At 33.5% G+C, this 65,714-nt stretch overlaps 3 protein-coding genes across 3 annotated transcripts; 1 reads left to right on the top strand and 2 right to left on the bottom strand.

Moving 5' to 3' along the window:
• Window positions 1-15,092: 15,092 nt before the first annotated feature.
• On the top strand, window positions 15,093-33,094 carry LOC145586074 (E3 ubiquitin-protein ligase KEG-like). The gene is made up of 16 exons (XM_081642801.1): window positions 15,093-16,135; window positions 20,605-20,967; window positions 21,090-21,320; window positions 21,530-21,652; window positions 21,728-22,064; window positions 22,204-22,361; window positions 24,733-24,890; window positions 27,050-27,168; window positions 27,569-27,703; window positions 28,121-28,245; window positions 28,486-28,590; window positions 28,680-28,913; window positions 29,058-29,391; window positions 29,482-29,670; window positions 29,748-30,053; window positions 31,083-33,094. Exons 1-16 carry the CDS (start codon window positions 15,414-15,416, stop codon window positions 32,295-32,297), a joined length of 4,854 nt encoding a protein of 1,617 aa, XP_081498927.1. The 5' UTR covers window positions 15,093-15,413; the 3' UTR covers window positions 32,298-33,094.
• A 1,417-nt stretch (window positions 33,095-34,511) lies between these two features.
• On the bottom strand, window positions 34,512-44,174 carry LOC145584665 (nudix hydrolase 16, mitochondrial-like). Its single transcript, XM_081641480.1, has 4 exons — window positions 43,860-44,174; window positions 41,089-41,203; window positions 37,924-38,007; window positions 34,512-35,010 (listed from the first exon to the last, which is right to left on the bottom strand). Exons 1-4 carry the CDS (start codon window positions 43,928-43,930, stop codon window positions 34,732-34,734), a joined length of 549 nt encoding a protein of 182 aa, XP_081497606.1. The 5' UTR covers window positions 43,931-44,174; the 3' UTR covers window positions 34,512-34,731.
• Window positions 44,175-45,439: 1,265 nt separating this feature from the next.
• Window positions 45,440-48,398, bottom strand: LOC145586097 (uncharacterized). The gene is made up of 4 exons (XM_081642835.1): window positions 47,874-48,398; window positions 47,257-47,791; window positions 46,970-47,205; window positions 45,440-45,508 (listed from the first exon to the last, which is right to left on the bottom strand). Exons 1-4 carry the CDS (start codon window positions 48,396-48,398, stop codon window positions 45,440-45,442), a joined length of 1,365 nt encoding a protein of 454 aa, XP_081498961.1.
• Window positions 48,399-65,714: the final 17,316 nt, after the last annotated feature.

The following is a 65,714-nucleotide window of genomic DNA, read 5'->3' as shown; positions in this document are numbered from 1 at the left end:
CTATCACATTTACTGTTCTATCAAATAATACGAGTAAAATCTCAATAGCTTGTCGCCTAAAACTTTGTGCCCGCATTAGAAGTGTTCGAACTATGATTTAGGATGACAAACTTTTAAATAAATCATATGTACAATAAATGTTATAAAGTTATCCTAAATTGAGCAAAAGTTATCCGAATATGAATAAAAGTTACCCTGACATAAATAAAAATTACGAAGTATTTATACTTTATTGATATAATCCAAAAAATTGTAAAAGTAACCTTAAATTTGATAATAATGACATCCAATATACAATAAATTACTATACATCGAACGTATACAAAGATTACTCAATTTAGGATGGACGACAGGCCGACGGGAGTGTAGTAATATTCCATTTGTAATCATTAATGAGTTCCCTCTACTCGATCAAGACTTTGGGGCCGTGGTCACAATTTCGTTTATGAGTTCATTGTTCATCTTATGCGACTTGGGCCCTTGACTTAGTTAAAGGTGGATAACTACCCATCCTTAATGGCCAACTAGCTCGCCCACTTCGCATTCACATTATCATTGCCTCCACAATTTTCAACCTAAAAAAAGTGAACGAAACTTATATAGAATTATAAGAGATGCACAAGTATATGTGTTCAAACTACAAATTGCATTAATTTTCTTTTTGACAAGCCACATTGCATAAATTTATGGCTTCACAAACCACAAAATTTAATTTGGTATCCTCATTTTATGGTTTTTATCATTTGCATGGTTGCTCAAGAGTTTAGATAGATCATAAATTCATTTCACCTTTTGTTTGAAGATAGAACTAATACAAGTATATAACTAGACATTAAAATATAGGTCTTGTTCACATTCATTTTTAGGCCATACAAATTCATTTATTAAAATTCGTTTCAACTTTTGTTTGGAGGTAGAAAGAATACAACTATGTAACTACAAATAGATTAAAAGGAAAAAAAAAAAAAGCTTTTTCAATTTGATTTTGAATTTAGATTTATGAGGAGTGAGTTAAATAACACAATACTGGATATAAATTTGAATCCGAATTGTATGGAAATGAACATGATTGAAATATTTAGCTAAAATTGGATTTAGACTTTATATTTTTCAATTTTATTTATTTGGATTGAGTTTGAACTCAATCTTCAAAAGACCAAAGTCCAAAATTTTGATAGTGTATAAAGTATTAGTTCCTTTTTAGTTTCACCATCTGAGTTTTACAATGTTCACACATTTTGTTAATCATCATTTGTGAGAGTTATATGTAAGAAATAATGTCATGTTAAAATTTGTTATAAACTACTCCTTCCGTCCCCTAATACAATGCCTCATTTCCATTTTGGGTAAACAATACAATGCCACTTTCTATTTTAAACTATAATTTTTGACCAAAATAACCTCATTTCTTATTTTTAATCCCATATTTGTCCCTTAAATTTGGTGAGGTGTTTGTATTAATTTTTTGGAAAATTGAGCTAAGTCTTTAGGCATTAAATGCCTCAACCGACAGTATTTACTCTCTCTCCTCACATTTCTGCAAATTTTAGCATTGTTCATCTCACTTTCTCTCTCTATACTCATCTTCATTTTCCATTCATCTCTTAGATTCTTGCTTTGTGATTGAATTATATTCCCAAAAAATTTGTTTACAATCCTAACAACAAACCCCTAAATTAAAGCCCTCAATCAATTTGCTTTTTTTTTTTAATTTTTTTTTCTGTTTCATTTGAATAGATCTGCAATTTTTGTTATACAAGCTTCATTTTCTCTCTCCTCTGAGAAATTGCGATCTGGGTTTTTTTTTCTTTCGTACTCCTTCCTATGTCACTTTGATTTTGCACCGTCCCTCAAAAAATTCCTTTTTTTGGTGTTCAAATCTCCATTTTCCCCTATAATATCGAAAAAAAATTGAGTTCCCCTGTTGCAAAAAAAGAGTCCCCTGTTTATAACTTAAATCCAAACGAAGTGTTTGCCTTTACTGCTTCCGAAGCCAAGGCTGAGTCTGCGCCTTATGAATGCACAGACCGAGAGTGTAACCTTCGAAGTGAATGTCAAGGTGTGCACACCTATAGTGGTAACGTCTGGCTAGACCGGTTTGGGATCGATCGTTATGGACGTTATGTGGATTCTGGGGAAACCACCGTATGCGGTGGTGGTGGCCGTGAAACTGTAAGTTTCGGAGAGGTTACCTCAAAGAAGAATTCTTCTCCTGTTCATTCTCTGAATGATGAACAACATAAGTCCCCTAGTAATGTTAAAGTTGTCGAATATGTGAGTGATTTCGTTGACTCGGATAATCAACTTCATAATGTTAAAGTTACTGGGTATGCGAGTGATTCTGTTCACTCAGATAATCAACCTCTTAATGATGAAGCAACCGGTTATGCAAGTGATTCTTGTAAAATCCCATAGCTAATTATTCTTCCTATCTTTGTCTATTTATGTTTTTAATCAATTATAATTGCCTAGGTTAGTTGGATTAATTGATATTGGATGCCAGCAACTGTGCAGGGGATTTGTGTGTGATGGAGATGATTATGCTATGACTATGTTGATTATTTGCTACTCATGTTGTTTATGTGCTTGCCATGGGATTTGTGTGTGAATTATGTGTGAATTGTGTGTGATGGAGATGATTATCCCTTGTGTAAAAACAAGAATGCTTTAAAACTGAATACGCCACTATAAAATGTTACTCCGTAGTTAAATCAAGTTGTCATATGACTATTTTTCATTCATTACATAATCAACTTGGATGTTTAAAACATCATACAAAAAGATCATAGTCCATGCTTTGTTTACAAAAAATGTCCCCCATATAACTAAGCCCTTTACAAAAGATGTCCCCATAATTCTAGTCTTCTAAAAAGTTGTTTTCACTACTAAAAGCGGTCCCTTTGTGCAAAATAAACATTGATTTACTCCTTGTGTGGCCTTGAGCTTGATGCCTCATGATCATTTGCTCTTACTTGTGTCCCATATTGTGAAATGAACTCAGAATTCTTGAAATTATTTCCTTCACTGACTTGTGCTGCTAGAAAAGCCAAGTTTTCTTCTTGTAACTCTGTGAGATCCATGAATTGTTGTTGTTGTTGTTCTTCTAGATCTTCCAAAAAAGCCAAATCTTCTTCCCTTAGCTCTGTGAAATCCATGTTATGTGAATGATCTGATGGTTCTTCTTGTGTTGCTTCTGCTTGCATTTGTGCAACCCTTTGTGGAGTTAGATGCTCCTTTGTGTTGACCGTTGTTTCTTCTTGTGTTCCTTCATGCACATTCATTTCTGGTTCACCAACCTCTCTATACACTGCTGCCCATGCACTAAGTATAGCCCATATTGGTGCATCTAATCTCTCTTGTAGATTACCCTCTCTTAGAAGTCTTTCTTTATTCATGTGAGGCGGAGTGAATTTATTTCCACCATCAACTTTGAGTATTTCATTCACGGTTGCTTGTAATGTGATCCACACAAAGCATAATGCTTGTGGATCCATCTCATAGTAGGATTCATTAACAGCAACCAGTAATTCATCAATAGTTTTTGCCATTTTTTTGTGTTGAAGTGACTGAATGGAATTGAAAAATCCAAGATCTAAAATGTTTAGATCAGGACTGTTTGCTGGCTGCTGTACTAATATGAATGTAAACCCGTCTTGTTTATATACTTGTTGCCATTCCGGATCATCTTGTTTGATGTATGTCCTACAATTGTCTTGTTGGATGTAGATGGTTCTAGAAGTACCATCATTTGGCCATTTTGCCTTAATAGCTGGAACTATTTGATCAATAAGGACCCTTCTCATGGTATCTTTTGTGATTGAATCTATGATTTTAGTCACCATGGTTCCTTTTTCTCTATATTTAGACTTCCTCGTTGTTGGTTCTTGTTTTGTGAATGGGAAGATGCCAATTCTTCCATCAAAATAACATTCTCCTTGTTCATTGTACCTTGGTCTAGCACAAGCTACCGTGAACATAACCTTTGGTTTGTTGGTGCTTGACTAACCTGTTCTATGTATGCCCTTTTCATTCCTTGCTATGTAATATCTAAGACTTTTTTTGGTTAAATTGAACCATTTTTCATCTATGTGCACAAAATCGTACATTAGATAATATTTCTTCTTTTCCCATGTTGTTGATCCCATCAATAAACCTAGAATCCACTTCAACCTCACAACTTTGTTTTCTTCTGTCATTTTTGGCCATAACGCATTAGTGTGTGCCTTTAAGTCCCCTCTTTGAATCATCCTTAAAACAGTGCCTCTGGAGATGTTGAGCATTTCAGCCACATCCCTTATACAAGTCCTAGCACCAATACCTAAGCTTGTGATTTGTTCTTCTGAAATTTGGATCCTTTTTCTACCATCGTGATGGTAATTTGTACATGGATTGTATTTGTTGGTGGTCTGCTTTTGTATTTTTGAATCGTGCCATAGCTGGCCTACACATCTCTTTGATAGATTAAACTTAGCAGCTACTTCTTTGATTGCTCCATAATTAATTTTGTCCCCTTTTGAATTTCATAACAGAAAAATGAGGAGATTATACCTCCCTTTTGTGTTGAGCCTGTTCTTCGTCCTCCTAGGCTGGTGATGATTTTGTACATTTGGCTGACATGCTTCTAGATGTTGATGATGATGTTGATGATGATTATGTTGATGATGCTGATGTTGATGATGGTCTTCACCTAGTTGCTCTGATTCGCTGTCCGCATCTACCATCATATTCAAATCAATGACAAGTCCCCCTCCATTGTTGTCCATTTCGTCTCCATCATCTTCATTTTCACTAGGTAGCAAGTTTAAGTCTAGTTCTGAAGCTAATGAACAGCAACGCAATGATGCTTTGTTTTTATTTTTTTGCATTTTTTTTTTGAAAAAACAGATTTCTATTGTTAGAAGTGTTTTTAACTTTACTTAAATATGGAAATCCCCTTTTGGTTGCTTTGGCGAGACTTTAGAAATTCTCAGATTTCTTTTGGTTGTTTTTAGATGAATCTGTGTATTGTCAAATAATTAATTTGATTGGTCCTTTTATTTACATTAAGTGAATGTTATTGGTGCACTTACAATAGTATGGATTGCTAACATGGCACTTAATTAGTGCATGCGCAACTTTTTTCCTCGGTCTCTTTTTTCCATCAACATTTAATACACACTTGTACTTCCAATTATTGAGTTAAAGTAGTTAGATTTTTCCTTAATTCCCGCGCTGAAACCAAAAGAAGCATTGTATTAGGGGACGGAGGGAGTACTTGATATAACGATATGTATGTAATTTAAGAATATCTAATAAAATATAATTGAAGATGTTTATAATATAAGTTGTCTATTGACAATAATGGTTAATGTGAAATTTAAATGGTACATTTATAAAGAAGGTGGAAAATACATAGGTGTGGCAAATACAATAGAATCATTTCATTACAATTATTCAAAAAAACAATTAATCAAAATAAGATCTGGAATTTTATTTAAAAGAGATTGGTGGCTTTTAATGATTCTTTTTCCTTCACTTGTAGCATATTTAAGATTTATACCTCTCCATGAGTAACCTCCTATAACCTTGACCTATGGCCTTGGGCAATCATCTTATACTTCTTGTTAAGGTTGTGAGGTTGTGGTGGAAGCACAGATGTAGAGATTGACAAAAATTACTTTGAAAGAAGGAAATTTTGTACCAATTAATGCACATGTTTAGAAAGCTACTACCTATTAAATTTTTTTTTTTTTTAAAGAACTACCACAAAGTTGTAAAATGTTTAAATAGCACTACCACTCTAGCAATTTTGGCTAGAATCTTCAACATTTGAGTTCTTACCACTTTTTACCTTTAATTATGAAGGATAATTTAGTCAATTTAGATGGTTATTTTATGAGGTAAAGGTAAAAAGTGAAACCTACATACCAAATATACTAGTTAAAATTATTAGAGTGGTAGTGCTACTTAAACTTTTTACAACTTTGTAGTAGTTCTTTTTTTTAAAAAATAATAGGTAGTTGCTTCCAAAACACGCGCTTTTATTGGTAGTTTTTGACAAAATTTCCTTGAAAGAAATTAATGTAAGATGAGTATTAAAGATGCATATTTGATTATGATTTTTTAGATATTCAATGTTCTCATGATAATCTCCGAAGTGGAGCCAACATATCTCTCTAAGACAAAATGCTATGGGTAGGAGGAACACTCAATGAATGTGTAGGAGGATCATATTGATGATGCGGGTGGGTCTTTTGTGGATCACATTCCGACATTCTAAATGACGTCCAACACCATGTAACTGATAGAATATTCTACACAATTGTGATGAAACAGATGAAATTGTGTAGAAAATTTTGTCATTAACATCATTTAATTTTTTCAAAAGAGTCATAACCTTTCAATAAGCACATGACAACTATAATTTTCAAGAGAACGTTATGGGTTTGTAAATTAACATTACAGTTTCCCCACCTTACAATTTTACATTCTACAAAATAGCTTCTAAACACCCTAATTTCATTTAACATTACTACCATTCATTTTCTTTTAAAACTAGATATGGATTATACAAGTGTTACACTTCACAAATTCATTATAGAGTTAAAGACAAGAGCACATACAATTGCCCCAATTGGATAAAGTTGAATATGTACTTAGTTCAGGTTGGATTTTGATTTAATATATTCCTATATTTTCTTTGTCCTAAAATATTGTCACACTTTTCTTTTACGCTCATTCCATTTTAACTGTTACATATCTTTTTATGAGATAAAATTACTTATATTTTAATACATTTATCTTCCCATTATCACACCCTCTATCATAATTAAAAATTTCCTTCACCATTGCCTTTGTATATATATATTTTTTTTTTTATAAACAATCAACAATAACGTATTGTATACATTTCTATGCAAATGTCTATATTATGATTAATTTAGGACAAAAAAATTGTACATTACATGATTAGTAGATTAAACATGGAGTAGTAGATTGTACTCAAATGACCCCACTTAAATTTGTATAACAAATATTAAATTGTTTAATATGAGAAAATTTTATATAAATTTATATCAATATCAATAATTTTATGTGTCAATAATGTTCAATCTTTAATATATACTGCCTCTGTTACATATTAGTTGCAACTTTGAGTATTATTTGTGAGAGATAAAATATTCCAAAGTTGCAACTAATATGTAACGGAAGTAATACGTAGTTTTGTTTCATATAATTTGTTAATTTATAAATAACTATAATATTATTTATTTATTTTTTATTTAATTTGTACCCACTTGTATAAAATGCTAGATTCGCCACATGAAGAGCTTACCCTTTTTTGTCCATACATACAGACAATACACAGTAGCACTATTATTAGAACACAGGGTCTGATGAGCAATTAGATTTCTTTGAAGTAATTCCACGAACACATGCAACTCCAATTCAGTTTGGTCTAAAACACCACAAACATACTTATACACGGCAACCTGAACTACTTCCTCTGTATCTTGAGTTACCCATCCTCTGTAATACTCCGTATTTTTATTATATTTTTATATATAAAAATTAATTGTTTTATTTATTTTATTTATTAAAATGATTTATTTCATTTTAAAAAGAAATTATTTATTTAAATAAATTGTAAGTGTGTATAAATTAAATAGATCATGAATTGAGGTAACAAAAGTATTTTTAATTGGGTCAATCCTATTTAAATGAGTGGACCAACTTATTGGGAATTTAGGGGCCCAATAAATTGGCCCAAGTTGAAATTTGAGGGGGAGTAGGAATTAGTAATGAGTAATGACAAAGTTGTAAATATGAGTTTCATTTTTAAAAAGGGAGTATAAATACCTTAAAACCTCAAGATTTTTCCACACAAGTTTCATAATTGTCAGATTTTCTTCAAAAATTTTCTGTCTATTTTCTCTCTCCTTTTTTTCCTTATTTTTCTTTTTTATTTTTCTTCTTCTTTTCCCCTAAATTCTCACGCACTCTCCTCTCTCCTTCTCCCTTCTCACGCCACCAACACCACCGGCACCACCACCACCATCGATGGCTCACCGGCAGTAGCAGCAGCGCCGGTAGCCCAGCTGTTTGGCGTCGTCCCTTTCTCTCCTCCTTCTCTCTCCTCCTTTTCGATTTGTGTAAAAAAAAAAACTTTTATTTAATTCCTAAAATTAATTCTATTGATTTATTGTTTTAAAGGCATGATTTTTATTATATTTAGTATTAATTTTGGAATTTTGATGTTGCTAATTTATTGATATAAATTTCAGATTTTTATTTAATTAAAAACCCCAAATTATAAACCCTAGAAATTAAGAATTTTGTATAATTGGTTAGGGATTGAGGCTGGGTTGTTGTTATTGATTAATTCATGGTCTAATCATGTTTTTGATGAGTTTAAAGCCTTCAATTTAATGTTGGAATTTAATTATACACACTACTTTTTAATTATTGAGTTAGAGTTTTATTACCCACAAATGGGAAAAAGGTTTTAATGATTTATTTATGATTTCCTAGTCTAAAAGTGATGTTTTATACTAAATAAGTATGCTGGAATTTTATTTAAGTCATGAAAACTAAGTCTTTTTTAAAGGATTTAAAGTACCCACTTAAAGAAAAGGTTTTATGGTTTTATTGTCATTAAAAGGGGTTGATTAGTATGGTTTAAATAGTATTATAGTTGTTGGAAATTTGTTAGAGTAGTGGATTAATTGTAGTTAAGTATTTTTAATTGTAGGAAGTTTCGAGCTAGGTGATTTCTAGCGAGTGTGGCCGAGTTAAGGCGTTATTCAAGGTACGTATGTGCACAAGAATATTTGTGTATGCGTAGTATTATGCTAGGATTGTGAATTATGATTGAAATGATGAATTAGTAGCATGTTTGGTTGATTATATGCTTGGAATTGATGTTGGTTGAACATGAATTATTATGCAAGCATGTGAATATGATATTTGAAGCATGATACAAGTTGAATATATGTTAATCATGGAAGTATGTTTTATTTTTGAGTATCAAGGAAGCGTGAAATTAATAAGCAAGGCTTATGTATGTTTAAAAGAGCTATAATTAGAATTATTGAACATGATTCATGAATTTTATTCTCACCTATTTATTATTGGTGTTGAGTCAAGGAAGTTAGTTTATTTATTTACTCATTCAAGTAAGTTGAGATCGAGTCAAGGAAGTTTATTAGTGCATTCTATGCACCAAGGTAGTAATCGTGCAATTTTGTGCACAAAACTAGGCAAGGAACCTTTACTAAAATAAATAGTATGTGCTCACTAATTAATTGAAGAATGAATTGGAAGTATATATTGAATGTTGTTATGTTTATTCTTGATTGATTGGTTGGAGTCTTCACATGTTAAATTGATAAATCACATAAAGTGTAAGAGGATACGCACCAAAACTCTTGGAACGTATATACTTTGAGTATGAACATATGGGGGGAGCTATGGGGTTTTATATTTAACCATAGCTTCTATAGGGGTACAGGACGCTGTACTTTATTTTATTATTATTTATGCGCTGGAATTCCATCACCAAGGTGTGATATAGTAGGTGCCAATTGGGGTACCTCCCTGATTGAAAGCTTCATTTTTAATGGGTTGTTTTTAAGGAAGGAAACATGTTGGATGCGTAATCCAAAGTTATTATTTAATAACTAATATTGCTAGTTATGAGTCAAAGGTAAGTTGATTGTGATTATATGACGAGCACGTTTTATTATTATTCTTATTGATAGGATATTCATGTTAGTGTGGTGCATATGTACTCAGTTTTTGCTGATTTGTACTGTTGTGTTTTGTGTTTGGCTTTTCTTTGGTTGGCCCTACTATGACCCATTTATATGGTGAGTAGAGGGTTGAAATAAAGGGGAAGTGACAGGTACTTGAAGCATGAAGAACATGATGGGAATGAGTGCCGAGAGTTATTTGTTATGCTTTCCTAGTTTTATGATTTAAGTTATTAATTATGGACTAACCTTGATGTGTTTATTTTAAGTTTGATTTTTAAAAAGGGTCATGTTTGGATTGGTTCCAACTTGTGATTTAATTATTTCTTTTTTGTTTTAAGGTTGTGAACTCAAGTTTTATTTTGAAAGTTGGATTTTTTTTATTTTTTATTTTAGACTTCCGTTGTGTGACTTTGAAAAATAGCCTTAGCCGTTATCACAGTGGCAGTAATATTTTGGATATTTCCTTAACAGAGTTTTATTTAGAGTAAAAAGAGTATTTTAAAATAAGGGAATTTCCAGGGTATTACACTATCCTGCCACCCGATTTTCCCTTCATGTCCAGACTGACATCTAAATGTGTCACAAATTTGCCATCACTTTTAGGACGATCCCAAGAAAGAATAAGTTTAGCGATATTCCTGGGAAAAATCTTCAAGTACCGGACATGACGACGCTTAGTAGCAGCTAGTAGATAGCGAAGTGAAGGACGCTTGCAAATGGAAACGAGCGGATGTCCAGGGATGAGAGTTTCACAAACTTCAAAACACTATTTAGGTGTAGTCCACTTAGTTAGGGGTTAAAGTTCGGTGTTCAGTTTGGACTATGGCCCAAACCGAATCCAAACTGAAAAATTTCAGTTTTGGATTTTTCAATCCAAATAAATTCGGTCCAATCCAAACCGAACTGAATTATAAACCTCCAAACCGATTCAATCCGAAAACCGAATATTAAACAGAATTATTAAATCATACTGAGTATTTGTGTCTAATTTATTTTTTTTATAAATCGAGCAATTTTATACATGTACAATTTTAATTACAAATTATATGTAATACCTCGTATTTTTAATGTATTTTATAAATTATTTATTTATTTGTAAAATATATTTTTGCGTCAAATTATTTTTATTATGGGATTTAAATAACACAAGGTTTAATTTTTGGGTTAATAAGTATTCAATCCGAATATAGTCCATTTTCATAATAAACCCAATCATTTTATTTTTACATTTGGGCTACCTATTCTATTATTCAAGTCCACAATTTTTATAAATCCCAAACCTACCCTAAACAACCCTACACTATAAATACTCATTCAATCTCCAAAATTTTCCCACACAAAAAGGTTAGTAAATTCTCCTCTCTTTATTTTATTTATTTTATTTTCCCATTATTTTTCTTTTCTTTTCTTTTTCCTTTTTTTTTTTTGTTTCTTTCTTTTTTTTTTCTTTTTTCCTCCTTCCTACGTGAGCAAAGTTCACTACAGCCCAGCCACCTCCGGCACACCCACCTGCCGGCGCTGCCAGACCGCTGGCGACCCTGCCGGCCCACCACCAGCCCACGTGGCCTACTTCTTCTTCTTTCCCCTTGTTTTATTTACCTTGTATAAATTTTAATGTATTAGTTTTGGGTTTTGATTTTATAGTATAAAGTTTATGTTTTTTAGTATCAAATTCATGATTTTGATGGATTAAATTTATAATTTCAGATTACAATTGTGTTTTAAATTTTCAGATTTTGTAATTTATAAACCTGGGGTTTTAATTTATGAAAGATGGGATTTTTAAGGGTTCTTATATAATTGATTTGGGGCTTTTATATATCTAGTGATTCTATGGATTAATTAAGCATAAAAGTGATGTTTTGATGAAGTTTTAATGGGTTTTTAATTAAATTATAATGCTGGAATTTTGCCTAAAGTACTACTTTTGATGGTTTTATGAAAAGGGTTTAATTACCCATTAAAGAAGAGATTAATTAAGGATTTTACTATAATTTTCAGATTATTATAAGTTGTTTAAAGTGAGTTTAAGTTACTGGAAATTGTGTATATAAGGGTAATTAATATATTATTATTGTCCCTTTATGTAGGAGACTTGATTCGAGAATTGTTGTAGTGTAATCGGCTACTTTAAGGGCTTAATTGAGGTAAGTACGCGTACACTGAAATTTATTAAGCGTGTAGAAACATGCTAGGATTTATTTAATTGATTCCAAGTTAGTGTCATGACTAGGAATTGGTTGGAATGGTTGATTTGAAATGAGATTGGTGTTTTGAATTGGATTGATTGAATTGAGAATGGTTCTGCTGAAATATTTGTGAATCATGATTGGTTGAAATAAATTATTGGAATTGATGATATTGGAATATTGTCATTGAACCATATTTTTATTATTGACATGTTTGAAGGTTTGTTTAATTAAATTAAATGTTTAATTTGGCTTGGATTATTGAAAAGGAATTTTTATTATGGTTCATATAATTTTTATTGATGCTATAAGCATGAGGAAGGAGCTATTTAAGTGTCTTTGTATACGAGGAATAAATTATATTTTGGTGCCTTAGTGCACTTAAGGTGTTTTCAACACCGAAGAATAGGATTTGTGGCGCATTATGCATTTAATGTATCTTTGACACCGAGGTAGATTTAAAAAGGGTTCAACATTAAATATTATGTGGTCACTAATTATTTAAGAATTAAATTGATATGTTTGATTGTTTGAATAATTATTGTGATTGTATGATTATGGTTTGAGAGTCATCACCAAGTTTAATAATATGTAAATAACGTAAAGTGAAAGAGATCACGCACCAAAACTCTTGGAACGTATACACCTTGAGTATGAACATATGGGGGGAGTTATGGGGTTTTATATTTAACCATAACTTCTACTGGGAGTACAGGACGCTGTATTTTCCTTTTATTACTATGCGCAGGAATTCCGCCACTTACGAGTGGTTCTTTTATATTGGCACGGTTAGCTCCCGTGTTAGTACCCCTTTATTGGGGTAGGTTAGGGGAAAACCCGTTCGATGCCTAATCAAGCTAAATAAATTATTTAGTGATTTATTCATAGAGTCATGCTGAATGTTGTATGCTTGTAAACAGGTGCAACAAGGTAAGTTGTGTAATGATAGGATGAAAGCATGTTAGTGTGTTTTATTTACGCGTATGTACTCAGCATTGCTGATTGTGTGTTTGTATGTTTGTTTGGCTTTGTCTTTACTTTGGCCCTACAACGACCCATTTCTAATGGCGAGTAGTAGGGACAAGTAGAGAGAAACTTTTCAGGTGATGAAGCATTTTCATGATGGGGCATGAGTGAAGAGCGAATCATGCTTAGTTTCCATAAGTTTACGATGTGGATTATTGCTTTGAATATTTTATTATTTTATTTGTGAGACTAACGCAAGGTTTTTAAGTATTGTTTGGTTTTAATAAGGGCCTATAATGGTTCCAAGTTGTAGGTTGACTTCGTTTTATTTTGGTTTGACTTTAATTCCGTTTGGTTGACTCTTAAGTTGAATTGTTTTGAATGTTTTTAAAGATAGTTTTCCGCTGTGTGTCTTTGATAATTGCCTTAGCCGTTTTCACGGTGGCGGTTATGTCTTAGATTTTCCTATTTTGAATTTTAAAAAGAGCAAAACAAGTATTTTAAAGAAAAGGAATTTCTAGGGTGTTACATTATAAATCGAAAAGATTTAAGGTTTAATTTTCAAACAGATAATCACAAAATTAATCTAGACATACAAATTACAAATTACAGCAGAAGGCCATAAATATTCAAATTATGTTGCTCTCTAATGCTTTTTGCTTATCAAGAACTTTAGATCTATCAATCCTTCATCTTACCCAGAAAAAAAAATGAAAATATTGAAATCGTTGGGCTTGTCGTCATCAATCTATCCGTTAGGACAACATTACTTGTAATTCGTGTGTAGAAACATAGAAGAAATAAGGGAAGGTGAGAATTGATGAATTAAACATGCAAGTAAAGATGGAGAAAGACAATTAGAGGGAAGGACGAGAGGAGAAACTGAGAAAGTCCTTGAGATTTTTTGTGAGGAGAGAGAAATTCTTAGAGGAAAGAGATAGAGAGAGGCGGATAGTTTAGGGTTTAGAGATTTTTGGTTTTGTCTTATTTTTATATACCGAGGCTGATTAAAGGAGACCGATGGGCTTAACATTTGGGCCTAAATTATAAACGAGACATATAAATCAGTAATATAATTCAGTTTAATTCGGTTTTTCGATTTTGAGAAGCCTAAAACCAAATCCAAACCGAAAAACCAAATTTCATTTTTTTTTTCAATCCAATCCAATCCGAATCAAAAAAATAATCCAATCCGAATTACTAATTCGGTTTGGATCGGTTTGGTTTTCGATTTTAATCCGTATTACTTTCACCCCTACACTTAATTGCTAAGAACTTCTCAAACTAAGCACTCCATATAAGCCTGTCCAACATCATGTGTCGCATTTCCTTGTTATATTCCATGGGAGATGGGGAGCTCCAAATCCAATGGATCTACAATTAATTCAATTACAACTATGCTCTAATGGCGGTTATCAACTCACAATTTTCCGTTACGTCTAACTCACTAACTTCATTATTCACCATTATGACAAGACAATACACAGGTGTCAAAATGTCCATGTCATGTACCTGGAAGTTATCACATTACCATGAATATGTATTTAGTGTTTTTTTTAAGGGACTTATACAAAAAAAAAATGATTAAAACTGTAGAATCCCATTATTTTGAAATACCATTTTAGAAATACAAGTGCATCATTTAGTGACAAAAATAAATAAATAAATAAACCAAAATTGCAAAATAAAATATCATTCAAAAGATCGAAAAGCACGTAAAATGAGAATAGAGAGAAAATTTATATCAGAGAATGTATCCATTGTGAAACAACATGATCCTATTCAATAATAATTAATTACGGAGTAAAACGCTAGGAGAATAATAACACAATCTTTGCCCCACATTAAGTAATAGAAACATACAAGTAAACATCATATAGTAAATATATTCCTACCTAATCTAAGAAGGTGAAGTAACCATAATTATAAACTATACTTTATCTTCCCCCACAAATTATAATCTCTACCAACCAAGATAATTACTATCCCTTCAAACAAAAAAAATTCTCCCCTAATCTAGTTTCCTTGATCACCAACCATCACAATAACAAAAATACTTCTTACACCGTAATAAACAGTTAATTACATGAAAAATCATTTGGGCCGTAAGTAACGGCCCGTAATGACCAAAACATAGAAAGAAATAAAAACACCCTCAAAAATCTCCTGTTCAATTTCTCACTCTTGTTTCTGGATTGTTTGTTTGTTTTTCCAAAGTTTGCAAAAAAATTTTATAATCTTTCTCCACTACTTCTACTACCTGATCACACAACAACAACAACAACAACAACAAAGTATAGAGTATCACCAAATCCCTATTTTCTCTCTCCTAAACTTTTTATTTCCAGTTATTGTTATTTATTATCCTCCATTTTTCTGCCATGGATCTACTTCTTCAAACCTCGATTTCCTGTTTCTAGATCTCCGATTTCCTGTCACAATTTCAAATTCGAATTTGTTGGTTTTTGATTTTTGAAATTTGTGATTGTTCATTTTTGATTTTTGTTGTTGTTGTTGATTGAGGATGAAGGTTCCGTGTTGTTCGGTGTGTCATACGAGGTACAACGACGAGGAACGAGCTCCATTGTTACTCCATTGCGGCCATGGATTCTGCAAAGAGTGTCTTTCTCGAATGTTCGCTTCATCGCTCGACAACTCTCTGTCATGCCCTCGTTGTCGCCATGTAACCCTAGTCGGGAACTCGGTCTCGGCTTTGCGGAAGAACTTCGCTCTTCTTGCGGTCACCGCTACGGGGAACTCGTCCTCGGATGATGACGTCAGCGATGGGGATGGTGACGTGGAGAATGATGAGTTTGAGGAGTACGAGGAGGATCGGAGGCGGAGCTCGAGCGCTTCGAGTTCCGGGGGGTGTTCGGTGGGGGGTGCGATTGAGCTGGCGAATCATGGGGAGTTGAAGTTTCTGCAGAGGATTGGGGAGGGGAAGAGGGCTGGGGTGGAAATGTGGAGTGCTACGTTGGCGGGCGGGGTTCGGGCTGGGGGCCGGTGTCGGCATAAGGTTGCGGTTAGGAAGGTTTCGATTACGGAGGAGATGGATGTGATGTGGGTGCAGAGTCAGTTGGAGAGTTTGAGGCAGGCGGCGATTTGGTGTAGGAATGTTTGTACCTTTCATGGGGTTATTAGAGGGGTTGATAGTTGTCTTAGTCTTGTAATGGATAAGTGTTATGGTTCTCTTCAATCGGCTATGCAGCGTAATGAGGGGAGGTTGACACTTGAGCAAATTCTCAGGTTCGGGTTTTTTCTTTTGTTGCAAACATTTTCTGATTGTAGATTGTTGATGGTTTTTTGATAATTGGGTTGGTGATTTTATTGTCAATGATTATGATTTGCTTAATTTCCTGAATTGTATGTTAATTACCTAGAAATGAAGATCTTCACTTATTTGTGATTTAGTCTTGAAGCTCAGGTTGGGACTTTTGAGAACATTGTGAATGTGAAACTGGGTGGTTGTTATAGGGGAAGAACTTGGTTATTAATGAGTGATGTTAGCCATGTTATCGATTCCTGTATCATAAGCATCTCTGAGTGTTGATATTCGTGGAGATTTTTTGATACTGCAATTAGCAGAAGCACTGAATGCAGCACAATGCAGTTCGTCTCTAATAAGAATGAAGCTGGCCTTTTTATAGGTTTCATGCAATCATGCCCCTCTTCTCATCTTCTGGCACTCTCTCACCGCTATTGCTGCTTTTAGCCAAAAACCTCTTCGTTTATATTCTGCCCCGATAAAATTAATTAATTTCCTTTTAAAAAGTTAGTACAAGTTGTGGGAAATGCACCTCCTCTCATCTCTGGCACTCTCTGCTTCTAGCCAAAACCCTCTTCGTTTATATTCTGCCACGACAACAATAATTTCCTTAACAAAAAACTTAGTACAAGTTGTGAGAAACGTAATGAATAGATATACTCCCTGTAGCCAGATTATTCATGAACTGCGCAATCTAATGGGTGATGGGTTTGATTGCACTACATTAGGATCAATCGTCTAGACTAGTTTATTCTTTATTGTCAATTAAATCTTATTGGGATGGCTATGCAGAAGCACTTCAAAGTAAAAAGATGGAAGTCATTTAATGGTTGTTTTTTTTTTGGGTTTCCTTTTGGTAGTTTTAGTCATTTTTTTTTTTTTTTTGGGGGGGGGGGGGGGTTATAGGTGGGGAGTTGGGTTAGGATTTAGTGGGCATGGAGGGGGAGGAATGTAATAGACTAGGTTTTGGACTTCATATTTCAAAATTAGTGAGGCATATGAACCAAGATGAAAGCTTGAATCTTTGATTGAAATGGCAAAAGGGTTACAAAATGATGGGTTGATTGCTTTAGGCTATTACTCTCTTTGATATCTTTAGGTTATCACTCTCTTTGTAACTTTAGGTTGTCACTCTCGTAGTAACTTTAGGTTACTACTCTATAACATAGTTCCTCACAATTCACACAAAAATCTACTGCCATGCTCAATGCTATCTGTACTCAAGCTTACTACTAAGGTTATCCTAGCAATTAAAATAGTTTGTCTCTATTACAAGTTTACAACAGAAGATCAGCCTATTCAATTCTTGTTGCTCTCCTCCTTAGTGGAACATAAATGAGTTTTGTCCATCAGTGCCTTGCTGTCATTTGCTTCCCGTTACACTTAGGTAGCAGCCCCATTGAGTCCATCACATGGAAGAGGAAAGGTAACCCTAATGGTTAATTATATTACATGGACATGGCTGAAACCTAGAAATACTTGTGTCATAACTGCATGAAACAATTTGGATTTGAAATCTGTTGTTGGAAACCTTGTCTTGTGACTGGACATGGAAACCAATTCAAGAGAGCAAATGGGGAAGAAAGAGGAAGAAGTTATATATACTCAGTGCTGCCTCAAGCGTCATCTCCAAGGCATCCCCAAAACTATAATTTGCTCACTTTTTCTTAAGAAATCATTACTTATTCTTGCTAAAAAAGATCAAACCACGTTAGAATATGTTTGGAAAGGTTTGCCTATGTAGTGGGCATGTGCTAGTCATTTGTGACGATGCACAATGTTGCAACAATAAGTGGTGGTTTGCATTAATTTAACCCTGAACATTGTTTCAACCTTGAAATTAAATTGTTCGTTGCTTCGATTAAGCATGCTTGGTGCTCGTCAAACCTTGTCTTCAGGCCCCTATTGTCTTTGTGCACTTTGAGCTATTTCCTCTTTTTTTACGTCGTTAAGTTCTAGGTATGTTTATTGTTTTGTCTTTCTCTTTTCCATGTTAGATACAATGCTTGTGTTAGATGTTAAATGATTTCGATTCTACAATCCAATTTGAAAACTACCTCTCAATTAATATTATGCTGTGTGTGTTTTTTTTTTTTTTTGGGGGGGGGGGGGGGGGGTTGGGAACAAATGGAAGTTTTTGGATATTTTATTTCACTTATGCCTTGTCGCTTTGCATGTCCAAATTAAGGTGATTTCTGACATTTATAATTTTGAACTTTGACAAGTTAGGCACTTGGAAATGTACCTAGTCAAGAACCAAGGTAACTAAAGCAATGGGATAGTGTGTAGGAGGGAGGAGGGGGGTTGGATAGTCTCAAATGGCAAGGATAAAAAGTCTTGATCTTTGAATATGTTGAGTGTAGTAAATAACATTGAATTTAGTGCCCCTGAATCATTTGGAAATGAGTTAAGGGGAAAGAATACAGATTTTCACTATTGTTGGATAGAAGTTAAAATAAGCATGGTTAATGTTTTATTTTCTTATAATTGTAATTGCTTTGACCAAAAATAAAATTCACTTTCCTTTAAAATTTAATTTTGTTCTCGGACTTTGTCATCTGTGTTTTGTATCAATGCGAGGATGTTTTTGGAACTCGCCCTCTTTAGATGAAATTTCATCATCTTTAGAGAGAGAGAACTTCTCCGAAGTTTCCTCTTCATTTTTATACCAAGGGTTACATCTTGATATACATGAACTTACCAACAAAGATTGATTTTTGAAATTAGGGAAGTAGTTGTTTTTGTTGGTGGTGGTGTGTGTTTGTTTCATTTTTTTTTAAAAAAATATACGAAGTATGTATTATGACTGTATTCAGTGTAAAGAGAAGACTGTCGAAATCTTTCTCTAATATATTTTGGTGCTTGAGTTGCATTCTTTCTTTTAAGAATAATGAATTCGCCCTTTGGATTTGATGTATTGATTGATGATTAACATGCTAATTTTTTTTGTGGGTACAAGGCTTGTGATAAAGTTAACAGAAATATTCTTTTTGAAGGGCACCAACTGCAGTTCACTATGATGCATGAAATCATTCTTTTCTATTGCATAGCTACTATGTTAGTTCACTTTGATGTGCTAAAACCCTTTTTTATTATTGCCCTCCTCCAAGCTCGCAACTTTAAGATAAACCATGCCTCTGTTTTGAAAAGTTTTCTGACATACAGCATGCCTCTGTTTTGGGTGTACTTTAGGCCTTGTTTTCTTTATCCAATTTTATGAATTTGAACTAATTTTACTTGCTAATACTAAATTTACTGATTAATTTTTACTATTGCGCTTGTTTATTTCTTAAGGGTGATACTTTTTTTCTTACTTCTTAATTAGACTATAGTAGTTTTATTGATTAAAACTGATTTTACCCACTTTTATGAATTTGAACTATAATATTAATTTTACTGATTTTTACTGTTGCACTAGTATTTTTTCTATTAAAGAGTTACTTTTTCCTTTACTATTAATTTGACTATTGTAGTTTTTATTGATTAAAATTGATTGATACAGTTTTTGACGGAAGAGAACAAAGTCTTAAGAGTTAGTGGTGGACCTTATCTTGTAAATAAAATAACTTAGGAAACAAAGAGAAAGACAAATAGGTTGAGGGTTATAGTCATTCTAACATTCTTTTTCTGCTGGATATTAATATATAGCTCCTTCATTCTTTTTTAGTTGACCTGCTTTATAGTTATGACTTTATGATAAAATGTAGTCATGTTGGATTTTGTTAGAATCATCTTAATTTATATTTACATGATATCGTCTTTTTAAAATATTACTTGTTAGTAATTAGAGATATTAATTGTTAACTTGTGCGTTGGCAAACTCAATCAATCAATCAAAGCCTTAATACCATAAGCGGGGTCGGCTACATGAACCAAATTTGATTATTCCGTGTAATCTTCAACAAAGATCCTTCTCCATCCCTTACGATCCAATGCCTCTTCATGCAAATCCATAAACTTCATATTCTTCCTAACTCCTTCCAACCAAGTCATTTTTGGTCTCCCTCTCCCTCGTTTATAAAGTTGTTGAACTTGTTGAACTTGGCAAAAGTGATAAAAAAATATGTTAACAAAAAAATAAAAGAGGAATTATGAAGTTGTACTCCTTTTTATCTTGTGTTTTTTGTTTCATAATTTTTTTTTTTAAATTTCTGTAAATATTTAATCACCCATTTGCCTTTCTCTCTTTCCACTATGTAATATGAAGTATATTGTTGGTTACATCCCTTTCATCATATATACCCTTTCCCTATGAACCAAGCACTACATTTCATTTATTCTAGCTAGACGGAAGGTATGGCATTATTGGCTATATTTGTAATCAGAAACTTATGGCTTGCACAGTTCAGTCCTTGTAGGCATAGTCATGCTTCTGGTGTTGTTTGTGTGGACTTAGAGTTGAAATTATTTTTTCTGAAATCTAAAAAAATTGCGTGTTTGAATATTTTAGATATGGAGCAGATATTGCCCGAGGAGTTGCTGAACTTCATGCTGCTGGCGTTGTTTGTATGAATTTAAAACCATCTAATATTCTTTTGGACGTGACTGGTCATGCGGTGGTCTCTGATTATGGACTTCCAGCAATCCTGAAAAAGCCAATATGCAGAAAAGCTCGAGCTGAAGGGGATTCGTCAATAATTCATTCTTGTATGGATTGCACGATGCTTAGTCCACATTATACGGCACCAGAGGCATGGGAGCCGGTTAGGAAATCATTGAACTTGTTTTGGGAAGAAGCTATAGGGATATCTGCAGAGTCTGATGCATGGAGTTTTGGATGCACCTTGGTGGAAATGTGCACTGGGACTGTTCCGTATGTACCATGTATCCATTTTTGATTGACTTTATATTCATGGTTTATCTATTAGCATGCTGGTCTTGTTTAGTTGAACACAGAATAACTTTTGATGTGTATCACCTATTATTGGCATCCAGTTGGGCAGGTCTGAGTGCTGAGGAAATTTATCGCACTGTTGTCAAGGCTCGAAGATTGCCTCCACAATATGCTAGTGTTGTTGGTGTCGGAATACCGAGGGAGCTGTGGAAGATGATTGGGGAATGCCTCCAGTTCAAACCATCTAAGCGCCCTACTTTCAGTGCAATGCTAGCCATATTTCTTCGTCATTTGCAGTCACTGCCTCGAAGCCCTCCTGCAAGTCCAGAAAAGTAAATATTTCTTATTTTTATTGTCTCATTCACCCCTCTTTTAAAAGTTTGTTAACCTTGTTTATCTCTTTCCCTCTTTTCATATGTGTGTGTACCTGCGACTGCATTGATCACTTCTGCTGTAATTTCTTCTTTTGGTGCTTTTCTTGTTTCTTCCTTAATTGGGTATTTTATCTTGTTCATGTACACTTGTAATGGCAAATTTCCAGCGATGTTGAAGCTTGTTCGACAAATTTAATTGAGCCGTCCCCAACATCTGTCTTGGAGGTGTACCCATATAACCCCAATCAACTGCATCAACTAGTTTCTGAGGGGGATTTGAATGGTGTAAGGTTGGTGCCCTGCTGATTATGAGGGCCGAATGGGCATTTTTGTCTATGTTCTGATTTTTGTTGCTGCATTTGCAGAAATTTTCTTGCGAAGGCTGCATCTGGGGCAGGAAGCAGTGCAGTGTCTTCGTTACTAGAAGCACAAAATAATGATGGGCAGACTGCACTCCACCTTGCCTGTAGAAGAGGGAGTTCTGAACTTGTTGAGGCTATTTTGGAGTACAAAGAGGCTGATGTAGATATTCTTGATAAAGATGGGGATCCTCCACTAGTCTTTGCTTTGGCAGCTGGATCTCCTGAGTGTGTTCGTGCCCTTATTAAAAGAAATTCTAATGTGAGATCTAGGTTAAGGGAAGGTTTTGGGCCTTCTGTAGTTCATGTTTGTGCATACCATGGTCAACCTGATTGCATGCGTGTACGTCTTCTATGATCTCTGTGATATTTTGTGGTTATGCCTCTTGCAGTTACTTTTGTTTGTTCTTCCATTCCTATGCATGGTTACTAACTTGATTGGGACTTCCTAATTCCTATATAATATTTGTTTACTATGGCAGGAATTATTATTAGCTGGGGCTGATCCTAATGCTGTCGATGATGAAGGTGAATCTGTGCTGCACAGAGCTGTTGCGAAGAAATATACAGACTGTGCTTTGATCCTATTGGAACATGGAGGCTCTAGATCAATGAGTGTTCCGAATTTAAAGGAGTTGACGTATGTATATCTCCACTGTGCTGCTCCAATTTTCATTCATGATTGTCTTTAGTTAAATTGAAGGTTTAACCCTAGCTAGCTTGGAAACGTACGTGGAAAAGTTGTTGTTCGAAAATATAGGATAGGGATATACTTTATTGGCATTATATATATGTGAAATATATCAAGCACAGAAAAATGCATGGGGGGAGGGTAATGTTCTGGCCCTTCTGGATACAGGAAACTGGAGGAAGCGCAATCAGAACATTTGGGTTATGCATAAACTTGCATTTACATCTGGTATAACATTTGCATGTTTTTGCTAAATACTCGAGATTCAAAATAGATCATGTGTTGTCTTGGGCCTTAGTTTAAAACTAGGGTTTGTAACATTAAATTGTAATGTGCTATAATGACCCCGAGGAACCTGATATAGGTCTAGGCAGTTTGTTCAAGTTTGCATGGTACATCATCGTTAAGTAGAGCAAGCTTTTAGGATTTAAATATGTTCTTAGAAGATATAGATTATTGTAGAATGTACCTGTAAATCTGTAATACTTAGTCTTGGTACTTGTGTAATTTTTTTGATAGTGTGCTATGTGTCCTTTTTGTACCCATATATCCCACTCACCCACATATTGTGGAGGTTTGAAAACTCTAGCTTTAGGGAGCTCGTTTATTAAGTGATTGTAAAATAGAGACTTTCATTTGTACGTAAGCTCACACAAAGAAATCATTCTCAAGGCATTATAGCACTTGTTTACCTCCACTCTCAAGCTTTACTTGTTGCATTATCCTCCCAAATAGCAATGGCTATAACTTGATTTGTTTTCCAATTAGAATGTGAAACAAGTGGCCCATATGCGTGTCTAAGTCTCTAAGGTGTTCAAACTTCAAAAATAGTCCTCGTTTGACTTGCAACTCTCTTGGTTATTGGGCATGGATGAAGTATAGGTTTTAATGTAAACTTTAATGGTCGCTAAAGGGCTCCAAAAGAATGTTGGGAGGTACTTAAAATGCAATGATAAGCCCCCTTTTTATTTTTATTTTTTTATTTTTTTTGGGGGGTGATGTTGTATGAGATAGGAGCAGCATTCGGAAACTCCCATTCTTTTTGCAGGAAAAATTTGGGCTATTAAATGAAGACAATGGCTTAGTATCATTTCGATGTTGCTTTTATATAGTCACTGTCTGTATATCCAAGTAGCTTACTCATGGTTATACTCGAGGGGGATTAGGTTGCACCATTTTTAATTAGTGACAACAAACTTACCTCTTTTAACTACAAAATCAAGAGAGTGAAGGATAGCTCAATTGGTTAAGTTAAAGCTTCCCTCCTGATTCTTGGTGATCATGGGATTGATTCTCATCACTCGCCCTTGTGGCTCTCTAAACACCCAAAAAAAAAAAAACTACAAAATCAAATATTTTCTATCTCTCCAGCCCAAAAAAGTCTCGGTCTAAAAGTATGAACTTGATTAGACAGTAAACTATAGTTTCAGACTTATGATTCTTTAGCGGTAGTTTTTATATATACTTTATGATAGTTGCTTTTTTATGAATTAGCTATTATAGTTTATAAAAGAGTGATAAGTTTTTTCCTCAATTATTTTGAAGGTGATGTTGCTTCCATTTTTGCCAGTTCATGAATTCGTTACATTCCCTCTTTTATCCATAATTCTGTGAAGAACCTTTTACACTTCTACCCTTCCTGTACTCTCTTCCCTACTTTATCTTACACAACGCCCACTTAAAAAACTCCATAATTTTTTACATAGACCTCATTTACTAGACTACCTCAAATACTTCTATTTTCACATGGCCTACTTGCGTTGTCTTTCTCCCACCCGCCTTTACCTTTGTGCAAATTGTAACTGAAACTAACTCAAAGAATCAAAGGTTATTAATTAGAGAGATCAGCCAAGGCAATATAAGAAGCACGATGTGGTGGTATTAATTATTATTCTTTCAGCTAATTAACTTGTAAAGGTTGCTTAAAACCGTTGTTGTTGCAGCGAGTTGTGCCTTTCAATTTTGAAGATATTGTCAAATTAAATTGGATTAACTTGGTTAGATGATTTCTGATATATTATTAAGTCATTTATGCTTATTATCTATAGAGAGAGGGAAGTGGGACAAAGTTCTAAAGATAATTGCACTATCTGTTGATTCTGTAAGAACTTTAAATTACAACAGTGGGATTAGAAACATGATACATAGATCACCCCCTTCTAATTGAATTACAATAGTGGGATTAGAAACATGATGCAGTATTTTTTGCAGCATCATGCATGTGAATATGTGATAAAGACATTTTGCTCAATCCTGTGCTGTTATGATTTCATTCTTCCACAAGTATTGTTTCTCTGTAACTAACACAGTAATGTCACAGACCCTTGCACCTTTGTGTAGCAACATGGAATGTAGCTGTTGTGAGAAGATGGGTTGAAGTTGCTACTACCGAGGAGATAGCTGATGCAATCAATATATCAAGCTCATCTGGTACAGCCTTGTGTATGGCTGCAGCTGCTAAGAAATACCATGAAAAAGGTGCACTTAGAAAGAGTTTTTTTTTTTTAATTACTATGGAGTGTTGCTCATTATTAATAGCCAGCCATGCTGGCTACATATCTGAATAGTTTTTTTTTTTTTTTTTTTTTTTTTTTTTTTTTTTTTTTGGAGTACTCCCTCTGTTCCCAAAAGGAGGTCACATTTGGTGGTTTTACATTGTTACTTCCTCCGTTCCTAAAAGAGGGTTACATTTGCCTGTTTTGGCGTTCCCCTTTAATGGTTACGTTTCAATTATTCTTTAATTAAAATAATAAATTTTTTTTTTTACACATTTTCCTCATACTTACATATATTCCATACAACTATCCCCATTTATCAAAATATTTACATATTTCTAATGCAACTTTTCCTGTTTACAAAAATATTTACCTACTCTCAATACAAATATTCCTATTTTCAAAGTTAATTTAGCTTTGAAAATAGGAATATTTGCATTGAAATTAGGTAAATATTTTTGTATACAGGAGTAGTTGCATTGGGAGTATGTAAATATTTTGATGCATGGATAATATGTATGTACGTATGAGGGAAATATATAAAAAAATGATTATTATAATCTAGCAAATAATTGAAATGTAACTATTAAGAGGAACGCTTAAATGGCAAGCGTAACCCTCTCTCAAGAACAGAGGGAGTAGCGTTCTTTCTTGTTTCATAAAATATCCATTAATAAAGATATTCTTTGAAGAACTAAGTAGCTTTATGCTGTTGTTGCGGAACAATTTACATAATGCAAATTAATAATTTTATTTCCCCTTGTGGAGCTTTTGTGAACAGTGAGCTTGATAAGACTTTAAAGGAATTCTGTGGCTCGTGGGTTGCTCCACATTTCCTCTGTTCTATATATATGCAATGGACTTACGTAAGGGGGAGAGAATTTTAGGCACTCTCCTTTAGTTAGTTATGGGTAGCTTATTCGTTTGGGAGTTTGTCTGGAAATATTTCTTCTAATAGAGAAGATTAAGAGGGGGGGGGGGGGGGTGATGAGGATTGAGGCAAGGTATTTTGAATTTTGTTGAATGTTTTGCTAGCATGTAGGTTGCTAATTGGGAGTGAACCAGGCCACTCAAAAGCTTGGTAACTATTCTTAATTATTTCTAGTAATTCTAGTTTATTAATCAATTAATATCTTCTGCATCAATTACTTAGCTATGTTAAGTTGTAGCAAAAATATTGCACATTTACTTTTTAAGGAAGTTATCAAAAATATTACATCATACCTCTTTTAGGAAATCCGAAATCCTATATCTCCTTAAACACTGCAAGTATCTGCAAGTATCCAATATATTCATACGAACATTTTCTAACTTCCTTACTTGGGTTTTGTTGGTAATTCACATGGTTTTGGGGTCCCTTCTCAACCTTTTCCTACTTTCTTTGCCTCCCCCTATGGTGCATTCTAATAGAACATAGGAAATAAATTATTTTTTACCTGAGTTTTCCTGTCTGCTGTCTGTCTTCTTTTGTTGTTTTCATGTCTCTTGTTCACTTTTGGTATTCTCTACCTGTAATTTATTTAGAAAATCCTTGTGTTTCTCTTTCTTATTAATTTTTTAAAAGGTTATGGCGGCGACCTTTTGAACCGAGTTGTTTCTGATCACAATCACATGCTTTTCTACATCAGTTATCTACATGATATTAGATTGTGCTGCATTCCAGCTTTTTTCTGTTTAATTGTTGTTGCATGTTACTATTACCTACTACTGGTATCCATATCACAACATGTCTGCCAACGTATGCACTTATCTTTCATCCTTTTCCCATTAGCTGCACATTGAAAATTTGGTTTTCTGGTGTTGCTTATCTATTGAATGAAAATGCACCAGGAATCCCAGCCTTGTCTTTCCATTTCTTGCATTTGTTGGCATCGCCAGTTCAATCTATGTTTTTAATATCTCCTTTCTTAGCTTAATTTGTGATTGCTTCAAAGCGAACGTGGTTAGTCAGATTTCACTTTTCTGTTATAAACCACCCCAGAGACCCCTTCCCCGTCCAAAAACAAAAAAGGCATAAAGTAGGGAAAAAATGTAACTAAATTTTTTTTTTTTCCCCTGTATGATCTTGACTCTGCTATTCTTTTGGAGTCCTCTTAGGATTTTAAGGTGTTCTGAGCTTGGTGAAAATTATTTGTTGTTTAGAGGGAAGAGAATTGGTGCGACTATTACTTGCTGCTGGAGCTGACCCAACTGCCCAAGATGATCAACAGAGAACTGCTTTGCATACAGCTGCTATGGCTAATGATGTGGAGATGGTGCAGGTGACAAGTTTATTTTTTATTTTTTTATTTTTTTATGTGCTTCAAACTCAGGGAAAGGCATTAGTGTTTGTCATAGTGGTACTAGACTTCTATTACTTGTTCGCTGACTAGGCAACTGTTAATGAGAAATTGGAGTGGAAAACCATCACGAGGAAAACAAATTTGGAGCCCTGTCAAACTCTGTACTGTGTAGATGTTGCTTGCTGGAAATGGTTGCGAAGATTACATTTATGCAGTTTTAGACTACTAAATATGGAAAATAATTGTATCAGAAGTTAGCATGATCAACTGAATGTACTTTCAGTGCCTCACATACTTTCACAATGGCAGGATATATCATAAAGGTTTAGCATTCCTGAACTATATTGCTTGCTCATATATATTTTCAATCTTTTTGCAGATCATTCTGGATGCTGGAGTTGATGTCAACATCCGTAATGTGCACAACACAGTACCTCTTCATGTGGCTTTGGCTCGAGGTGCAAAATCTTGCATTGGGCTCCTGCTGTCGGCTGGAGCGGACTATAATTTCCAGGTTCTGCTCACGTCTTGCTACAGTATTAGTGGAAATAGTGAACTATGTGATGATTCTATCTTTCCTAAAGTGTAGCACATTGGTCGCATGCATGAAAAATATTTACTTATCCAGTTATCTCCTCTCATATCACCTTGCTCCCCTACCTTCCCACGAAAATAATTTTTTGCTTTAGGTTTGACTTTTGGTCTTGTGGATGTCTCTTGACAAAAACATTATTTTTTAATGTAACATTAGGGTCGATCCATCACCTGATGAGAAACCTTTCTAAGATCTATTGTAGGAATCTGATTTCGGCAACCTCAATAATTTACCAAGGGATATATTTAAATCTCTGTTAGTCTATGACTTATTTTTTTCTCTTGTATCTTGTGTCCGTTGGGATGTTTATCAGATTAGTATTTTCCTTATCTTCAGGATGATGAAGGTGATAATGCTTTCCACATAGCAGCTGATGCAGCTAAGATGATTCGTGAAAACCTCGAATGGATTATTCATATGCTAAAGTGTCCAGATGCTGCCGTTGATCTGAGGAACCACAGGCAAGTGCTAAATGCTTTGAATCTCATCACTATGATTTTGTTCCCTTCCTATTTTATGTTTCTTTTCTTATCTAGTGCTGTATGATGCTTATTGCCAATAGTAAAAGATTGATATAACCAGATGTTCTTTACCTTGTCAATTCATAGACTAGTATATAGTCTGGTTAAAGTTGAACTAGTCAAGAATATGTGTTATGAGTATTACTTATGCGGTATTGCATGTTTTGTGATGGATAACAGTGGTAAGACTTTAAAAGACTTTTTAGAGGCCCTTCCTCGAGAATGGATTTCTGAAGATCTGATGGAGGCACTTTTGGATAAGGGGGTTCAACTGTCTCCTACAATGTAAGCATTGTAAATTCCAAGAGCACAATTCTGACCATCTTTTTCTATCCTTCTAATTGTTAAATCTATCTGTTAATTGTTTTATGTAGTTATTTAGCTGGTGATTGGGTGAAATTTAGAAGAAGTGTCACTGCTCCAAAGTATGGTTGGCAAGGTGCAACACAGATGAGTGTTGGTTTTGTACAGAGTATTCCTGACAAGGATCACTTGATAATATCATTTTGTACCGGAGAGGCTTGTGTTTTGGTGAATGAAGTTATAAAAGTAATTCCATTAGACAGGGGACAGCATGTGAAACTTAAACAAGATATCAAGGAACCAAGGTTAGTGACAGTGGTATTATTTCTGTTAGATTTTTCTTACATTATACATGGGTGCAAATATTTTCAAGAATTTTGCTCATTGATTACCTTAAAATGCTCATTCTTTGACTGTAATTTTCAATACAAGTGTAATTTATGTTTTAGGTTTGGTTGGCGGGGCCACTCACGCGACAGCATAGGAACTGTACTTTGTGTTGATGATGATGGGATATTGCGGGTTGGATTTCCGGGGGCCTCCAGAGGATGGAAGGCTGATCCTGCTGAGATGGAAAGAGTAGAAGAATACAAGGTTGGGGACTGGGTTCGTATACGCCCATCTCTTACCACAGCCAAACATGGCTTGGGTGCTGTAACACCAGGCAGTATTGGTATAGTATATTGTATAAGGCCTGATAGTAGTTTGTTGCTGGAATTAAGTTACCTTCCAAATCCGTGGCATTGTGAGCCAGAAGAGGTTGAGCATGTTGAACCTTTCAGGGTAAGTAGAATCTTTCTTAGCAATTGGTTTTTGTTATCTTTTGCTTTTTCTTGTTTCAATTGTTAATTAATCTGTTTGGTATTTCCTTAGATTGGTGACCGGGTATGTGTAAAACGTTCAGTTGCCGAACCAAGATATGCTTGGGGGGGTGAAACTCATCATAGTGTGGGAAGAATAAGTGAGATAGAGAGTGATGGCCTCATAATTATTGAAATTCCCAACCGGCCAATACCTTGGCAAGCTGATCCTGCTGACATGGAAAAAGTGGAGGATTATAAGGTAACTTCTTTTCAATTTGTGATGATATGTACTTGTCAGCTATCTACTAGTGTTTCAGTCCTTCTGCATAATTGCAGGTACGAGATTGGGTTAGAGTTAAAGCTTCAGTCTCATCTCCCAAATACGGATGGGAAGATGTCAACAGAAATAGCATTGGAGTTATCCATAGCCTAGAGGAAGATGGTGACATGGGTGTTGCCTTTTGCTTTAGAAGCAAGCTCTTTACTTGTTCTGTGACCGATATGGAGAAGGTGGCTCCTTTTGAAGTTGGGCAAGAGATTCATGTGATGCAATCTATTTCTGTTCCTCGGCTTGGATGGTCTAATGAATCTCCAGCTACTGTTGGGAAAATTGTGCGAATTGACATGGATGGAACATTAAATGTAAGAATATTTCTCCATCCCTTTTAATTTATTTTTGTCGACTACAATAGTTTGTATATAAATTAGAAGGAGTTTTATACACCCTTGAAGGAAACAGATTTTCACGTGGACTTGATTCACTTTTATTTAAAATTTGTGATTTTTTTGTGTTTAGCTTTTAAAGTAGACTATGATCTGAAAGCATGCATGCCCCACTCATATAAAAACGGATGGTGCTGTAGAGGAGGTTGTACTTTCAGGATTTACTTGAATTGGATATATATCATTTTGTTGGCAGTGTGCCAATGGCAATACTTGCTGATGGTAAAGTAGCTCATTGACCGTTTAGAGTTTTGATCAGTAAAACAATTCATGCTTACTATCTTTTCGGTAAATAGAACAGGGCCTATGCTGCTCCTTTCTTGGCAATTTACCTTCAACCATGTCCAGTTTCTTAGCCCTTCCACTGCCTTGCTTAATTATTTGATGACATATCTTGCTGGCAATGAGTTGAATTGCAGCAAACAGTTAAATAAAAGCTTGTGATATTGTTACTCAAGAAAATCCAATCACTTCACGAACTTGTAAAAATGAATTCCCCTTTGGCCTAAAAAAAGAAGAAAGAATATTAGAAGCTTTTATTGGAATTTGGCGGAATCTACAGCAATATGTCATTCAGCGCACCCAATACTGTTGTTGCTGTGATGCTACTCTCTGTACCAAAGCTATTGTTAATGTTATATAGGGCCAAAATTTCTAAATTTCTTCCAACTTGATAAACATTCAATTAAAAATTATATTAGTTATCGGAAAGATGCATTCTGTTTTACATAAAATTATTTTTCAGTTTCTTTGACAGTCGTAATACGTTTTGCTTTTATGCTTTCTTAACATGTATATATTCAGCATATTATTATTGAGTGAGCATGATACAGTGCTAATTGATTATTTATAAGTACGGTTCGGTTCAAATGGTTTAACTGCCTGCATTTTTTCCTGGCCTTGTTAATCCTGTACATCGTAGGAGCTCAAGTATTTGTATCAATGCAGGTGAAGGTAGCTGGCAGATCCAGCCTCTGGAGAGTTTCTCCTGGAGATGCTGCCTGTCTGTCAGGTTTTGAAGTTGGTGATTGGGTGAGATCAAAACCCATCTTGGGAGCTAGGCCAAGTTATGACTGGAGCAGTATAGGAAAGGAAGGTGTAGCAGTTGTTCATAGTGTACAAGATAATGGTTATTTAGAGCTGGCTTGTTGCTTCCGTAAAGGAAAGTGGCATGCTCATGACACAGACATGGAGAAGATCCCAAGTCTCAAGGTTGGGCAGTATGTGAAATTCCGTGCTGAACTAACAGAGCCAAGATGGGGCTGGAGAGGAGCCAATTCGAAATCCCGAGGCATTATTACCAGTGTTCATGCTGATGGAGAAGTAAGGGTAGCATTTTTTGGCTTGCCAGGGCTCTGGAGAGCAGATCCTGCTGACTTGGAGATTGAGGCAGTGTTTGATGTTGGTGAGTGGGTGAGATTGAAGGATGGTGCTGGAAATTGGAAATCTATTGGCCCGGGCAGTATAGGGGTTGTACAGGGACTAGGATATGAGGGTGATGAATGGGATGGAACTGTTTCTGTTGGTTTCTGTGGAGAGCAAGAAAAATGGGTGGGACTCATTTCTCATCTTGAGAAGGTTAATAAGCTAATGCTTGGACAAAAAGTACGAGTAAAATTCTCAATCAAGCAGCCAAGGTTTGGCTGGTCAGGTCACAGCCATGCTAGTGTCGGGAAAATAACATCAATTGATGCAGACGGCAAGCTAAGAATTTATACACCTGCTGGTTCAAAGGCTTGGATGCTGGATCCATCTGAAGTTGAGGTGGTCGAGGAGGAGGAGATCCATATCGGAGACTGGGTTAAGGTTAAGGAATCGGTGACAAATCCAACACACCAATGGGGAGAGGTGACTCCTTCCAGCATTGGTGTCGTACACCGCATGGATGAAGGACAGCTTTGGGTTGCATTCTGCTTCTTGGAAAGGCTTTGGATTTGCAAGGCTTCAGAAATGGAAAAAATTAGGCAGTTCAGGGTTAGGGACAAAGTGAAAATTAGAGAAGGGCTGGTGGCCCCGCGCTGGGGATGGGGGATGGAAACTCATGCGAGCAAGGGAGAAGTTGTGGGGGTTGATGCTAATGGGAAGTTGAGGATAAAGTTTAGATGGAGAGAAGGAAAACCATGGATTGGAGATCCTGCTGATATAGTTCTTGATGAAACCTAGAAAAGTGTGGAGAAGGTAGCAATAGAATTTATGTCACCGGCAGCTAATGGGAAGTTTGGCCTCTCAATTTTTACGGAGAGTTTCAAATGCATCCTGCTATTGCCGTGCATCATCCAGTATATGCTCATTAGCATGTCATCTTTATATGGATGATGCATCATTGGCGGAAGTTATTGTTAAATAAAGAGGGAATGGTTGATGAGCAAGCAAAGGCATGGGCAGTTGGCTTATTTCACTGTTGTTTACTGGTAAATACACGAGGCAAAGGGAAGTAGCAGTATACCATTTGTATTGCATTATTTTATGTCAATAGTCCCTTTGAGCTTCAGGGTAAATATATATATATATATATATATATATATATATATATATATATATATATATATATATATATAATTGGTACGGAAATTTTGTACAAATTAGTTGCCATGATCGAGTTATTGGCCTTCTCTTGTGTTGGTGTTTTATTTTGATAGGTTTTTATCAGTTGTGGTTCTTGTACAACACTGTATGTTCTCCAGCCTTAACAGATCCGGTTTTCGGTAAGATAATGTGGGGATGACAGCAATAAGTTTATTCCCCTCCGTTTTTTTTTTCTGTTTGCAACAATTATATTACTTATAATTCGAGAGAGGTGGGGGAAAATTGGGTGGACGGGATGCTTGTATATGCATACCTTAGAGCTAGGGTTTACAGTATCGGAAACTGTTGTGAATGAAATGGGATTAAGGATTGGTAAAATGTAAGATCAGGTAACATGGAAGAGAATCAGTAATTTAGCTTCTTAAGAGACTTGATAAATTAATACGAAGTGTAAGCCGAGGCAAATAAAACAAAAGTCAAGGAGGTGATTTAGTAATTAATCAATACCACGTATTTTGGTATTTTACAGACTTACTATTGATGTGAATGTATTTCAAATATCTTTAATCTCATAGTAGCAAAAATTAGAAAAATTACATAGTAATAAAGAACTCATTTCCCGTCAAAAAAAAAGTGCTCATTGAGCTCCCTAAAAAAAAACTCATTGAGACGAATCAAATTAGATTTTATGTGACTATGTTTTTATACATATAGAGAAATTTAGAAAATTTCCTCTAATTTTAATAGTCAGAAGAATCTAAATGGAATTAACATTAACTGCTTGTTTGGATACTATATCAGGATGGAAAAGAAGGGAAGGGGTAGGGAAGGGAAGGAAGAGAAGGGAAGCTGGGGAGGGGAGGGAAGAAGAAATTAAACCTTCCTTGTTTGGATAAAGGAGAAAAGGGAGGAAGGAGAGGAGCATTCACCATTTTTTATAGGTTCTTAATCTGTGAGTTGCTTGCAATCATCATCATACTACATTTTACAAAAATTATATTGTAGTTATTTTTATTATAATTTAAACCTGATAAAAAAAATATTGATATTTTTTTTTTTTGAAAAAAGTAAAATAAAGTTGATAAACGTCATTAAAATCAAGCAAAAACAGATAATTTAATATCTCATGCTATTCCCAAAAAAAAAAAATAAATAAATAAATAAATAAAAATTTATGTACATTAATCTAAAATATCAAATTGATTTTTAAACAGATTTTCCAGAACTGATTTTCAAACAAAGATCGAAGAAAAAAAATAATAAAATAAAAAATAAAATAAAATTGAAAATTGAATAAATATTAGCAATGAAGAAGAGCAGCAAATCCCTAGAAATTGGAGGATAAAATTCGTGAGAAGCAGAGTAGAATAACATGTTGCATTATTTGGCCTTTACCTTGAAAATTCAAGAAATTGAATTAGATGAATTAGGAATGTCAAAAACCCTAGAAATTTGGGGAAAAAAATCGTGAGAACAGTATGGAGGAGGAGAGAGAAAATAATGGAGGAAGAGATTCAATAAAGTATTCCAGTTAAATGTTAATCTATTGTTTTCCTTCCAAATCTTTTCAAATTTGGAAGGATTTTATACTTTAACAATTAAACAAAACTTTTCCCTTCATTTCCCTCCCCTCCATTTCCCTCACCCCCTTAATTTGCTATCCAAACATGGATTTAATCCCCCACCCTTTCTCTTCTCTTCCTTTCCCTCCATTCCTTCTTATCCAAACAAGCTATAAGAAACGGAAGGAGTATTATACTACAAAGTAGTAAGTATGGTCAAAATGTTATACGTAGTATTTCATTTTAACTACTAGTACATTACATTTGCTTATCAATATCTGAGCATAGATATTCAAACTTTCGAAGTGTTACTTCTAGCATTAATTCTGAAATATTGGTGATTCACGTATATAATGAAAATGAGCTCAAACTAAAATCATTAATGTGCAAGATTCAGTATTGGTAATGGCCATCAAATTAACGGCGACAAATAACCAACAGTACTAAGCAAATATTGCCTTGGAATCATCCTCTACTATTATTTCCCACAATGTTTTTTGAAGACTAATTTATGAATCCGAGCCATCTCTTTCTCTATCTCTATCCGCAAACTTGTCTCCATGCCATTTGAGGAAGCCATCAACAAGAGCAACTCTCATCCATGCATGACGGCAGCTCTGAGCTGCTTCGGGAACAGTAAGCCAGAATCTATTTCGCATGCTTTGCTCAGGCCACGATCCGAGTTCTTCCTTGACTAGCATAGCAAACATAGCTGCTTTACACAATCCTTCTGGGCAGAATTCATCTTGATGAGTTTTGCTTTTGAATTTGTAGTACCCAAGAAGATCCTGAAAAGAAGGAAATACAGCATGATTTAACTAAAGTTCCAACCAGTTGAAGATCCTGGGGGTTATTAGAAAATTAACAATATCCCCATTGATGCGAAAACTAGAATGGTAATAACTTAAATCTCCATACAAAAAGATCCACCACATACATCATAGACCAGGTTTGTCAAGTTAGATATGCAGGTGGGAATCTACAAGAAAAAATTATTAAGCAATTACTAATATGACATTAAAGCATACAAGAGGAAACAAAATGACGAGGAAAAGTTGGTATACAAAATATGACTTCAATCTGTGGATAAAGGCAGCCATGATAAGCATCAAAGTCATTACTTTTGTCACTTTCAAAGCCCTTCCCCTGGCCTATTAGTCTAATACACCAAGCATCATTCTACTTAAACGATAATAAATGAAAACTTTCTTTATACTAATGTTACAGAAATAAAAATATAATTACTTATGAGAGTTCGAGACCAAATAACTTATCAATCCTAAAACATCTCTTCTTTCCATGACACAACCTTCCCTAGCCCTTGAACCTTGGAAATGTTAAGCAATGACCTCTATTCTAAAAAATAAGTACTATATCCTGGATCAGCAAATCATTGGCATCCTTCTCACTTACAGCAGTCCAATCTAGTGTCTCAATCTGCACTTATGAGCAACTTATAAATAATCATTTCAACACTCATGTGCATCTATAATTCTTGCTTCTTCACACTAATTGGTGAATCATCAAAAGGCCAATATCATCCATCTCATACATGAAGGTGAGAAAGAGCGGTATCGCATTAAAGACAAGATGACTCAGAAACAAGGAGAAAATGAAGGCAGCAAATGTCATAATACTCATAAAAGCACACACACTCCTGTCAGCAAGTTCATAAGTCATCCATAGATATAAAGATGGGGGAGAACAACTTGGTGAAGGTGGGAAAAGAATAGTATCACTGGGGGCGCTTTTTTTTTTTTTTTTTTTTCCCTCCCCCTTAAACAGGGAGTAGCTTCATCCATTTAATATTTTTACTCGTGTCAAGAAGCATAAACAATCACTTAAAAGAAGCATAAAACGGGGAGTAGCTTCGTCCATTTAATATCTTTACTCGTGTCAAGTCATGCAAGCAATCATAAGGTAAATCATCTTGTTGAATAAATAGAAGGCACAACAAAACAAAATTGATTTCACACAATAATGCAATATCAGTAGATGTGTGAAAAAAAGCTGTAAACAAACACAAAGAAGGTTTAAATACAAGAAGAGAGACATTTTCTTATATATTGGGAATGAAATAGAAGATTTCCTCAAATTGAGAATAGTTGCAAATTTCCTGCCAAAAACATAAAAAAAGAAACAGGAGTAAAAAAAATTCACTTTAAAGAGTAAAAAGACAGATGAAGGCCAGCAATAGCTTTTCATATTGGCGTAATAAATCTCTCTTTAGGGTTTGGATGAAAGACGAGGGAAAAGGGAGAGTGTGGTGTAGGTGAGGGAATGTGGAATGGGACAAGGGAGGGAATAGAAAAGATTCATCTTATAAGAAAAAAATTAATAATGTGATATTTGGTTATAACGTAGAATTAACAGTGTATGGAGATAGGTGTTGGTTGGTAAAGTAAACTGATGGCTGACAGCTAAAAAAGTAAATAAACATTTGAAGAAAATCACTTGACTTTCCAAGCAACTTCAACTTTTAATCTTTCTACCTTTCCAGTACAACTATAAATTTATCCTCCTCCCCCCCCCCCCCCCCCTTTAATTTTTGTTCTTAACTAGAAACTTTGTGGAAAATTATACTTTATTATCCCCCCCCTCCCATTCGTAAATAATCGACACATTTGACTTTTTTCACTATTTATATACCAAGTTTGACTATCGTTTAATAATAATGTAAAAACAGATTTTATCATGAAATATATTGTTAAATTGAGATTTATATATAGTTTCATAATATCAAAGTTTCAATATGTTTACTAACATTTAATTATATAAATCTCATGTCAAACTAGTACATAGGCATGTGTGTCAAGTTGGACCGTGTCAATGGAGGAAGTACTAAACTATTTCTGATTATAATCAAAATATTTAAAAACTGTCATAATATAAAAATTATACAAATTTAGAAATATTTTGTAAAAATGATGTCACAAGTGGATGTTTCAGTTTTCCAAGTTCTTCAAAAAAAAAAAAAACAAAAAAAAAAAAAAAAAACAAACAGAGTTCCCTTAGAGGCAATGTGTTCGCTTATTGGTTCCTGTACCGCATTCCCAATCGAAGTCCATACCTGGTAACATTGTCCAAATTCCCCGAAATTCCTCATAATAAACTCGACCATCTTTAGCATCACAAACACGCAAAAGATCCCAAGCATATTTGTAATCCAATGGTATGTGAAGTGCGCACAGCCCTCAGATCAAGTTCCCATAGAATTATGTTTTACCACTCAGATCAATCCTCAATAAAGCTTTAACGCATAATTAACACCCATCAAACAACATGTCCAGCCAAAAAAGGATTTTGATTTTTAATTGCCACCTAGTTTTGTGGTTTTGCTTGTGTAGCATCGTTTACTTACACAGAGATGGAGATTCGGAAAACTACAAATTGAAAAAAGTACCGTAAAATTAAAGGTGGAACTAGGGAATTTTGACCATTATTGTTTGGACTCAAACATTAAATTCTGTAATATTTCATAAAAGCTACTTCAATTCTACCTCTAATCATTACTAACTCAATACCTTGCTACACTTAAACATTTTCAATATACATGACCTGTCCAGCGATTATGAACCAAATACATTGTTAGCAGTTGGGGGGGGGGGGGGGAATACCTCCAATTCAAGGTGCCCATTTCACTGAATACTATAGAACATTAAGACAATTTAAAGCAAAATTTGAAAACAAAAAGATCATACCATAAGATCTCCTTTTACTCCAGCTTCTTCAACTGCTTCTCTTGCAGCTGCCTCCTCAACAGTTTCATCATTTTCCCATCCCCCCTATGAAAAAAGCAACATAAGGTGAGGGAGAGTTTTAAAATAATGATAAAATATGCGATTCAAGGCATGACATGCACACATACGTACCCAAAATCTGCAAGCCAAACTTAAGAGCAGATGTAAGAAAGGAAGCTGTAAAAGTAATTTAAATACCCCTAAAAAGGATTAAAAAAAATTTGAAAACTTTTATACAGGTAAGTATCATTATTCTAGTGTTTGTGTGATTCATGTCCTAGTAAGATTACAAAGATAGTTTAACACGATGAAATTAAAGGGATTTCTTCTCTTACATGAATAAATGCGGAGAATCAACATGAGAGAAGACAAAAGAAATTAAAAGGGTTTTCCATCTCTTCCTCGAATAAAGTAGGGTTCACATGAAAACTTTACACTAGATAATTTCACTGACAAAAAAAATGAAGTACAATCTTTCAACATACTTTCAAAAGGTCGAGATTATAAACTTTTTTTTTAATCAAAACTATTCTGCATATAGTGATGATTACTTGTTTTAGTTTCAACATTTCTCCCATGCAAAAAGAAAGTTCATGGTTCACTCAATTTCATGAACATAACATATTATAAACTCCTTGTAGAAACTAAAGTTCTCATTATCAAACACACATGAAGAGAAGATGATATTCCACCCTCATAGCCTTATTCTCTACAGAAATAATTGTCTTGGGACCAAAAGGGCAACTACACCAATAAACTTCTCGAGATGCCCAGAAAATTTGCTCTCTTTCTCTTTACATGTCTACAAGTCTATACCTCTGTTGATATTTCTTCTTTAAAGGACATAATCAATCAATATTTTCCCAAATAATTTATATATTAATATTTCAAATATTATACTCCCTTTGTTATTAGTAGTTTATGTAGCTCGAACTTTACACTTCCCAACACAAAACTTTGACCATTAATATATCTGATATTGTGTAATAATTGCTCCCTCCTCAAAATACTTGCCCCAATTTTTATTTAGAAATGTCTCAGATTAGTCACTTTACCTCATTTAGGACAACTTTTTCTCCACATTTTTTCTAATGTTGGACTTACACTCATTTATTCAGTTTTCCTTACCGCATTTTTCACAATTCTTAACATTTATCCCATTCTATCATGTAGTAAATATATTGAAATATTGGCAGCATAAAAAGTTGATACTTCATACTCTTCTATTTGCAACTGATATAAAAGAAAGGACCCATAACCAATAGCCAAATAAAGCAATGTTGTATCAAGTATTATGCAACTTGCTAAAAAGAAATATGTGCAATTAAAAGAGAACAAAAGATGTACTTTGAAAGTATATATCAAGACAAAATATTATAAGATCCTTTATGATTTTCTTTTTTTGTTTTTTTGTTATACAAGGTAATCAAAGGGGATTATGTAAACATTGAGATCCTAGTCACCTATAAAAACCAATTAACTCTAACAAAAAAAAAAAAAAAAAAAAAAGTTGATTTTGGTCAACAAAAAAAAATAGTAGTTTCATTTTAGTCTATGAAATAAGCATCCAACCCAATCGCTTCAAAATTTCTTCCAACTTGTGGTGTCTCTATCAAATCATTAACGAGATAAACATGTTTCTCCCCTGCTTAATAATGAATAATGAATAACTTGCTTGTACATGGAATAAGTCATAAGACTTAAGAAAAAATTTGAGGGGGGAGGAAGTGCTAATTTTCATGGAACAGATAATAAAGAAAGAAAAATTGTAATCAAGTACAAATCGCAAAACCAACACTAAATCTCAATATAAGACCTTCAATGGAGAAGGGAATAGAAAGAAGTCAGATTGTTATTTCCAGACTCACAAGGGACATAAAAAGGAGGCAATAATATCTCTAATTTGGATATTAAAAGGAAAAAATGGCATCTATTAAAGGAATAAAATAGAAAGATAATAGCATTTTCAAATCTAATAGAATACCACTCAAATGAATATTTAATGTCTTTAATTGATTGATGCCTTTTCATCCAACCGGATAAAAAAAAAAAAAAAATCATCATAATCAATCAATAACTATATACTAAAAGACACACCCACGTGTCATCTCCAAGTATGTCCTTAGTTTTTTTTTTTTTTTTTTTTTTTTTTTTTTTTAAGACAAATCTTTACATATATATAATAATTATTATTTATGGAGTATAATAGAAGATTTGATGCATCCTTCCAAAAATAAACATATTAACAACTACCGTATAAACTTAAGCAAAAAAAAAAAAAAAAAAAAAAAAAAAAAAAAAACTTAACATAATTTGTGACATATGGATTTTTTTTTTTTTTTTGGAAAGCCATATTATGTACTACGTTTATTACAACAAGATCATATATATATATATATTTCTTGAATGTACTTATTTTTTTAAATATGTAATAGAAGCTACAAATTTTAACAATGAAATGTGAATATCAAATTAACAAATGATACTTTTGTTATATCCATAAATAATTTAAGATTAAAACTTTAATCAATTAATAATCTACAATTAAATATGGACACTTCAATTATACTTGCCAAGAACGATACATGTTGATTATTCTTAGTGTGATTTTTCTTACCATTTTTTTTTTTTTTTATTTTTTTTATTGTTGTTCTTCAGTATTCAATTGATATGAATATAACATACGAAAGTTGAATATTATTTTTTGAGAAAATATGAAAGTTGAATATTATTTTTTGAGAAAATATGAAAGTTGAATATTTAATATAATCTTAATTTAAAAATTAGTTATTGAAAATTACCGTGCATGGCACGGGACCTAACCTAGTATTCTCCTTAGTTTGAAGTTTCCAAAACAAGGCACCTAAACCAGAAACACAATCTTTAGGCGAGAGCTTCATCAAAGATTACACAACATTTTAGTGGGTAGCATCAATTGATGGTCAACATAGAGGCTGCTTTTATGAAAACATAAGAAGATTCAAATTAATAGGATTATTTGCATGTAAGTGACTACTGACCTCCCAAGCAAACTATATGGTCATGATTCATGGTTAAATAAAAAAATGCCAAGTGCCAATGTATAAAAAATTATTTCATGAAGAATTTATAAAATATTCTCCATACCTTAGGGAAGAGAAGACCTGGACCACTCTGCGAGTTGATCATAAGTACCTCAATATTGCTCTCTGAATTGTCATTACTATTGTCCTCGCCATTTCTACATCTGAATGGTATACAACTGCCATGACATATTTTGCTAAATCAGATCCAATGGGTTAACAATACCTTTTGATTTCAACGAGACACCACATATACATCAATATATCATTAAGAAAAGCCAAAAAGGAAACAAGTAACATGCAACTAGAAGCAAACATAACAGATTGTAAAAGTGAATAGCTATCACAACTTGTTTATCAAACATTCACTAGTTTGCTCAGCACTTATTATAAATTAATAAACCCAATATTCAAAAAATAAATACCCTGAGACCATTGAATCTATATGTTAGACTAAATAGTCCTAGCCAAGAGTTTACATCCTTGTTGGGGCATTGTTAATGATTGCTTAGAAAGCTCAACCTGCTTCCTGCCCGCTAAACGTAATCTGACTTAAATTTAGGCAGCGGCATAGTAAAGCTAACAAGTGATTTGTAAACTAGACACCTTAGGAATCTCATGATATTGCTTTCACTTGGATCTTAAAAGCTTAAATAAACTAACCCTAGAGGACTTAGCAAGCCCGGCATTACTGGTTATAAATGCACAATTTAGCTAAGGAAAGCTAAACAGACTAGAATATAATGTACACTTATACATATTGTAGAATTTTAGTATGACCAATAACAGATAGTGGTGTAACAATTGTGTTTAACTCTCCACTTTAGTCATTTAGTTTAACTGCGTGGTTCAAAAGGTGGTAATTAGCAGTTACCAGCTTACCACTCTAGAGCTAGATCACCAAAAGGGAAATAATAAAAGACTAAGCGCCCCCACATGTCGAGAACTTGTTATATTAAACACTTCAAAAGATCTTACAATTACATTTCTGTATATGTTGGAGTAAAAGCCCTATCTAAATGACCCCTCAGCATTACAATATAATACTCTATAAAAGTTATACGTGATCAACCTTTGGTAACCACTGGTGCTTCATCAAGAGTTAGCCAAAATGAATTTAATTGCTCTCTTGAATAATAAGCTCATAAGAAAAGAGCTAAAACGATTCATATCACCAACCCAAAGCTAGAATTTAATTAGATTTAGTTCCAGGATCAACATATATCAAAGTAGTCATACATGAACTAAATCTTAAACATCTATCACAGTGCTTACTATGTTCCACTTTAGTATATCCTAGGTGACTATTCAAGTTAGCTCATAATTGAATACTAGGCCAGTTATCCTGACAAGATTATGGATTCTTGATACATTCATTTGAACCAATAATATCCAATGTCTTTTAACACTGAATATCATAATCCAATTAGCATAGCAAAGACCTATGCTTACTCTCACTAAACTTATAGTATACGATTTGCCTATGCAAAATTTTGTTGGACAAGAAAAATGTACTCTTATTAATTACACTCTCTATGTAAAAAATAAAATAAAAATAAAAAAATAGAAAAATTGTAGACAGTAGGAATTAGTGCACTCTTCATTCTAAACTGCTAAAGATGGGGCTTGTAACAAAGTGAGTTTTCCTTCCAAATTCTTATGTGTGCATCCCATGTGTTGAGCTATATATCCACTCTCTTAAAATGAGGAATGGCCCTCAAGTTCACATGATCAACAAATTAAAAAGCTCGTATAAAGGCATGCATGATATTTACTCATGGGTCCAACGATACAACAACCTCAAAAAGAAGATTTTACCCAACTATTACTATTACTGCTTTTATTAGCCTTTTGAAGAATGTTGATTGTTGAATGTCTATCTAATAACTTCTATTCTTCAAGAACATTTTCTCTAGTACTTTTCTTTTGCCAACATGTTCTCCATCAACCTCTCTACCATTGAACTTCAACTAATAAAGGACAAGTTTTATACCTCCAAACTACCATAAGTCTAATTGGACTTGTTTTAGTTGCAATCGCAACGGCAACAATCTTTATCCAAGAGCATGTACCCAAACCTCTCAAATTCACAACCACACCTAATCCTTATCCTACAACTTAAAGTAACACCGACTCAATAGCTACATAAAGAAAATGAACAACAGATTTCAAGTCAATTATGTTGTCTAAAATCAATTCCTTTCACCAATCACAATGTTGAACAAGAAAATAGAATACAGGCAGCCTAAACACAGAAACCAAAAGCATAACCCCAATTCACTTGTATGCTCAATTGTCAAACAAGACTAAGGTTTTTCAGCTAAGTAGCTAACCAATGAAATAACCAAGAATTGTCAGCCAAATGATATTTTACAATAAAAAAAATCAAAAATCAAATACACCTTTTCAATTGAGAATAAGGTTTCTCAGTTTGCTAATAAATCAAACATGAAGGTGACAGCCAAAAATTAATAATTACAATGAAAATATCTCGGAAATCGATCAAACTTTTAAAGAACAAAAATATAAATTCCCACATTGGCACAATTTAGACTAAAAATGTAACAATCAACACAAGAACCCCAAACTATCACTGCTCCATATTGACCTACAATACAATGACAACAACATTCGGAAAACGACAATGGCAAAAACAAAATCCCCATTACATTTAATAAGAATAACATAACACGTCAAATCAACAACAAAAAAAAACACACACACTTCATATCACAGGACAAAATATACATTAAATCATATCATTAAACATAGAAAATAACAAAAAAAAAACTTAATTAAAGTGTAAAGATGAAAAAAAGGAAAGATAGAGTATACCCAGCAACAAGGCGACAGCCATCATTATATCTTTGTTGAAGACGACCCGTGCGGGCCACCAAATCAGACATGCTCAAATAAATTTAAAAACTTTGTATATAAATCAAAATTCAAAGAATTGGGTTTTCTTATGCATTCAAAAGGGTACACCCAGAAATCAAAGAAACATCAAAATTGTCATTTGATTTGTTTGTGAACAAAACATCTGCAGAATTTTCTTGGTTTTTTTTGTGGGTTTTGGGTAATTTGTGTAATCAGCAAACATTGGCTCAAAATTCTCAATTTTTATGATTTATTATAAAAGAGTGAGAATTGGAATTGATGTGGGTCAAAACAAGTACGAGCTGAAAATAATTGACGGAAGAGAGAGAAAGAAAGGAGGAGGAGAAGAAGGCGGTGACAGCGGATCGGAGGGAAGAAACTGAGCGATGACCGGTGGGTCAAACTCACGTGGGTTGGATCAGAAAATGGGTAATTGGGTCTACAAATGTGGGCCATTCTTTGTTACTTTTATACCAATGAAAACGACTTTGTTCAATATGTGGGCCTCTAGTCTACCTCTACCCCAGTTTTGTGCAAAACTGGGTTTGGAATTTGGATGGATGGTTCTAATTAGTGGTGGGCATGGGCCGTGCCGGGCCTACCGTGGGCCGTGCCTAGGCGGGCCATGAACAGTGTCGTGCCGGGCCGTGCCGGCCCACGGTGGAGGCGGGCTGTGCCGTGCCGTGCCGGCCTTCAAGCTTCCCCTGTCCACGGCACGGCACGGCCCACCGTGCCGGTCGTGCCGTGCCGGGCCGCCCGTCGTGCCGGCCCACGGCTTACCCTTTTTTCTTTTTCTTTTTTAAAAAAAACAACTAAAAAAAACTTGAATTTTTTTTATGAAAGAAAAAATTGAATTGAATAATTATACAATTTAATATTTGAATTTAATAATTATTAAATTTTTTATGGAGTTAAGTTATATTAAATATTGTTTAAATTATATTAATATTTATTGTTCATTCATAATTTACTATATATCATATTATTCATATAACTATATAAGTATTAGACAAAAATTAAATAACAATATAACATATTCCATAAAATTAAAAGTTGAAAAAGTTCATTCATAAAAATTTATTAAGTAAAAGATAATATGAAGTACAAGTGCTGCGGGCCGTGCCTCGGGCCGTGCCGGCGGGCCATTTCACGGGCTCGTGCCGGGCCGTGCCATTTTTTGTTTTTTTTTTAACGCAGCCCGCACGAGGGGCGTGCCGTCGTGCCGGGCCGGGCCACTCAGCGGGCCGTGCCGTGCCCGGGCCGCCCGCATGCTGACCCGGCCCATGCCCAGCTCTAGTTCTAATGTTCTAGCCTTTTATTATTATTTTTTTTTTTTTTTTTTTTTTGGTTAAGGGAATTTCATTGGTGAATTCACCTCGGGCCTATTTTCTACAGCTTATTTTCAGTTCAGTTCATTTTAGCTCCAATCAGTTCATTTCAATTCAATTTAGCTCAGTAAATCAGAATAGGCCCTTACTATTGCACCATATTGGTTTGGTGGTAGGAACAAGGTAAAGGTGATCATGGCCGGATTTTGCTCAAAAATTTTGGCTTATTGTGAGTGAATCTTTTAGATTTTTACATGCATCCTCATGCATGTAAAATAGCTGCATCACCAATAATAGCAGCATTATATTAATAGAACACATGTCACCTTCATCTTCCTTCTTTCTTAATTTTTCATCCTGTAATTTTCTTCTTTCGTTTTTCTTAGTTTTTTCTTTCCTTTTTTCATGATTCTTACTTTACTTTCATTTTCTCTCTCCTCTTTCTTCTCTTTCACTTTCATTTTCTCTTTCCTCTTTCTTCTCTTTCATTTGATATTTTCTCTCTCCTCTATTTTCTTTATCATTATAAATTGGTTGTTATTCCTAAAGGAATTAATGTAGGTTAGTTTTTATGTTGTAGATTTTTAATTAGGTCAATTTTTGCCTAAATTTGTGATTGATTTTCTAATTTTATAATTTGTCGAATATCAATTTAAAAAATTTGATGAATTTCAATTGACTTTTTTTTTATGAACATTATTAATTAGATTATCTCAATTGAATTTTTGTATTTTTTTTATGAATATTAATTTAATTGATGAGTAAATGATATTTGTGGTGAATATGATGAATTTCGATTGACTTTCTGAATTTGAGATAAATTATCATCAAATTGTTGCATCTGTTATGATTTGTTTGTTATTATGATTTTTATTTAATTTATTAGGTTTGTGTTATTTGTTTATAATTTTTGGGAAAAAATAAATACGTATTACTCTAAAATTGAATATTTAGTACAAATTGAACATTTATGTGGTGAATTTGTGCTTAATTTCGATTGATTAAGTTTTATCTGATTTTTTGAATTCATATGAATTGAATTTTGTTAGCTTCGATTAATTTCCTCTGTGTATGAATTTTATCTGATTTTATAATTATGCAAAATATGAACATATGCATAGGTACCCTTAAATGTGAACATTAGCTTTTCAGAAAGTGAACATAAGCACAAAAAATATGAATATTACATAATAATTCAAAATATGAATATAAGCATTGGTTTCCTTAAAGTGAATATAAGCATTTAAAAGGTGAACATATGCGTAAAAAAAATATGAACATATGCATTTAAGAAAGAGAACATATGCATAAACAGAATTAATGAGAATATTTCATGATGATTGATGAACAACACATATTTACATTATGAATATTTGAAATTATCTATAAACATATAAAATATTATTATAAATATAAAGCATTTAATTATGAACATAAAAATTGAAGAAATAAAAAAATAATATGATTATGAAACATATGTATTATAAGTATTAAAAATATGTACATATTTAAAAAAAATGTGAATATATAAATTCCAGAAGAACATAATCATTCAAAATATGAACATATGCATATTTTCCCTTAAATGTGAACATTAGCTTTTTCTTTTTTTTCTTTTTTTTTTTTTTTTTTTTTTTTTGACAACAGCAAATCACAAAACAACTAAGTGACAAAGCTATAAAGACTAATTCTACAAGAGTTTGCTAGATCGTGGACCTTTTCTACCTGGTCCCTTCCTACCTTCCAGACAACACACGTCCTAAAAGCAGAAGCCAACTTCTGGATATCCCTGATAGTCCACAAAATACTGACATCCGCTGATTGCTGATTACCAAGAATATGAACTAGAATTGAGGAATCAGAAAGCAAGAAGATACTAGGAAAGCCTTTTGAAGTCGCCCATCTTACAGCCATCAAGCAAGCAAGCGCCTCCGCATGTAAAGCCGAGACCGCTTTGCAAAAATGTCCTCCCCCATCTTGGAAAACATTACCATCCAAAGAAAAAGCCTAGCCTATCCCTAAATTGCCAGTTCCTTTCTTCCACGAACCATCAAAAAGAATTGTTACCCCTTGTGTTGTGATCGGTATATGGAGTAGATTATAGACCTCTATCCCCAAAGAGGCATCGGAAAACCCCGGGGGTCGACTGTTCGCATTGTCTATCGCATGGGAGTCACTACCCTGTTTATCACGGAAAACATCAAGCTCCTCCATAGCCCTACCCATATGTTGCAGCCATACATCGCCATCACCATCTTCCCCTCGGAAGACACGGCCATTCCTGGTTATCCATAGGCACCACAGGATCACTATCATCGTGGTGATCCTATTGCTATGAATGCCATCCTCGCTATAAAAAAGCAGGATATAATTCTGAATCCATTGTTGCACAGGAGTAGATTCAGCAAGATTTAAGTTGAAAATAAGAGAACAATTGTTCCATGCAAACTGTGCCACTTCACACACTCTAAATAGGTGTTGGAAGTCCTCTTCCTCCGCTCCGCAGAAATCACATTCCATCTGAACTGGAATCCCCCTGTGGTGGAGATTGGCTTTGACTGCCTGCTAACCCATTCAAGAGCAGTTTCCAAAGGAAGAGGCTCCACTTTGGAGGGATATTTAACCTCCAAAGAATCTTCCACACCTCCTTATACTCAGAATGATAAGACTCCTTGGCTTTCAGCCCCTGTAGAAATGCATACCCTGTCTTAGTTGTGTACCTTCCTGACTTATGATGAGGCCAATATAATAAGTCTTCATTCTGGTCATTTGACAATTCCATGCTTAAAATTTCCCTAGCACTTTCCCACTCAAAACTTGTGCTTACTAAGGGAATATCCCATCTTCTAGGACCACTGAGTAGGAAATCACTTACAAGACCCGCACCCACACCACTCAAAGGTTGGTTGGAAGCCATGACCGGTACCTTTCCATTGACCCACCTCATATTAGCAGACTTGATCCTTTCCCCATAACCGACCTTCCAGGCAAACCCCTCAACCAAACTGTTAGCCGCTGAGAACAAACCTCTCCTCCCCCAAGAAGGCGAAGGACCTAGCTTTAAACCCTTCCGGCCTGTAGTCAGAGAACTACCTTTTCTTTGATAAAGCACCCTCGAGGCCAACAGTTGAGGGTTGCAGTGTATTCTCTGGACTTGTCTAAATAACATTGCCTCGTTTAGAGTACTTATTGATCTAAATAACATTAGCTTTTTCAGAAAGTGAACATATGCATAAAAAATGTGAAAATATGCATTTCAGAAAGTGAACATAATCATTCAAAATATGAGCATAAGCATTGGTTTCCCAATATCATTATGAAACAAAAAATTCGAACAAAGTGTCGAAAAATTCGAATGAAAATTAACGACAAAAGTCAGTGATATTCATAAAAATTTACCTTTTATTGGGAGAATCTTTTTGATTTTACATTCTTCTCTAATATCCATTGTTAATTTTTCAGTTTTTAGTGAAGTAAACTCATGTAGAGGAGGGAGAATGAACTTTGTTAAAGAGAGATAAAATCACAGCATTGAGAAATTAATTGCAAAAATGTATTTTTGAAATTATTAAACAATTTAAAATTATACTTAAAACCAAAATATGGCGGTTGGGAAGTGTTGAAATTGGAGTTTGGGTCGGGTTTGGGAAGTGTCGGTGTTGGTAGGTTTCGTTTTTGGTTGGGTTGCGTTTTGCATTGTGGGCATTTTATAAGTGGGCTTCTTTGATGGGCCAGTGTTACACATATCCTACCTGCATAAAGATGCATGTAAGACCAATTGCGGGTTGAGTTGAAAAAGGCGTTCTAAACCCTGTATTTTAGGCCAAATTTTGGGTTTTTTAGGATAAGATTGTGTAGGGCCAAAATTTTAACTATAATTTATTTTTTTGAGCTACTCAAACCTAGGCATTTTTTGGGCCGGGCTTGACATGATCATGTTTAGAATAAGGGTTGGTTATATTTTTCTAATTTTCACTTATTTGAATTTGTAAGATTTTATCGACATTTTTTCCGTTTGTGCTTGCAAGAATTTGATATAAACATCTATAAATATATAATAAATATAAATAAAGTAATTACCGCTGATGTCATTATTATCCACATGTCAACCTTTTATAAAAGATTTTCCCGCCAAAACTAATAATAACATTATTATTATTTTTTTTCAACATAAATAAAAGTTTAAAAATGGTTAATTAATTATACATTTTCCTAACAGATTTTATATTTAAATTGACTAGCTATGCAATTTTCATTGGAGAAATTAAAAGAAGGTCGGACTATTTCATTTTCTTATAAACATTACTTTAGTTATATTTATAGATTTGTACTACGTACATATTACACACGAATATGCTAAAAAAATATTGTTAGAATCATAAAATATTGTTAAAATCGTGCATCGCACGAGCCTAATCTAGTAGATAATTACAGAAGAGTTCAATTCACAAATAAGGCCTGAAGAGGTTCCATTATTTCCATATTAAAATCAATCTACCTTATTATAATGTGGAATTATCTTTCCTCTTTCTCTAATGTGGGATACTTTTCTAAAATAGTTTTTTTTTTTTTTTTAAGTAATAAATTATCAAGGTGTTACATTGATCCAATCTAAAGACTCGTGTTTTGTGTATATACCACCTACAAACTAAAACTTCAACCAACTAAGCTGATCAATTACACTAACCTCAATATTATAACAACAAATGTCTAAATCTTATTCGTGTGTTTACCTTAGACAACCACCATGGAACTTACATGATGAAACACCGTGGCCTATATATCCCACAACCCAACAAGTAGAATAAGTAGAATCTTAATTATGTTTGTGTTTTATGCCTTGTAGTATCCATCTTTCACTATCATCATTACCTCAGTCAAGAAGCATCCACAACTATGTCAAACTTTACTAATACAAGAGATTGGTTGTTTTTCATGGAGATAAATAAGGTTTGGAGTGTAGGAGTTTATAGGCACTATAAAGCGGAAAATCATGAATCATATTCATAAAGCACCTAATCCCAAGATCGCATGCATAACACACAAGACACATAATCATACCTTTGAAGCGTGAATTCCACGAGTCCCAAGCGTTGCTCCCCTACTTAGTCCACGAGTTTCGAACGAGCCGTCCACCAATACTAGATTGGTTGAGTGAAAGGGAAAACCGCGATCACCACCTTTAATGGACTAACCGACCACCACGAACCACCATAACCGGCGTCAAGGGAGGAGGAGAGAGCCGTGAGAGAGAAAGAGGGGAGTATGAGAGAAGTTGGTTTCGTGTTTGCTAATTAGGGTTTCAACTTAACAGTAAAACTGTTCTGTGGAATAACCTAGGCACCTAGTCTACTTATAATCATATTATAATTAGACTAGGTTAAGAGCCCGAAACCTCTCTAAAACCTCTACATGGCCGACCATAATAAGGGATGAGGCCCATCATGGGCCTCGTCCTCTTGTGCTCGATCTAGACACTTTGTGTGACCTTATAGGATCTGTCCAAGTGGGCTTTGGCCTATTTTACTAGCCCAAAGATCGTTAGTACCTCTAGCTATGATATAACGACGACCCAAATGTACGAACTTAATTAACTCCATAATTTGATCCATTTATATATCTAGTAATTGCACACGACGAAGACATAAATCCTTCAATCTCTTACTTGTTTGAGACAAGTGTGCAATATTCAAATTCCTTAACTCAATATGTGTCGATTTGATAATATGATTGCATCACATGTCGAGAACATATTAATATACAAATCGTTTCTTGAAATCTTAGATAGAATTACAAAACCAAATGATTACTGAGTAATATATTTGAACGCGGCCACGTATTTTCTGAATTCTCCCTCTTCAAGTGGCCATGACACATTTCCTAATTTAATAGGTAGACTCAATCCAATCTTGTGACAACAAGGCTCCCACTCAACTTTTGAAACAACCAGGAAACATCCTTTATAGCCTCTAGTTACGGGAAGACGTTTGAATGCACCACAGTCAAAACATCCATTGAAATCAATGTTCCACTCCAAAGGAATCCACTAATATATCCGAAAGCTCTATACTTGAACTTCAAAGTAGGTTAATAGTTCGATCATGCATCATTCATGCACATCCAAGTGATTGACCGAGTATCACTATGCCCCTATAGCCCATGAAACTGCGCTATCCAATCAATCTTACATGCTAGTTCGATTATTGAAATCATTTATGTCCACTTTAATGATTTCGAACTAGGAACTTAAATAATATATGAATTTTGTTCACCTGTGGGGTTTCATTCACTAGGTCATCAACCTGATGAGCCCATCAATTCATAATTATTTTGGACATTTTATATAATTTCCAAAACCATAATTAAATAAGAGAAATGAAAATTTCTATTTTAAACATAATTCTGCAAATTGATGCATTACTTATGTAATATGTTTTCTCAAAACATACACAACTTAAATTACATAACTTGCTTCAATCCAAGTCTTTAATATGACTCTCATATCTTAGTCTATGGAAGGGGTTTAGTGATTTTTCACTCATAATAAAACTTTGCTGATCATGACATCCTGCTTGTCATTGATCTCATAAATGAGGTGATATACCATATCTATTAGTTTGGATTTGTGATGTGACCCTAGCTCCTTTATTTTTAGCAAAGGCATCCTTTTAGTCACAGGATAATTTGATCCAAACTTCCTCCTTAACTACTCTTACACATATTCTGACATTGAGTATGCAACAGCATTCTGCTTTGAACTTTTCAAGTTTACTGTATTTCTCCATTCAGACATAAAATGTATCTAGATCAACATCTAAAGTTATCTTGCCTGTTTGGAAACTTGCATTCGTATAACCTTTCGACAACTCATTCACTTGTGCCGCCGTAAACTAGAAACATTCCTTTAGTCCTTCTCAAGTACTCAAGGATTTGCTCTTGGCAACTTTTAGTATGCTTATTCTGAATTTACTTGAAACCTGCTACATATACAAAAGTCATATATAACATCTTGCTTTGTACATTTTAAGGTACATATAATGGACCCTTTTGCAAAAGCATAAGGTACACTATCCATACAACTCAACTCTACTAGCTTTTGAAGGCATTGAGTTTTACTGAGCGTAATACCATGAAACATGGGAAGACATCCTCTCTTAGAGTCTTGCTTCATGAACTTGTCAAGAACCTTATCAACATAAGTCTCTTGATTCATTCCAATCATTCTTCAAGATTCATTTTGTGGATCTTGATTCCTAATATGTACTCAACATCTCCTAAGTCTCTCATATAGAAATAACTCTTTAACCATTGCTTGACTTATTCAAGCATTAATATGTCATTTCATATGAACTGTATGTCATCTACATACAAGACTAAGAAGACCAATTACTCCCACTAAACTTCTTTTTTCTACAAGAATCCTTTTGTTCTTTGAGGAAATCAAACTGTTTGATTGCCTAATCGAAGCGAATGTTCCAACTCCCTTATGCTCACTTCAAAACTCTTAGGTTGTATCATATACATATCCTCCATCAAGAACATTTCAAGAAGGTGATTTTGATATCCAATGCTAAACTTCGTAATCAAAATCAGCAATCACTAGAAGAATCCAAATAGGCTTACGCATCTAATAGGTTTGACCCCATTTGTAAGACTATCATAGACTAACACATCTTTACAGGCATGGAGTCCATTCTAGATTTCATGGCCTTAAGCCACTTCCTGAGTTGGCACTTACCCAAAGCTTGCTTGTAGGCTATGGATTCTAACCATTCCAATAGGAAAATCTTAGAATCCATCTTTTCTCAGAATTTCAACAAACTGTTTGTTTTGATCCTAATTAACCTACATTAGGTATAAGCAACAATAGAATTATTCTCTTCAACTCTTTGAAGCTTTTCATTCAAGTGGGACGATAGAAGCCTCGCTAGTTGAATTAGCTTGCTTCGACATATGATTTATCAAATTAGCTGATTTCATACGCCCTCGTCTCTGATGTAGTGTTAACCACATCCATTTGTTGCTCGTCTCGAATCTCATCGAGGTCTAATATTACTCCCACTTGGCTTTGTAGGAAGATATTTCTTTCTATAAAGACACTATTGCGAGCTACAAACACTTTGTTATCTAGTGATTGTAGGAATAATACCTCTTAGTTTTCATGGGAAAACCCACGAAGAACTATTTACTTGATTTAGGGTGTATTATGTCATCTTTGTAAAAATTTTACAACGATTTCATAACCCTTAATCCTGTTTAGAAAAGACAACTTTTGGAACATTTCCAATCCATAACTTTTATGACGTCTATTCAATTGCTTTGGTTAAGTTTATGTTTAGTGTGTTCGCAATTGTTGTTCTAATGTATATCCTCAAAACGATATTCGTAAATCATTAAAGCTAATCTAGGATCAAACTATGACAAGCAAAGTTTGATTACTTCTTTAAACATACAATTTAATTGTAGTGTTCCTGAAATGTGAATTAATTCCCTTAGATGATCATTGATTTTGAGTTAAATATTTATCACAACAATCATATTGTGGTGTTAAATTGTTTATCTCAAATTGATTTTACATTTTATTTTGGAATTTTTGAACATTTCAATGACTCCAAGCTTTACTTCATTAAGTAACTATCGATATAGTTACTTAAATCGTTAGTAAAAGCAATGAAATAGTTAAATCTCTTGCTAATTCTTGAACTTATTGGTCCACACACATCATATGTATGAGTTCCAAAAAGGTCATTAGCTCCTTCACCCTTTCAACTAAAAGGCGACTTGGTCATTTTACCTTTATCAAGCATGACTTTTAATTCTCAAATGATTCATAATCAAATAAGAATTAGAGTCCATCCAATTGTTATTTTGGATGTGCAAATTGGTTATGTGACCTAATTTTACTTCGTTTTAAGTAAGTTGGTTGGCTAGCCGAAGCTAGCCACGGTGGCTGGCTGCCAGCAGCAGCCACTGCTGCAAAGGAGGATGAGGCCCATCATGGGTCTCGTCCTCTCGTGCTAGATCTAGGCCCTTTGTGTGACCTTATAGGATCTGTCCAAGTGGGCTTTGGCCTATTTTACTAGCCCAAAGATCGTTGATACCTCTAGGTATGATATAACGACGACCCAAATGTATGAACTTAATTATCTCCATAATTTGATCCATTTATATATCTAGTAATTGCACACGACGAAGACATAAATCCTTCATGGAGAAGTAAAACTAGGAGATTTGTTCTATTAATGGAACTTAGTAATTTTTTGAATGACATGAATTCTTCCAATCCTACTCCGCAGCTAGTGAAAGCAAATTAAATGTGATTAGCCATAAATAGTAAAATTGAGTATGTTTTGAATTCAAGTTGAGAAATAACATAGATATATGCATGGGAGATAAGAGTGAAAAAATCATGGGATATTAACAAATCTCCAAACCTTTCAAAGCAAAGGGACAAAAACCACTAGTGTCTTTGTCAAAAAAAAAAAAAAAAAAAAAAAAAAAAAAAAAAAAAAACCACTAGTGGATGAAAAAAATGTATGAAATATCTATCTTACATATTAATAATGAAATTTACATAAGATAATCATTAAAAAAATAAAAAAAATTAAAAAATTGCTATATACCCAAATAAGGGGTAAAAAGTTACATAGAAAACTCTATAAAAAATAGCATTGATTGGATATTTTTCCTAATTATGTTCAAATAAACTTTCATTTTTGAGTGGCAGTCAGGATATTGAAAGTTTTTATTTTTAAGTGTTATTGTAATATGTTTTATCAAAATCACTTTTTTTTTTTTTATTAATAAAGAGAATGGTATAAATAAGTATACGAACATAATTTAATATATCATTTTTATATAGAGTTGATAGATGGTTAAGAAAATAGAATTTATGTCAAATACCTTTCTGATCTTCTACATTTACTCTATTGTGTATTTAACGCTAATGCAGTTTAATCTAAAACAATTCAATCTAATTTAATTTTTGTCTTGAAATATTACAACATTATTCCTCTTTTCATGTATCACTCGAACCAAATAAATAATGATTAATATATCTATCTCAATTATTATTGAAAAATATAATTTAAATTTGTATTTTTTTTAATGGAATTTAATCTTGTATTATCCATGTTTACTACTATTTAATTTATTTGCAACAAAGATATTTTAAAATTTAATTCATTTTCAAATTCTAAATTATAAGCTAGAATTTCCTAATACATACACCAGTCTTCTAATTATTTTATTAGAAAAAATTTGTAGTTTTTGACTTGAGTTTGCATTCTACTTCCTTCGTTTTTGAAAGATTGTTATGTTTAGGGATGGCAACAGGTCGGATTCGGATCAGATTATGCATAATCCGACTCCTACCCTACAAGCTGTCGGATTTTTTTTTTTACTCCGACTTCGCCTCCTACTCCGACTCCTACAACCCGCCTCCGACTCCGACTTATATAAATGTCACCCACCTCCGACTCCGACCCGCCTCCGACTTGACTCCCAAATTTTTGTTTTGCTCCGATTTTTTGATGTTAAAACAAACAGTTTAATCAATAATTATATGCTTTTTAAATAAAAATTATAATTATAATTTTAGTGGTGATATACATAAATTTAATCAATTTGACATTTACACTTTTACCAAATATATAATCTAACAAGAAAACAAACGATAATAGTTTTAATGATAATACACTACAATAATCCAACAAACAAACAATAATAGTTTCTTCATAACTGTACATTTTTTTAGTTCCCTACAAAGACAATTATGCATATCGTAAAAACGCAATAATTATACATTTTCAAGCCTTCATTTCTTCAAATCTTTAACACACTACTTCAAGTAGCCATGTAGCACAAATCCACAACTCCACAAGTGCACAACTCACATGATACACCTATAAAATAAGACATAATTATTTTTTAGTAATTATCTTAATCAATAATAAATAACGAAGTATGTTGTAAAAAAAAAAAATAACGAAGTATTTAAATTTACCTTTTTTCTCAATCTTCAACAGTACTTTCAACATCTTCATCATCATAGATAAGTGCACATTCAAAATGGTTGCCCTTGGTAGCATCTAAAAATCATAAAATAATTTAATACAATATTATAAATGATTAAAATATTAACGAAATGAAATATAAACGACCATACCTTTGAATTGTAGACGCCTCCAACTTTGAAGACACATTAAAGCTTCAACCGTTTCCGGAAGAAGTCTACTACGATGAGGCCCAATAATCCTACCACCCGTACTAAATGCAAAGCAATAGTAGAAATAGGTATCGCAAGAATATCTCTAGCAATCCTAGATAATGTAGGGTACCTATGTGATTCCGCCCTCCACCAAGCCAAAAGATTAAATTTATTTTCATCAACAACAATCCTTTCTTCTTCCAAGTCAGACATACAAATAGTCGACATAGGCCTCTTATTATTAGCATTTACAAATGATGAAGGTATAGCAAGAGATATATCATCATGATAACCTTTCTCATAGTCATGAACCAAATCTACCATTAACTTTTTTACCAAATCACATTCAAAATCAACATGGCTGCCATAAATATATCTATAATAAAAAGACACACATTCTAACTTTCTTTTAGGATCCAAAACCGAAGCCACCAACAACATCTAGTTGATTGTTTCTCATATAATGACTTTTGAATTTTTTTTGGGTACTTTCTTAGTTGATTGTTTCTAAGTACTGATAGTTGGTTCATTGTCTTTTGATGATATATCTTCAATATGGGTAGATGAAACTTCTTCCATCCCTATATACAAAACAATACTGACATTTAGTTTACACTATATACAAACAAACAAATCAAATATTATTTGCTGGAGATGTTGTATATTATTTGCAAGTGTAAAATAACACTAATTAAGCAAATAAAGAACAATATATACAAATACAGCAAGGGAAACAAATCAAATAAGACTTTACAATCAATTTATTTATTTTTCTTTTGATTTAATTGAGTTCAATTGAGTTTCTTTTGATTTAATTGAGTTCAATTTAGTTTTTCTTTTTACTTCAATTAACTTACATGAGATTCAATTAGTTTTTTGAAATTCATTTGACTTTGATTTCATTCAATTAGCTTTGCTAGACTTCAATTGACTCTCATTTGATTCAATTAGTTTTGTTAAATGCATTTGAGTTTCATTTGATTCAATTAGATTTGTTTGACGTCATTTGATTTTCAATTGATTCAATTAGTTTTGTTTGAGTTCAATTGAGTTTCTTTTGATTCAATTAGTTTTATTTCACCACATTTGACTTTCATTTGATTCAATGAGCTTTGTTTGACTACATTTGAGTTTCATTTGGTTTAATTAGCTTTATTTGACTTCATTTGACTTATTTGATTCATTTTTTGTTTGATCCCATTTGACTTTCTTTTGATTTATCCCAATAGATTCAATTTATCCGAATTTCACTTACATAGCATCGTACATGACGTATTAATGCTTATTTGTAGCCTATATGGCGCAACACTTTCGTTTTTTTTTTTGGGTAAAAGTCAAGCAGAAAAAGGTGAATTTTCAAAAAAAAAAAATATGTGGAATATTATTATTACTATTATGCTTTATAAATTTAATTTTTATTCACTTTTAAAACCATAAACCGTATTTTTCAAGGTGTGTACTCCTTTCGATTTGGAATCTTGGCCTCTTGGGAGATTCCAATGCAAATTTAATCATAAACTATAGTAATATCTTTTCTATTTTTCAAAACATACTCACAAAATTTCATTGAAAATAGTTGTACAAAAAAAGCGTAGGGTCGGACATTACAAAACAAGTCGTAGAACATTACAAAAATTACATAATAGAAGTCAAGGTCGGATTCGGAGTCGAATTTCGGGTCAGATTTTCGGAGTCGGAGTCGGATCTCCGTCGGAGTCGGGTCAGATTAGTCGGATTTTTATCGAAACCCTCCTCCGATTCGGAGTCGGATTTTTTTAAACGGAGTCGGAGTCGAATTTTTTTTTTTTTTTTCAGATTCGGATCGGATTTTTTTTCTTCAAATTGCCATCCCTAGTTATGTTTGATTGGTTTGCTTAGGGAGTAGTTAAATATTATACTTTAAGAAAGAATTAAATATATTTAACAAAGAGAAAGACCCAAATGACAAACGTAATATAATCATCTTTCACGAGGAAGGAGTACCAATCTTTTAACCCTTGTATCATCGAAGAAAATGATTTTGTCTGAAAGAGCATGAACTTCTAATAGACTTACAAGATGACCTACATACACCTTATATCCAACACTAAACCAATAAATTATAATAATTTTTTTTAAAAAAAAGTTTCAAATTCATCTAATGTTTACATGGACACTTAAAGGCCAAATCTAATATCTTCCGCACATAAATCAAGCATTCAAAATTTCTACCTACCTCATTTTCAATTCTTAAAACAATGAAGAAGCAAGGTAGTTTAGTAATCAACTTATAACTTCACTCATATCTAGAGTTGTGCCTGGTCGGACCGGCCTGCGGGAAGCATGGGCACGGCACAAGTCCACTAGCGGCCCGGCCCGACATGAGGCACGAGGGGTGGGCTGTGGCCTGTGAGCCGCACCGTGAACAAAAAAATAAAAAATCGGCACGAGCTCACGGGCAGCACGAACTTTTGGCTTGCCAGCACGGCCCATAATAATAATAATAATAATATAAAGAACTATAAATAATAAAAATAATAAATATATAAAAATTGATTAATTAATAATAAAATTATTTAATTAATAACAAGAATAATGGGCTGGCCTGACATGACTCGGCCCGCCAGGCACATGGGCCATGCCATGGGCTGGGTGTGCCATTTGGCGGCCTGACCTGGCACGACCTGCCATTACCCAGCTCAGCACGACACGACACGACTCACCTCCTGGCACGGCGAGGAACGGTTTGACACGGCACGATGTCCAGCTCTACTCTTATCTTCATAAGTCCTACTTGAGAACACTAGTTAGCTGAATTGGTCTAACTTGATGCATCAAATTATACAAGCACCTCATCAACCTAAAAGGGCATAAGAGCCACGCACCTCTAAATAAAGATGAGGGAACCTTGAGATAGAATTTTTTTAAGATGCAACCCATACCCATATGATTAGAATCTTGAGTTACGAATCATCAACTTGAAATGGAGGCTATATGGTACAAGTATATGTTAGATGTATCCAAAAGACTATCCTAAAATTGGGTCGGTTTAATAAAGATTATAAACTTTGAACAAATCCATTGTTAGGATGAGTTTTATACAATACGTACAAGGTGATTAGACAATATACAAGGTATGATCAAATAAAGTAAATAAATAAAGGTGGGCATAGCATATATAAGTTGTGTCGTGTCGAATTGTTGAGTCAATTCGTGCCAAACAAGACTAAGAGAAAGATACTCATATGTCACAACATGCAAGTTGTGTATGTGTTAATAATGCAATACGTTACACTTATACCTTAAGGAATATCACATACCCAGACCATTTTAGCAAATCAAAAATTAATTATTATCAATACACAAGTATTAATTAAGAATCATGTGATTTTATATAGCTAGCCAGTAACCGACACTAGAAAAATCGGGAGAAAATATTCATACTCAAGATCAGTATTATATTAAATTTTATAATTATTTCAAACAAAATATCCTTAAACAAAGGAATTGTCAACTTCTTACCAAATATACTTAGGCCCTGTTCTTTAGAGCTGCTCTGCTCTGCTTTACTTTGCTCTGCTGAAATTTGCTCTGCTCTGCTTCAATCTGCTCTACTCTGCTCTGCTCTGCCCTGCTTTGCTTAAAATTAATACTTAATATTGAATTATTATAATAATAATGTATATTTAATAATAATAATAAATAAATAATATTTAATGATAATAATAATTAATATTTAATAATAATAGTAAATAATTAATATTTAATAATAATAATATTAATAATAATATAATTAATATTTAATAATAATAATATAATTAATATTTAATAATAATAATATTAATAATAATATAATTAATATTTAATAATAATAATATTAATAATAATATAATTAATATTTAATAATAATATTAATAATAATATAATTAATATTTAATAATATTAATATTATTAATAATAATTAATTTTTAATAATAAAATTTAATGATTATAATAATAGTAATAATAGTAGTAGTAATAATAATAATAATAATAATAATAATAATAATAATAATAATAATAATAATAATAATATTTAATAACAATAATAAATCATTACTATTATCATTATAGTATTAGTAGTAGTAGTAGTAGTAGTAGTAGTAGTAGTAGTAGTAGTAGTAGTAGTAGTAGTAATAATAATAATAATAATAATAATAATAGTAATAATAATAATAGTAATAATAATAATAATGATGATGATGATAATAATAATAATAAAATCTGCTTTGCTCTGCTCGGCTCTGCTCTACTCTGCTAAAATCTGCTCTGCTTTGCTCTGCTCTACTGAAATCTGCTCTGCTCTGTCCAGAAGCTCAAAAGAACAGGGCCTTAGGTAGTCACAAAACCAGACAGTATACATGAAGTTAGAAAATCAATATAGTTACCATAACATACCCTAAAGTCATAGGTAATGTTAGGGAAACGAGCTAATAAAGCGGTAAATAAGGCGAATAAAGAGAGAGAATAATACAAATACATTGCATGTAAACATTGAAAATCTCATGACTCAAGTTGCAAAGTAACAGCACAAAGATACTGTCCACCCTATAACCACGAATACGAGATAAGAAGCATCCAAATTAAAAGACCATACCATACCATATCATCATTATATCATCGTAATCCTCCTTGGTTTTGCTTATTATTATCACTTTTTTTTTTTTTTATATCATATCATATGTTATGATCCTATCATATAATTCATTGTGATTTAATTTATATACTTTGAACCAAGTCATTTTTATTGTTTCTTTATTCGATCTCTTTTGTTCTTTATTCCCATTTTTTGAGTTTGAGGCTTATATAGGTCCAATAAGCTAGGCATGCAATCCGTGGTTTCAATTCTGACCCTTTGATTTTCCAGCATTCTTGGTTTCATGATATCTTTTAGCTTATGGTCTCAAAAAATATCTTCTGGCTCGATTACTAGGATGTTCATTATCGGGTCCCTTCGCTTGTATATGTATGATATATACCAATTGACCATTATTCCATTAACAATAATAATGATTGAATATCAAGTGTTGGCCTATTGGTAATAATAATTTTCTTTATGAGCACTTTGAGGGTGGAGATTCTCTTATCATTCTTCCCATTCTAGTTGGGATGTGTATCCCACATTGAATAAGGAAAAAAAATTGTGTCTATTTTATAAGGTTGAGGGGCTACTCCCCTCATTGCCATATGGTTTTGAGATGGAACTTCCTTGGTCGTGTAAAATAGACGAGTATGACGGGTGTGGTCCATATCCGTTTATTTTGGTATCAGAGCCAGATTAGGTTATGTTGTGATATAGGCCAGTATTATGGACAAGTCACATGTGAGGGGGAGTGTTGAACCCATGAGAAAACCCACATGTGATTGGTGTGTTGTCCAAAAATTGTGTCCACTTTATAAGGCTAAGGGGTTACTCCCCTTATTACCATATGATTTTGAAATGGAACCTTCTTGATCATGTAAAGTGGACAATCGTGACGGGTGTGACTCAGACCTGTTTATCTCTTTCTCATAGTGACTAGTCCGTTAATGTGGATCAGATTGACCTGTCACCTTAGAGGTGTCAAAACTACACCCAACCTGAAAAATATCCAATTAAGACTTTGACTCGCGTGCGGTGGACACCCGAATTAACACCTCTAATCACCTATGAGAGGTTCCAACTAGTAGGGTTGTTCTTCCTAAAAGAAACCAATGATTTGAATGGTTATGCTTTAAGCATGTACCAAATTCCTGCTACACGTACATGAATTTGCTAACTGTATTTCTGGGTCTATGGATTATTAGATTTCTCAATAATGGTATAAAGTTTGAGATTTTTATAATAAAAAAAATAAAAGGGAATTTGATATTGTTATTATATGTTTAAATTAATATAATACTATGAAGTAATTCTTAATACTTGTAATAGACTCTAGCTAGGGTGACATTCTATAGTTGGTTTCTCATCTTATATTCACTTAGGGCCTGTGTCACATTTATTGAGTTGAGCTGAATTGAACTGAACTGATTAGAGTTGAACAGAACTGAACTGAGCTGAAATGAATATTTTATAAGAGAAGGAAATTAAGAGCTGAACTGATTGGAGCTGCACTGAACTGAAATTAAGCTGAAGTGAACAAGACCTTAATTTAGTAATTAAAATTAAATTTAATTTTTGATATGCGTGAGGTGATTTATTAAAACAAATTAGCAAACTAATATGGTTTAGATTTTTTTTTATTAGAGTAACTTTTTACGATGGAATATTCCGTCGGAAAGGAAATTTCCCGACCGAAAAAAATTCCGTCGGAAATCACCTTTTCCGACGGATTTCTACGACACATTAAATTCCGTTGTTATATTTAAATTTTACGACGGAAAAACCGGTCCGTCGGCATAAGTTCGTCGAAAACAAGCCTTTTTCTAGTAGTGTAAAATTAAGTTTAATTTTTGATATGCTTGAGGTGATTTATATAAGGGGTTAGTTAAAACAAATTAGCAAACTAAATGGTTTTTTTTTTTTTTTTTTTTTTTTTTTTTTTAGAGTAACTTTTTTTCCCCTTTTTGAATAACTACTGTAAGTTTAATGCGTAATATTTATTGTACACCCCATCTTTCATCTTTTAACTAAACTAGGTGAAACCCCGTGCAATGCACGGATATTGACTAATTATAATGAAAATATAATTAGATATTAAAAAACTAAATCGATTGATCAGTATTAAACCGTATGAAATACAGTTTGTATTAAAAATGAAATACAGTTCGTATTAAAACAATAAAAACACGAGAGAGAAAATCAAGTCGATATTTTAGGAAGTTTACTTTAGATTTTATATAAAATAAAAGTCATAATCTAAATGCAATCTTTTTTTTAATGTAATAATTTTTTTTTTAGAAAGTAATTTTGGCGGGAATTTTTTTAATAACATATTGACAAGTGTCCTCTTAGATTCGCTTTTAGTAGTATGTAATTGATTGATTGATTTCAGAATGCTCGAAATGTTGCATGATGAGGTGTCAATTTCCATCAAATTACGTGGTACATGTTACGTCCTCTTAACTGAGTTTAGTCGACATGTTTGCAAAACACAAGTAGATGAATGAACTCTATAGTATACATTAATTATACATTATAATATTAGGGAAAATAAAATAATAATGAAGTCCAAAGTATAGTTGATTATAATATAAGAAAAAAAAATGCCAGAACATAATATGGGTCCAAAAGGTGAATGTTTAGGGATTTGATTTCCATGATTCTGTCTGATTCGATACACCACACGAAGCCCAAACCCGATTCCCTTAAGTAGCAATTACGGTAATTAAACAAATATTTTGTTTTGATTACAAATTATTGTGGCATCCTTTTTGAAACTAGCACAAATTTTTGATTTATTCGTTACTTATTTAAAAATATTATATCATGATTTTGCCACCTACTAGTCTACTACTCTACTCACACTTCTGATTGACCTTTAAAGGTTTAATTTGAAATTACATTTACAACTTGTAATATACAAGTTACAACTGCTAAACAAAGATCTGTCATAATTGATCTGGTAGAATTCATTGCATTTGTTTTTGTTGAACATTTTAACAGATTTTTTAAACATTTTACGGGGTGTATAAATTACATTCTCTTGCGTTGCATACTATAGTGTATGTAATAAAGCATTCTGAAATATATGAGAGGGTGTAATATTTATGTTACATCATATTATTCAAAAAGTTTAAATGTTGACTGATTGACAAATTTTTGTCATTTTTTTTTCTCCTTAATTATTTAATTTTCATATAATAATTTATTAGAATAATCATGCAAAATGCCCCAATCTTCAATGAAAATTGAATGAAGGTAATAAAGTAATTTTAGGAGGACACCACTACCTCCCTGGCTTATACAATGCAATAGAGATATATAAAAAGTAAATACAATTGTCTTAGAATTTTTATCTTTACAACGGTAAGTTTGTACTCTCTTTCACCAATGTGTAAGTAATTTAATTTGCCGTGAAAAGCCCTCATTGAGTGTTTGTTCCAATCAAGTTAACCTTGACTAGATACTTAATATTATTGTTATCGGTTTCTAGACCATTGATTTCAAAATCGTGTGAAATTTTTTTTAAAGATAGATTTCAATCAAGTTCGTGATTGGTTTCAATAAAAATGACCAAATAACCGATCCTGCTCACCCCCGTTCGACTCATCTCTCCCTTTTTTCCCCATGTGTAATTGTTTGTGCAATTGAAGCAATTGTGCATTATTAGAAAGTGACAAGAATTTAAAATATTGAAAAACATAATATAATAATTTGGGACAGACAACTCACTTTCCAACTTAAAGCTTGTTGAGGCATACCCTATAAATAGAGAGTCCTCAAATCATTGGAGACTTTATTCACCGTTCTTTCCAAAATCCAAAAAAAATTCCCCAAAAATTCAACAATATTTTCTTTAAAACCAAAGATCTCTACACTACTTCACACTTGATCACTCTAGTTCTATTATTATTTACCCAATAACAAAATCATTCTCATCGAAAATCATCACCGCCACCGGTGACTGAAATGTTCATATCTCCGGTGAAAAAACACATTATACTACGCCGGAAAATGTCGACACTGTCTTCACCTCCAAGTGTATTCAACGTCTCTACTTTCGGTTGGATAGTCATTTTGGTCATCTTAACGGCGTCATTATTAGGACTACCGTTGATTCTGCCGCCACTTCCACCACCGCCGTTAATTCTCCTCTTCTTTCCCGTCGGCATTATGGCTGCGCTCGTGTGGCTCGCGTTTTCTCCGTGCTCCGCCGCCGCTTATCGGAACGTTGCCGTTTATAGCTCCTCTGTGTAGTGTGTATTACGGATTTACGGTAGAGTTGAGTTAATTTTTTATTACTCCTTTTATTTTTATTTTCTTGATTAAGGTTAGCTGTAACAATATTAATACAAAAGTAGTTATTTGTAACTGTTTTTTAAATGGATTTAATGAGATTCCCGCGTCAACTTGCTACAAAATTTTACTCTTTTGTCAGTACCCAAGTTTATTTAGTTTTGTTTCGATGTAATAATAGTCGTCAATTTTACTCTGTCCGTCTTTAAATATGATTTCCATTTGATTTAGTTGGTTCCAATTTTAAAAACTTTAACCATAAATTCCCGCTAATTAGTAAGAAATTATATGTTCATGTGGGATTCTGTTGAATTCGTCATATATATTGTACATTTTATTTATTATTAATATTAAGTTTTTATAATTTTTACGCATATGTA

This window comes from Chenopodium album, chromosome 16 (genome assembly GCF_948465745.1).
Source record: "Chenopodium album chromosome 16, dcCheAlbu1.1, whole genome shotgun sequence".
Taxonomy (NCBI): Eukaryota; Viridiplantae; Streptophyta; class Magnoliopsida; order Caryophyllales; family Amaranthaceae; genus Chenopodium; species Chenopodium album.
This window is presented reverse-complemented; position numbering and strand designations above follow the sequence as displayed.

Excerpts from the sequence above, each read along its gene's own strand:
- LOC145586074 (XM_081642801.1), top strand. The coding sequence starts at position 15,414 with ATGAAGGTTCCGTGTTGTTCGGTGTGTCATACGAGGTACAACGACGAG. Across the intron at positions 27,169-27,568 it reads ATGATGTGGAGATGGTGCAG|ATCATTCTGGATGCTGGAGT; the intron begins GTGACAAGTTTA and ends ATCTTTTTGCAG. Across the intron at positions 29,392-29,481 it reads AGCATGTTGAACCTTTCAGG|ATTGGTGACCGGGTATGTGT; the intron begins GTAAGTAGAATC and ends GTATTTCCTTAG.
- LOC145584665 (XM_081641480.1), bottom strand. The coding sequence starts at position 43,930 with ATGTCTGATTTGGTGGCCCGCACGGGTCGTCTTCAACAAAGATATAAT. Across the intron at positions 41,204-43,859 it reads GGCTGTCGCCTTGTTGCTGG|TTGTATACCATTCAGATGTA; the intron begins GTATACTCTATC and ends ATGTCATGGCAG. Across the intron at positions 35,011-37,923 it reads GAGTAAAAGGAGATCTTATG|GATCTTCTTGGGTACTACAA; the intron begins GTATGATCTTTT and ends CCTTCTTTTCAG.
- LOC145586097 (XM_081642835.1), bottom strand. The coding sequence starts at position 48,398 with ATGTTATTTAGACAAGTCCAGAGAATACACTGCAACCCTCAACTGTTG. Across the intron at positions 47,792-47,873 it reads ATCATTCTGAGTATAAGGAG|GCAGTCAAAGCCAATCTCCA; the intron begins GTGTGGAAGATT and ends ATGGGTTAGCAG. Across the intron at positions 45,509-46,969 it reads GGACGTGTGTTGTCTGGAAG|CTATTTTACATGCATGAGGA; the intron begins GTAGGAAGGGAC and ends TTGGTGATGCAG.